We start from the raw sequence: 72089 nt of genomic DNA on the forward strand, positions 1-72089 counted from the left end.
GAGTAGAAAATGCATTGCAGCAAGAATGTATATTATGGTTCTCCAGGAGTCAAGTAGATTTCTGTTTTAAATTTTCAACCGTTTGCTTGAGCGCCTTTTTGCAGACATTGAAGAATTAGTGGTGGCCTATAATTCCAATAGGACGAGGAAATGGGAGTGAAACACCAATATTTTTCAGGATGAGAATCTGGACTTTCTCTTTGGAGTTTATATGGACAGTAATGTCATTCCTTCTTTCTTGAAGTCTAGTGGCCAAGAGTTGTTGTGGAGGGGTATCTGCAGGAGGAGCCAAAATAGTCAGGATATGGCAGTGATTCATGCAATTAAAAATCTCTCTCTTTTTAATGGGACTTTTCCCCCAGCTGCTTTGTATATATTCCTTGCATTTGAATCTCTAAAATATAGTTTATTCCAGGAGTTGTTTTGCAAAATATCTTAAATTTCTACCAAAGCCTTCAAAACTTGAAAAGCAGTGTCAAGATTCTTGCAAGAGAAACACTGCTTAGTGAAAATTGGCAGCAACAGCTACTTTGCAAAGGAAGAGATTGCAACTATTTTATTATTCAGGATTTACATGACACAGACACACTCATGTGTATATACCCCATTTCGTGCATTCATTTGTTGGGATTATGATCTGAGGCAAAAGATACAAAGTACAATGATAAATACATGTGTATTATAACCATGGGCATAAGTAACTCAGCTGGACAGTCATGAACTGTCAGAGGCCTGAGATATTGAAAATTATTTAATAGAATAAATAAATTAATATTTATAGACAATAAATAATAGGAAAATAGAAGCATTTTTCAACTCATTACAAGCAAAGGCTTCAGTGGACAGGACAGGTTATTGTGCTGGGCAGTTTAGGTGTAGGAATATCAAAGAGAATTGACTCACTGCTGAACCAGTAAGCAAAGAAACTCCATGGGCCAACATATTTCTCCTCCTTCTCCTTCTCCTTCTCCTTCTCCTTCTCCTTCTCCTTCTTTTCTCCTTCTCCTTCTCCTCCTCCTCCTCCTCCTCCTCCTCCTCCTCCTCCTCCTCCTCCTCCTACCATATCCATCATCGGACATTGGATATCCTGTTGGTGATCCTATTTTTATCAATAATCGCACAAAAAAAGAGCTGCTGAACAAGTCTCTTAGATTTTGAAGCCATGATGTTCTTCTGCCTGGACCTCATTTGTCTTCAATCTTTCCTTGGAGGATTAAGTGCCATATTTTTCTGGGTGTCACATCACGTGTCCAAAATATTCCAACTTTCGCTTTTTTTATGGTTTCGATTATTTCCCTTGGCTTTCCCAGGCGGCTTATCATCTCCTCATTTCTGATTTTGTCAACCCAACTTATACGTAACAGCCGCCTGTAAATCTACATTTCAAATGCTTCTAGTCTCTTCAAGTGGCTTTCTGTCAGAGACCAACTCTCCACTCCGTAGAGCAGGATAGAAAAGATGTAGCATCTGACATATTTCTAGGAAACATTTTTTAAATTTTCTTATTTATTATATTTGCTTCCCGCACATCCACCACCTTCCTCCTTTGGCACTTGATGGCTGAAAGTAATTCTTCTTCAGTATCTGACACTGGGTAGCTCTTTGTTCTTTGCTATACTCCTTCCCCTGCTATAAGGATTGAAGATCTTAGTGTAATGACTAAAGCTTAATCTGCATGAAGAAGAAATGTCCCTGTAAAAATAAGAAAGAGAAAGAGAGAGTTTTGTGATGGATATCATGTTGCTTCAAGGATCGTAGTAAATGACGGTAACCAAACTGCAAAAAAGCAATACTGATCCACTGATGCCTTTCACAATGAAACAGTCCTGTGCCCAATAATTGACCAAAAACCAAAATTCTGAGTTAAATGGAGTCATTCTGTTTTTGCCCTGACTGCAAGTTCAGAGAGGATTGACATGTTCTGGGTCTCTTAAATAAAACCATGTTACTCATGGGGCTGCCTTTGTTGCCTTACCTGCTCTTTGGAATAGCATCTATCCCACCTAAGACCTTTAAAATCTGGCTGTTCCCAAAGACACTGAAGCCAGAATGAATAATAACAGAATAACAGAGTTGGAAGGGTCATCTAGTCCAACCCCCACCCAAGCAGAAGACCGTACCTATATTTATGACAGATGGCAGTCCAGTGCCTTCTTGAAAGCTTCCAGTGATGAAGCTCCCACAACTTCTGAAGGCAAACTGTTCCATTGGTTGATTGCTCTCACTCACTGTCAAAAAATTTCTCCTTATTTCTAGGTTGAATCTCTCCTTGGTCAGTTTCCATCCCATTATTCCTTGTCTGGCCTTCAGGTGCTTTGGAAAATAGCTTGACCCCCCCTCCTCTCTATGGCAGCCCCTCAAATATTGGGGCACTGCTATCATGTCTCCCCTGGTCCTTCTTTTGACTAGATGAGTAAACTTGCCAAGTTGTCTTCCCCCAATTGTGGTACTTTTATTGCAGTGACTGCTCTCCCCACCCCATATTGATGTTTGTAAACCTTTTGTAAGCCACCCAGAGTCACTTGGCGATTGGGCAGCCTTAGAACTTGAAGAAATAAATCAACACGGAGGTCACCAAGCAGTGTTTAACATGCTGGTGAGTCTTATCCTCCCTCGACACCCTCAGTTTCCCCATCTCTAGGATCTGAAGGACAGATTTCTGAAGAAGGGAGCCCTCCGGAGGCCGTTTCTGGTATTTTGCACTCTGTTTATCCTCAAGGGAGACAATCTGTAAAACAACAACAACAACAACCCTTTTAAAAATGTTTCCTTAAGGAAATGTGACTTCTGACAAAAAAGTAGTTTACATCCGCAAAACATTTTGGCATGTATTGATTAATTACTGTCCAACAGAACATTGCACGTTTCTGTTCAGAATGGTTTGGCACTGAGCATTGTAAAAAAAAAAAAAAAATGGATGCAGAATATCCAAATATCTGCCACACCCTTTTCAATCTCAGCTAAAAAGAATGCCAGGAATATGCCAACCATAAGGCTGTGCAGTTGGTTCTAAGCTAATCTTCTTATGTAAAAAAAAATAATAAAAAAAATGACAGGTTGACTTATATAGCTTTCTCGTATTAGAACAGCAGAATTAAAAGCCATAGGAAAATAATATGGAAAACAACTTGCATTTGCTTAGCCAATTCTACACAGCTGTTGCTGGATTGTGGGGGGAAAAATGCTTGGAACATGCCAAAAAAGAGGTGATGAATAAGATGAAGGAAAGAGAACATATTGGCATCGAACATTTTCCTTCCTACTTGAAAAGACCAGTGAAGTTCTTTGTAGGAAAAGGATTTATTTGTATTGTTTTTATTAACTAAAATTGAACTATAAGCATTTTATGTTTGAAAGTATTATGTGTGGTTTCAGCTGGTGTCGGGAGTAGCTGAATGCAATGCTGATGACTGTTTATTCGAGATCTGTTTTATTCACTTTTTGAAGATATGAATTCTGTGCAATTCTTGGCTGATCTATAAACCGTAAGCAGCCTTGATTCTAGCTTGCCCAGAGCCATAGGCTAGACTTTTCAAACAAACAGACTAATCATCCTGGAAGAAAACAATGACATGCCACTTTGGTATCTTGCCAAAAAATGACATATACAGCACTAGAAGTCAAACTTTTGAAGACTTTTTCATCACGATTCTCATCGTCGTCATCATTTTCATCATCATCATCATCATCACTATCATTATCATCATCTACGATGAGATTTTGGCACTGCTATGAAATTGGGCTAGAGAAATCTGCTCTGGAAATCTGCCATTCTGTCACTTGCGTACGCAAGATTAAAAATGTCTCCTAGAATTTCCCATGAGAAAAAGGCCCAAGCTTTCCCAAATACACACGCATAAGCAATAAATCATATATCCCAGATTGTTTCATGATTTAACTCTGATAAATCACCTCAGGAGTTCAGTGATAAATGTCCTTGAACTTACTGTTAAAACAGAGCATAAACAACTGTGTTTCCTTCAAGCGGTTAATGGGCCTACAGTTTTTAAATTGCAAGGGAACACCATGGGGTACTATCCTATTGGGACTGCTGATGAGAACATCCAGAGTGTTTCCATATTTCCTTGGGAAACAATTTTTCAGACACTAGCCAACTGCAGTCCAAGAAAATTATGGAGCTCTTGGAGGAGAACATGTGCGTAGACTGTAGTTCAGTAGTCCAAGTACCTTCATTTTGTGTCTAAAATCCCAGGTTCAACCTTTGCTGTTCTAGAGGGAGTACAAAACGTCATTCCTGACATTTTGCAGAGTCGCTGTCAGTAACTGTTTGTTGATAGCTGTGTTATAGAAATACGAGGAGTAGAAAGTCTGTGGGAGAGTTCAGAGTTCCCCTAGTAGATACGTTAATGTGGATTAGAAACAAGACTTTTCGACCCCATGAATGAACGGCTAGAAGACTAAAGGAATAGGGATATACAACAGAAAGATGTACAACAAAAGCTCCACACAATTAATTAAATACGTCTAACATAGGTTTCCCCCATAATTTTAGCTTTTTAATCATGCTAAAATCTTTTTTTTATTTATTTCATCCTGGGCTCCCTTTCTTTGTCCTGGTCTTGCAACCTTGGAACAGGATTCAAAGACTTAGTGTAAGGAGGGGGCCTTGGTTGTTTTCTTGCAGAGGTTTCATTACCCAAACTAGATAACAAACTAGGTATCAGTGTTAGTAAGGAATGGGGTTTGCTCTGATTTTATATTCTAGTGGCCTGCCCCATCAGTGTTGGTGGGAAGCGTCTTGGAGGTTCTTTGGTTGGGCTGTTTACAGATAGCTTGTTTGGCTGTTCCTTAATTGGTGTACTGCTTACTTCTTGATTGTTGGTCAGATGTGAATCTTGGTATTAATCTCTCCTCATTTTTATCTGGCAGTACACCACCCTGAGTCCCTCGGGAGAAGGTGCGGTATATAAATTTGAAATAAAATAAAATAAATAAATTTGGTGTTGATTGTTGATGGGGAGGTGTTTGGTCTTTTGAAATGTCTGCAAGAAGACAATCAAGCTCAGAGAGCACCAAGAACCATTCATTTCAACCATGAGCTACAAGTATTTTTCTTTATCAGTATTGACTGTAGTTCTTGACTTCCACAATTTGGCACATTCGAAGCTGGAGTGTAAATAATATCCTGGCAACAAATCATAGCCTGGGCACCGAAGACTTCTCTGAAGGAAGAAAGAATCTCCAGAATCAATCCCCAACCATCTCAAGATAGGGCTGGGAGAATCTTCTAGCACTTTGTTGTCATATTTATATAATTCACCCAATGAGGAATGGCAAAGATCTTTGTTTCTTCAGACAGGTTTTTTTTTTTTTTTTGGGTGGTGGGAGAAGAAAAGAGATCTTTTTGACCTCAATCCATAGCGTTTAGTTTTGAGCGAGGCAAAACCTTTCAACCTTGACTAACATCTTGTCAAGTTTCAAGATGTGAAACTCCTTAGAAGGAAAAAAAAATGAAAATACATATTCCATTCACATATGTTTTAAAAGAGAAATTTGGAATGCTTCAAAAAAAGTGTTCTTACATTTTTATTCTACTTTCTGGAGCAACACCTTTCCAAGTGTCTTAGGCTATAAATCTGAGAGCCATGGTTTTTTTCCCCCCATTACGCCCAGCTTTCAGAAGAAGTAGGGGAAACATCTCTTCATAAATCTAAAGAAATCCAACACTTCACCTGCTTTGGGTCATGTTGCTCATTGTACTCAGAGCACATTTATCTGGATAGAAAGAGAAAGGGGCCAAGAACAAAGGAAGAAATGAAGGCTGAATATGCTGGCCTCAGTCCCATACGGGCTCGAGCTTCTCCATTTCATTGCTGTCAGCTCCTTTGTTTCTCCCTTCCCTTCCCTCCATCCCACACTTGAGGTAAAAGTATCCATCTAGCAGAGGCATACTGATTAATTTCACCACCTCACTGATTTCCTAACAATGTGTTTTGTCAGGGGAGCTGAGCTGAATTTCAAATCAGATTGGTCTGGAATTTGCTGCTCTGTCTGCTGCAGGACAGATGATTATATACCGCCCTAATGAATTTCTGGCTTGCCATCATCTTGGGAGCCTCTTAGAGGAACCATTTTGCCTTCATCTGGTATCTGTAACTTTCAAAATACAATATATCGCAGCCCTGGGGCTCAATCTAGCCCTGAGCACATGCTACTGTGGCCAGAGCTGGATGGGGGAAAATTCTGTTGGTTGGGCCACAGTCGTGTTACAGTAATCAGAAGTCTGGCGAGGCTGAGATGTTCATGAAGGCTTGGGGACCGGCTCCAGATCATTGATCCCCTTTTCAAGCTAGAAGGATTGTCTATTATCCAACAAAAGCTGCAGATATTTATTTATTCATGTATGCAATGGCTCATGCAAGGCCAAGCTGCTAAATGGTGAACATTAGCTTCAGACATCTGATTCAATGGCTCTTAATCAAAGACTTCAAGACTGTGGCCCAAAGTATTGGGAGGAACATTCATTAGATAAAAGGGTTCTCCAACAATGGAGGTTCATAGGAGGGAGGATATTTTTTTAAAAAAACCTTCAAGCATAATTTGAACACTGTCAAAATTCATTCTTAGCTTTATTCTGCCTGAGCAAGTCTGAGAACTGTTGCAATTTATAGACCAAATCATATTTATTTTTGTACATCCCTTAGCCCAATGCGATCCTTAGTTCACGCTAACCTATTAAGGAAGGAGGCATTCAGCATAAAACCCTGCTGCATTAGATCCACACTGGATTCTTTGTGAGGGTCAATACCAAAAGATTAAAACACTGTCTAGCTTCTTGGCTGATCAGTAACTCAAGACAAAGCAGCATTTCAGGATGAGCTAAATGCTAAAGCAGAGGTAAGCCAAAACAAATAAGCAGGATATATCAGCCCGAATTTTCCCAGGTCCTTGTAACAAAGTTCCAACCAACCAGGGTACAGTTCCCAGAAGTGCTTCTTCATGTCGAGATCTGCCCCCCCGAGGATAAATGTTCAATAAGTTATCCATGATAAGGGAAAACCCTGGAGGCAGCTCCGGCTGCTGAGATGTCATTGCCCTTTTTTTGGTGGTTGTATGCATACATAGGCTGCCAATTCAGAAATTTCAGGTCAAGTGTGGGAATGTTTAAGCTAGGAACCAATTTGCTTGATCACATTCCTCATTAGGCTGTGAGATTGGCTTCCTAATTGAGCGGCAGAGAGATTCCTTTCTCCCCTTCAACCTCCGTATGTTTGAAATATTGATTTATAAAGGCCAAAACAATGACTATTTTTTTCTGTTTCCTTCCTATGTATGCATGTAAACCCACACATAAACATGTCCATAAATACAAACACACACTCAACATAGACATATACATGGAATATATACAAATATACTGCCTGCGCCAGTGACTCTGTTCTTGTTAATTTTATATACATATCTGGAATGTTGAGTTTATAATACATGATCGTGATTCCCAGGGGGAAAAAAATAGATTCTTTCTTTGATGGGTCCATTTCTTCAAACATCTTTTCTTACTGCAAGCTGTTTGTTTGTAGAATACAGTTTCTTCTACATTTTTATGCTGATGCTTTTACTCAGAAATAAAAGCTGCTCTGATGAAGTCTCTTATGTTATTCCCAGACTATGGACTGCTCTCCCCCAGGAATTGCTTTGGACCTCTATTTTTTTCCACTCAAGAAAGGAATTAAGAGTTCCTTCAACCAGGCCTTTTCCATTATGCTAAGAAGAATTTTAACTGTTCTTGCTGATTTTAAACTTGTGTATATTTTATCTAAAGCTTCTGAATGTAGCCTCAGGCAGGAATGTGGGCTCGGAATTGAACTGATCAAACAATCAACATCCAACCCACAAAATGAAATAATTTATTCAATTTCAGCCTTGCCTTTTTACTCAGCTGAAGGCTTAAGAATGTCTTTGCACGACACTTAGAGACACAAGAGGTTTAATGCGATCTTTTGGCAGCATTTAGTCTGCATTTGACAGAATAGAACAACAAAAATAACAGAATGGGAAGAGACCTTAACAGAATAATAGAATTACTGAGTTTGAAGGGACCTTGGAGGTTTTCTAGTCCAAGTTCTGCTCAGGCAGGAAACCCTATATTAGCAGTCCCCAATATTTGCAGCTTGGTGGCCTAGCTGGCAGGGGGACAAGGGTACCGGGCAGTGGTGGGATTCAAGTAATTTAACAACCGGTTCTCTGCCCTAATGATTTCTTCCAACAACCAATTTGCCAAACTGCTCAGAAAGTTAATAACCGGTTCTCCCGAAGTGGTGCGAACTGGCTGAATCCCACCACTGGTACCTGAATGGTGGGTCAATGTGCATGTATGCACGCACACCTCAACTCGTGCTAGCAGCAGGACGGTGCACACACAGCTCAACTTGACCTGCGAACACACATGTGTGTGTGTGTGTGTGTGTGTGTGTGTGCCAGCCTGCCACTTGCACAAGTTGATTTGTGCGTATGCACGTATGTGCCGGCCCACTGCTTACATGAGTCAAGCTGCGTACACGCACACAACCCATTTGGAAATAGGCCACAGCCCGGTTGTGAGTTGGGGACTCATGCCTATGCTATTTTAGACAAATGGTTGTCCAATCTCTTCTTTAAAACTTCCAGAGTTGGAGCATCAACAACGTCTGGAGGCAAGTTGTTCCACTGATTAATTGTTCTCACTGTCAGGACATTTCTCCTTAGTTCTAGGCTGGTTCTTGCCTTGATTAGTTTCCATCCATTGCTTCTTGTCCTGCCTTTGTGGGCCAGCTTCAAATGCATTTGGCAGCTTGTGACCTACTAAACAGCTGACTGGAGAATTGCATTTTGTTTTCTCCTTTGATTTTCTGTGGCTGCTGAAACAGCTCTTTTTGCTTTTTTTTTTTTTTAAAGAAAGAAATGACCTTTTTTAAGTAGAGGAAAACAAATCCTCATTTTGTTTTCCTCTACTGTTTGCCCTGGTTTCTTAAGACTCAGTGCAATAACTTCAGTAAGGCCATTCTAAAGGAAGTGATTGAAGACTGTGATTTTCCCATTCCGTCATCCAGGACATTATCCTGAGTCTCCCTCTTCTCAAATATAGCAACGTACCTAGCAGAGGTGGGTTTCAGCAAGTTCTGACCAGTTCTGGAGAACCGGTAGTGAAAATTTTGAGTAGTTCAGAGAACCGGTAGTAAAAATTCTGACTGGCCACACCCCCATCTATTCTCTGCCTCCCAAGTCCCAGCTGATCGGGAAGAAATAGGGATTTTGCAGTAACCTTCCCCTGGATTGGGGAGGGAATGGAGATTTTACAGTATCATTCCCCTGCCACGCCCACCAAGCCACGCTCACCAAGCCACGCACAATAAGCCATGCCATACCCACCAAGCCACACCCACAGAACCAGTAGTAAAAAAATTTGAAACCTACCACTAGTACCTAGGTAAAACTGCTATACAAAGAAACTCCATTTCTTCAGTAAAAGAAAGGCTCTCTAATCTGCCTTTAAATTATTAAAGCAAATCTTTATATTGGGCTCAGAAATGAGTTGATAAAGTAATGCTGATCATATGGGATAATATTATTTCCCTTAGTTACTTAAAGGAGTCTCCAGATACTTGTTCAGAAGTTCTTTACACTGAATTAATAAATAAAATGGAAAGGCAGAGTTCTCCACCATCTACTATACCTATGGATGAAATGTTAATTCAAATTTATAGATGACTGAGGACAGGGAATAAATTTCTTCTTATTTAATGTATATTCTCTAAATTTATACCCAAATTAGTACAGAATTTTAATCCCAGGTCCACAATTCCTTGAATTACAAGATGAAGCTGGATAATAAAAATGTCTTAAAATTAGTACATTGTGTAAAAAAAAATTCCCCAAGACAATAAAAATGTAGGTAAGAGGAAACATACATACTGAGATATATACCATGAGGAAAAGCACATTTAAAAATATGTACATTGGAAGAAATGAGCAGGAATATGCATACAGATGTTTGTGTCATCTTTTTTTAAAAAATAAATCACCAATAAATATGTTAAGAAGTTGAATTTCAGGTAAAATATTAAACTCCAGCTTGTTGTGAAAGTCGTGAAAGCAGAGCTGTGAGCCCCCTTCATGAGTTTGTGTTGTGATGTCTGAGTGCTCCTTGGGTGCCAAAACTTTGTATAGTTTTAGTTTTTCTTGTTGTTAGCTTGTTAAGCTCTTTTCATTTTAACTTTCTCACTGGAAAACAGGAATATAATCAGAATCCTTTTGGACTGGAGTAGTATATATTTGTAAAAGCAGATAGATAGATAGATAGATAGATAGATAGATAGATAGATAGATAGATAGATAGATAGATAGTGTCAGCGTTCCAGAAAACCCCCACTCTGAGTAAAAACTCTGAAGCAAGCATTTTCCAAAGTTCTCTACTAGAATAGATAAACTGGCACATCTGGGAAAACCCGAATCTGAAAGGTCCGGGTTTTCCCTCAGTAAATCAAAACCCCCAAAACCATCCCCTCACTCCTCAGTCGATCACATGCTCCAATCATCCTTCGTCCCATCTCGACTCAGCACTCCGACCACTCCTTCTCCAGATGCCGAATCGCCCTGACCTTGACTGACAGGAAGAATGCTATTATGTCTACAAACAACCCCTCTACTAAATCCCCCCTCCTACTTTCCCACACATGAGAAGGTGGCAGCATGGAAGCTTCCGGCCTAATATGGCTTCCAATGCTGACAGATAGATAGATAGATGATAGATAGATATTTTGGAGATTGTAATGGCTGAAATGGAACTGGTAATTCAATTCAATTAATCCTGCTGAAAAATATTAGTTCAATGGAAATATCATGTGATCTTAACATGTCAAAATTTTTCTTCTCAAACATCTTCTTCTCTTGTGAGCATAGTTGCTGTTTGCGTATTACATTTTCAGTATACTTTAGAATGTCCTCATAATTTCTTTGGATGACGTTTTGCGATATATAATGAGCATTCCTTACCCTTCAGGAACAATGAGATTGGTTGGTAGAAAATATGACAAATATCATATCCTGCAATATGCTTTAGAGAAGCAGACATTTAAAGAAAGGATTACTATAACCCTTTTTCTCCACTGAGTTTCACATTTTGCTGGTTCTACTCTCATCTTCCTCAAAAAGGAGAGGAAAGGAAAGGAAAGGAAAGGAAAGGAAAGGAAAGGAAAGGAAAGGAAAGGAAAGGAAAGGAAAGGAAAGGAAAGGAAAGGAAAGTTAAACGGATAACATTGTATGCTTCAGCAATCAACTATTTCTTTGCTCTCAATTTAAATGTAAGAATTCTTCAAGTATCCCCCAGGATGTAATAAAAACAAATAACTGCTATTTTTAGTGAATTTTGTGGGAAGCTAGGCACATTCATCCTTCACCAAGTTTTCAGTATCAAATCTTGGAAGTCGTCCTTTAAATTTTCTTCACATTTTAGACATATTTGAATCTAAATTCTGGACTCAAAATTATTTCCCATCTGAAAATCATGCAGAGCTGAATATAATTGGAAATAATTTCTAAATTTCATGTAGCATTGGTACGTATTAATAAACAAGTATGTTTGGCAATTTGCATATATGTACATTTCTTATGTCCTTGTCTATCACCCTTTTAAATCAGAAGGCTAAAATTAAAAAAAAATCTCTCAAGAGAAATTGTCCCAATTAAGTCAGTATTTTTATAAACAAAAATTGTGAAGGCAAACCAGGAAAGGCAATAAATTGGAGTATGATGAGATGCATATTACTTACTGGAGATCACAGCAGTCAGTATTTGGAGTTGAGATGAGGGATTTAAAATACAACAGATCAAGGAAATACCACAAGATTAAGAACCAAACTGAGACTTGAATGCCAAACTGTAATGAGTTTATTCAACCATAAGCCTTCCTTCTTAGCAAGGCCCCTGTCCAAAATTTATCTTGCAAAGAAAACAAAGAAATTATGATAACTGGGAAAGCCTAGTGCTGACTGAAGAGAGATGGACTTTTCTTAAAGAATTCTTACGATGATGTTGATATGGTAGTACATTCATTGTTTCATCATAACTTGGAATCAAGGGGAAACTTTCTCCTGTATTCCCTATATGAAATACATCTCCCATGTATTTTCCAGATAACCTATGCTTTGAATGTGGGGCAGTATTTAGCAATGCTTCTGGACAAGCATCTATACTATGTTTTCCCAAAAATAAGACCAGGTCTTATATTAATTTTTGCTCCAAAAGACACATTAGGGCTTATTTTCTGGTTTGGTCTTATTTTGGGGGAAATACGGTACTAAATGCACCCATCTGGTTGACGATCTTAACTGGGGCTTATTTTTGGGGTAGGGCTTATATTATGAGCATCCTGAAAAATCATGCTGGGACTTATTTTTCGGTTGGGTCTTATTTTCAGGGAAACAGTTACTGTTGGCACTATGCAATACATCTGAGTTATGCATAGAATCTGAAATGGGAGGGAAGCACAGCTGTGAGGATTACAATGTACTCCATGACAAGTTTTTAATGCTGCAAGGAGAATGTGGCAACTGAAAATACAGATTTGGGGAAAGCAGCTGGAACGCTATTTCCTGTTGTTAATCCTGAAACACAAAGAGCCTTCTTTCAGCATGGAGGGTACTGAGTCTCATCCTATCATTAATTGGCCTTCCATTAAGATATTTATGACAGAATCATGAATGCTAAATAATGGACAGTAAATGAAAACAAGGGGTTCCAAATAAAGAATGCTGACCTCTCATCTAAATACATTGAATACTTTCCCAGATGTATAACTGTTGTGTAAAGACTTAGGCTGAAAACAACCATTTATCCTTGCAGTTATTATGACTGGTTTAACTGGATGTGGGTTGCCTTAACAACTTCCAGTGAGGCACTTCCCAGTATCTATAAAACCCAGCACAGCTGTCAGGTTTCCAAGTAATAAACCCATAGCAAGCAAAACTCCAAGGCAGATGAATTCCTTAAAGAATAGCTTTATTGGCACAGATCTAGTGAAAACCGACTCTGAAAGTTCCTGCGGTTTTCACCTAATTAAAAGTAAAAGTTTTCCCACAACCCCAAACAATCAGTTACATGGTCCAATCAAGGTGCTGTTTGGTTGCCTCGTGACATCACTCCTCCTTCCTCTGACCAGGTGTGAGAATGTCCTTGGTTCCCAAGAGAAAATATTTTATTTTGACTATAAAGTCACAGCTATCTCTAATCCCCCCTCCCTATCCCTCAGCTCCAGTGTGGCAACACTGAAGCTCCAAGATGGCTGCGGTCAGGCCAGTTTTATTTTATTTATTTATTGGATTTGTATGCCGCCCTTCTCCTAAAGGACTCCCGAAGGACTCAGGGCAGCTCACAACAATAAGAAACAGAAAATACAAAAGTTAAAAAACAAATTAAAGCAGCATATCCAATAAATAAGGTTAAACATGGGAATACAAATTCAAATTTAAGATTTAAGAATTAAAAAAACTACAAAATCAGTTTAGAGTCAACCCAGCCCGCCCGTTGGAAGAACCAGGTCTTCAAGGTCTGGCGGAAGGTTCGGAGGTCGGGGATTATCCAGAGCTCTAGGGGTAACGTATTCCAGAGGGTAGGGGCTCCCACAGAGAAGGCTCTCCCCCAGGGGTCACCAGTCGACATTGTCTAGCCGAAGGTACCCTGAAGAGGCCAACTCTGTGGGAGAGAACCGGGTGATGGAAGGCTACTGGTGGCCGGAGGTGATCTTTCAAGTAGCCTGGTTCTAGGCCACATAGGGCTTTAAATGTGATCACCAGCACCTTGAATTGCACTCAGAAGACAACCGGGAGCCAATGCAGACCGCAAAGGAGTGGTACCCCCATGACAACCCGCGTGGCTTTAGGGTTGACAACAGTTGTGTGTTAGTGACCACATATGTCTCATTTGTGTCAAGAGCAATCTCTAAGTGACTTTACTCAACCCACAGCTTCTCATATTTGCTTATTTAATAAAAAGGAGAGTCTTTTTTCAAAGACAATTCCTGTGTTTCCTAGTCCTTTTGTGATGAGAAGCAGCCCAGAATGGGGCCACTAATATTTTGACCTACTTTTAATGTCAACTCATCTATATTTTCACAGTATTAATGTAGAACATAGATCATAGGGTTGGAAGGGATCTTGAAAGGGACTCTCTGTTTAAGCAGAGGCCCAATCAGGGGTGTAATTCAGTAGGTTCTAACAGGTTGTGGAGAACTGGTAGCAGAAATTTTTGAGTAGTTCGGAGAACCTGCAAATGCCACCTCTGGCTGGCCCCAGAGTGGGGTGGGAATGGAGATTTTTATTATTATTATTATTATTTATTTGATTTATATGCCGCCCTTCTCCGGAGACTCAGGGCGGCTTACAATGCGTTAAGCAATAGCCTTCATACTTTTGTATATTTATACAGAGTCAGCTTATTGCCCCCACAAACTGGGTCCTCAATTTACCTACCTTAGAAAGGATAGAAGGCTGAGTCAACCTTGAGCCTGGTGAGATTCAAATTTACAGTAATTGCAGACAGCTGGTGTTAATCACAATGCTATCAGTCTGCTGAGTCACCAGGCTCACCATCATTTTGCAATATCCTTCCCCCAGGAGTTGGGAGGGAATGGGGATTTTGTAGTATCCTTCCCCTGCCATGCCCACCAAGCCACGCCCACAGAACCGGTAGGGAAAATTTTTGAATTTCACCCCTGGGCCCAATATCATTCCAGATAAATGGCAGTCCAGTCTCTTCTTGAAAACCTCCAATGCTGGAGCACCCATATCTTCTGAAAGTAAGTCACTCCATTGATTAATTGTTCTCACTGCCAGGAAATTTCTCCTTACTTCTAGGTTGGATCTCTCTTTAATTATCTTCATCCTGTTACTTCTTGACTTATTCTCAGGTGCTTTGGAGAACAGGTTGACCCCCCTCTTCACTCTGACAGTATTGGAAGATGGTTATCATGTCACTTCTACTCCTTCTCTTTGTTAGACATACCTAGTTCTCTCAATTATTCATCGTATGGTTGAGCCTACAAGACCCCTTATCGTTTTTGTTGTTGTTCTCTGCCCTTTTTCTAGGGTCTCAACTAGTGGTGGGTTGCTCCCGGTTTGCACTGGTTCGGGAGAACCGTTAGTAGCAGTGGTGGGAGGCTCCGCCCACCTGCCCAGAAGTCATGAAATATGCTCTGCACATACGGAGAAGCTTCTGCACATGCACAGAAGTGGTTTGTGCGTGAGCGAAGTGAGTGTGCACGGGTGAGCGAAGGTAAGTAAAACCCACAACTGGTCTCAACATCTTTTTTGGTATCGTGGTGATGTGGTCTTCATACTCATCCTCTAATTTCACTTTTTTTTTTCCGGAGGTTGATAGAAACCTCCCATGAATAGTAACATTTTCAAAGAATCTATGTAACCAAAATTTTCAGCCATATCTCTCAGCTCTCTACAGTATCCTTGAGGGAGATTGTTTAGAGGTCTATCAAGGAAGAAAAAAGTGAAAATATCATATTGCACAGGGCATTTTTTGGCCAATGCTTCTTTGTATACAAGTTAAAACAAATTTTCACTCACACTGAATTATCCACAGTGTATCTTCATTTACAGGAAAACAGACCATCTCTTTGCTTTCTTACTGATAAAAAACCTACACTACACATTTCCTAAGCCTTCAGATCACTGAAAATGAAGTTTCAGTACTGTGGCTAAAGTAATGATTTACCATAGATAGCATTTCTCAATCTTAACCACTGGCTGGCTGGGAAATTCTAGGAGTTGCAGTCCATACATCTTAAAGTTGCGGAAGTTGAGAAACTCTGATTCACAATATACCTATTTACCAGAGGTGAAATTTCATGTCCCAATAGCTCATGGTATATCTGAATGTTTCTTTACAGCATTTAGCCTGCTGTTCTGCAAAATAGGTGATGTTTTTTCTGTATTCAAACTTCCCACATCTGTACTAACATTGCTTTTCTTCCAGCAGGAGGAAAATTATCAAAACAATTTTTGTAGCAATATGACTCCACAAGCCAAATATCTCCTTATCCAGAGGCTCCTTGGAAAGAGTCTGTTTCTGAAGTTGATTTCAGCTGCCAGTCAAATTCTCTAAGCCAAGTGATCCCCCCACCTCCCGCAAAGATCTCCCACCTTACTTGCTTTACATATCTCAGAGAACAGAGTTTAATCCAATGCCTCTTTTTCCCTGCCCTTCGAATTGGCTTCTGGGCTGCTCTGACTGGTACCATGAATCAAGCAACTGATTTTGGTCTTTTCTATCTGCATCTAGCTTTAGAGCACATACTTTGCAAACAGGAAACTCCACCATCAACTGTTAACACCTCCAGTGTTGGTGGTAGTCAATGATGGAAAAGTCTTCTTCATGAGAATGTAGAAAGCAATTGCCAGCCAGAGCAGACCATAATATGTTACATAGGTATATCTCCCACCTCCCCAAAACAAGATAAGGCAGTTTTTTGTGCTGCATGACTGGTCCATGTAAACGAGGCTACTAACTCCTAACTTTCTGTCTCTTTTCTCCTTTCTCTTATTCTAATAATTGTGGAGGGAAAATTGATTCTTATCTGCATGCAGGGGTATCTACTTTCAGACTTTCAAAACACAGGGGATATCCAGTATGTACGTACAATTACAAAGGGGAAAAAAAGGATACAGATGTTTAGAATATTGCCATAGTAGGTATTTCTCCCTATTCTAGCTGTAGAGCCTTATCGAAAACTTTACATACTGTGTAAAGAAATTTTTAAAAAATGTACCAAGGCTTATTTCTTCATTTCTGTGTGTAGACTGCCGTTCCCATGTATCCTGTTTCACTTTTTATTCCCAAGGATTGCTCAAGTTCCTAGGAATGCTTTCTACGGTATCTTTTTTTTTCTCCCCTCATCACCTCTGTCAGGTTCATGAACAGATTGAAGCCTGTGATTCTCTGTTGCTGTTTGCAGTATTTCACTATGGAAATCCATCAGCTGTTCACTTAAACCCCTGCATCTCTTCAGCCAATCCCAAAGGGATGCTTTTCCTTGAAACCTCAGTCAGCTTTGATCTCATACAGCAACAGCTTGAGCAATTTTTTATCAAGCCATTGTTGTTTCAAGTACGAGAATCTTCTGTTTTAATTGTCCCTTCAGGATTATTTGGAAGCCCTTCATTTGCTGTTTGCATAGTTTGCATTTTGCAAAAGATATTGCTCCTATTTCTTCATTCTGGTTCCATCACAACAGTTCTCAATGTGGAAAAAACATGACTAACACCACCATTAAACATTCCTCTGAGGTGTGTTTACTTTTCTTTAGTGAAAAGACTACTCAATCCATGTTTAAGACTGGGCAAATTCGAGAACTGAATTAGAAGTGTATGTGTATTCCCTAGACCCCTATTGCACTGTTTTGTTTTGTTTTTTTTGTGAACAAAACAGGGAATCATTCATTTATATATTATTGAAATTAATAAGCCTTTACTGAAATTATCAAAATATAAAATACAAATGAAAATAAGGATTGTAGAGAAGTGGGGAAGGGAAGGAAGGAAGGAGAAGAGAGAAGTTAAGGTAAAGATAAAAATGAAAGAAAGCATTAACTTTAAACTCTTTTCAGCACAGTTGCATAAAAGTAATAAAGTTACAGCCTCAACTTTTTACTTTTGCATACTTAGTATATACTAACCATTTCTATGACAACCAACTTATCTAATCAGCAACTCCCAAGGTCAGACCTTTTTTTTAAGAAACAGAGTTAGATGTATTCTTTTCTTTGATTAAAACAGTTAATTTGGTCACCTCTGTGACAGCAAATCATTCTCAGCAGGAGTCTTATATTGCCTAAATGAAATGTCTACTTTCTCCATATCATTAAGCGTGTGAATAAGCAGATTTGTTCCTCTTGTATTCTGAAAGAAAGGAATATTGCTTAGGGTATTTTTCTTTTGTTTTTATGAACACTACAAGACTAGGTTTTGTTTCCATTAACATTACCACACAATTCATCCCAATTCCTCATTTTGGTGCATCAATGCAACAGATAAAATTATGGTAAGGAAAATCATCTTCACCCATGATCGTATACCGTCTCTCCCATTGACATGGAAGTCTTTGTAGGGAAATTACATAGGCTGATAATTTGGATTGTTTGCTAGAAACAGACAAATTGTTTTATTTACCATCTCTGTCAGCATCACATATCTTCATTTATAGGTTTATTCCATCCAGTTCCCATATTCATTTTTGATTTTAAAAAAAATCTTTGCACAAATTATATTTGAATACATATTCTGAATGTATTTTCTCACTCTTGTACTTAAAGCCAAGACTCAAACATCTGAATGACATTTTCAGGTATTCATGGTCCCCAAAAGAGACAAATTAGATTGGTTTTTTGGCTTTGACTAGGATGAATTCCCCGATTAAACTGACAAATGTCATCGACTTTGGACTTTAAGATTTAACAGCTCAGTAAAAACATGTCATTTTCTTATAGAAAAATAGCTCCCGATGCACCCCTCTCTTTATTCAGATGGTCAGCACCATAAACTGAGATTTGTTCCTGTAAACAATTTTGCTCTTTCTTCCTTGCTCCCACCTCTTTGTGCAAGTCAAAACTACGCTGATCTGCAGTTTTCATTTATGCAGGAGCAGAAATGTCTGGTCAGAAGTTTCCACACAAGTAATTTAACAATGACTTCATTCACTGCTCTGTTTTTTTGTTTTTTTAAAAATCCCCATTTCAGACATAATAAGAAACCATCCTTGACGGAAAATTTTTTGTTGGTTTACTCATTAATGAAAAAATGAAAAGGAGAAGAGGAGAGGCACAACTGAATGCATGTCCCCAATATTTTTTTTACATTTTGTCTTATTAAGCTGAGATGAATAGAATAGAATAGAATAGAATAGAATAGAATAGAATAGAATAGAATAGAATAGAATAGAATAGAATAACAGAGTTGGAAGGGACCTTGGAGGTCTTCTAGTCCAACCCCCTGCTTAGGCAGGAAACCCTATACCACTTCAGACAAATAGTTAACCAATATCTTCTTAAAAACTTCCAATGTTGGAGCATTCACAATTTCTGGAGGCAAGTTGTTCCACTTATTAATTGTTCTAATTGTCAGAAAATTTCTCCTTAGTTCTAAGTTGCTTCTGTCCTTGATTAGTTTCCACCCATTGCTTCTTCTCCTGCTCTATCCTGTATCTATCCAAACACAACTCATTGGTTTGTAACTCATATATAAGTATCCCTTGATTTATGAGCACAATTGAGCACAGATTTACAGTCGTTAAGTCATGCCAGTCATTAAGTAGGTCACTGCATGATCGCACCCAATTTTATGACCTTTGTTGTGGTGGTCATTAAGTGGACGCATTGTACCCAATGAATGTTTTTTGCTGGAAACAGTAAGCACCAGGTTCTGGGGAAATTTTTTTTTTGTAACTGTAGTCATGTGACCGTGGTATGCTCCAAATGGCTGCAAATGGCTGCCAAAATATGATCACATGACCATGGGGTGGGCAGCCATCAGAACTTCAAAACAGAATCATTAGTAGTCTGTTGTAACTTTAAATGCTATTCAGCAGTGGTGCGTTTCAAATTTTTTTACTACTGGTTCTGTGGGTGTGGCTTGGTGGGCGTGGCACGGCTTGGTGGGTGTAGCTTGGTGTGCATGGCAGGGGAAGGATACTGTAAAATTGCCATTCCCTCCCCGCTCCAGGGGAAGGCTACTGCAAAATCCCCATTTCCTCCAATCAGCTGGGACTCGGGAGGCAGAGAATAGATGGGGGTGGGGCCAGCCAGAGGTGGTATTTACTGGTTCTCTGAACTACTCAAAATTTCTGCTACCGGTTCTCCAGAATTGGTCAGAACCTGCTGAAACCCACCTCTGCGATATAGACCTTACTTCAAGGTCTACCTGTATAGCAGGTAGATCTATAGCAAGAGGCTTTGTTGAGGATTTTGTTAACTAATAACTGTGTATCTGTTGTACTTTCAAAGGGCAGGGCTAACATGACATTATTTTTCATACACGTTTTGGGAATTATTTACAAGATACATACAATAGTACATGAGCATATACATAAGAATGAACTATATTCACATATACCAAGTTTATGCGAAGATTATTCCTGCTAAATTAATTAATTAAACCTATTTGGTTTAAGTATATAGCTTTGGGATCCAACAGATAGTGTATTCATTTGCATAATTGCTGCAATTTTCCATAAATGGTAGAGATTTTTATTTCATTGCTTTGGGTTATAAATCAGTCTTCCTAACCTTCATATGACACTCAACTCCAGGTTCATTCATCCATAGCCAGTGCAGCTATTTATGATGCAAGTTATAGCCCAAATGGGGGAGTGGGGGGTGGAAGAGGCACATATTAAGAAAGGCTGTGATTATTTCCTATAAAAGCAGAAATGTATATGTGGGGAAAATGGGGCAAGAACTACGGCTTGCAGCTCTAGCCCTGCTCCTTTTAACAGGCATTGCAGAGATGGTGAATCAACATAGGCAGTCTTCTGTTATCATAATTCTGCCTTGCTTTAACCTCATGCACTTTATCCTTTGCATTTGTGATCCCCTCAGTAAGATTGCCACATTAATTTTAACTTTATCCTACTGTACCATAACAAAGCATGCCAACTGACCTCTGATTATGGTCTTCCAATCCTAACATCCTTTTATTTCTCAGGAAGACTCATTCTGTCATCCAAACTAAGCAGTGCAAACTACGATTTAAAGTCAGGTTATCCTAGTCTAACCTGTCTTTTGCATCTTGCAGAATGTTATATTTTACTCTTGGTTACTTGCCCTGGCATACAAATCGAGGTAACATTTTTTTTTACTATTATTTAAAAGTTGCATCTTTTTCCAAAAGTGGTATTGTTTGCAACAGAAACATCATTCTAGGTAATACATTCAATTTATGACAGAAAGTCTCCTAAACATTGATGATGATTGAAACTTTTAATAACTTTTTATTAATTTTCTAGTTATAATTATTCTGAAATAAAGTACAATCCATAGTACCCAAACAATTTACCTTGTTCTCAATCCAAAATCCAGTTTTTCCACTCAATTCTTTCTTTTTGATCTTCCATCCTCATAGTTTCTTTTCTTTTTTTTTTTAAAAAAAGTTTTATTTATAATACAAATTAAAAACAATGGCCATAGCATGACATGAAACATTTTCATCAAATTTTGTCATATAATTGATACACTTCTTTATCTCTCTATATATATTTACACTAATTATCACAGTTCGAATACATATATTCTTTCATCCATATAGATTATTTCGATATCTATTTCAATCGTATCTATCATAACAAATTAGCCTAAAAACTTCCAAACATTTTGCCCGTCAACAGTCCTATATCCCAGCATTTTTCCTCCTTTCCGGCCAATAATAAAATTTGTTCCAGATTTCATAATACTCTGATTCATTTTTATCTTTAAATTCCATCCTCATAGTTTCATTAACATTTTAGTTTTCTCTTTATTAATTTTACGTTTCTTTCTTTTTTTCTTTTTTATTCTGTGGAAAAACATGTTATATATATTAGACATGCATTTCTCCTTCTCTTATACAAAAGATAGTCAAAGTGCAACGATCTTGAGTCTTGTCCTCACACTCTCTTTCATTCCCAGAACAGATCTCACTTTCTTTTCAAGGCCATGATGCAACTTTTAAATAATGGCAAAAAGATTTACCTAGATTTTTGTATGTCAGAGCAAGAAACCACGGGTAAAATCCTCCACAATCTTGGGCACAGGTTTAGAATTCTAGAGCAGTGTTTAGAAATGGGATATTAATAGAAGTAGTCTCTGTTTACATGGTTTACCTATTTATGGTCTGTTGAAAAAAACCTACATTTGATAGAGTTTGCACAACATGCTAAACCTTAACCCCTGGTTGATTAGCCTGAGTAACAGACATTATTCAGTAGAATAGCAATAGCAATAGCACTTAGACTTATATACCTCTTTACAGTGCTTTACAATCCTCTCTAAGTGGTTTACAGAGTCAGCCTATTGCCCCCAACAATCTGAGTCCTCATTTTACCCACCTCGGAAGGATAGAAGGCTGAGTCAACCTTGAGCCTGGTGAGACTCCAACTGCCAAACTGCAGCCAGCAGTCAGCAGAAATAGCCTGCAGTACTACATTCTAACTACTGCGCCACTTCGGCTCAAGATTGTTTAATATCTAAATATCCAATATCTAAGAGACTGCTACAAAGAAGAGAGGTGCAATCTAGTCTTCAAAGCACCTGAAGGTAGGAGAAGAAGCAATGGACGGGAACTAGTCAAGGAGAGAAGCAACCTAGAACTAAGGAGAAATTTCCTGAGAATTAGAAGAAATTAATCAGTGGAACAACTTGCCTCCAGAAGTTGTAGGTGCTCCAACACTGGAGGTTTTTAAAAAGAAATTGACAGCTTAAACAGGGGGTTAGACTAGAAGATCTCCAAGGTCCCTTCCAACTCTGTTATTCTATTAAAACTTTAATCTTTCTGATAACTAACAGAAAACACTTCTACCCCTGCAATCTGTTGTTTAGGCAACTTGATAAGTAGCTTAACCCATGATTCAACAAACCCATCTACATTTCTCTTTTCACCAGGAATCAACATTTATTCAAAGGTTCATATATATGGATACAATACCCATTTTTTAGCCATTTCTTTTCCAGTAAACAAATTGCCATAGAGGGATAAATAGAAGAGAGGAACCAAGTTAAAACATAGCTATTGAAAAGATTCTTTACCATATCCATAAAGCCAATAAATTTGACTTTGAAGATTGGGGGGGGGGTTCATAGGTACATTTAGGACAATAAATATGAGGAACCTTTATTTCATCCAAATAGATTTTTGCTTAATATGGAGTTGGAATTTGGATTAGGACCTAGGAAGATCAAAACTTGCATGAGAGAATAATATAAAAGAGGCACTTCTTGAGAAATATAAGATCAAGCCAGTGACATATTTGTATTGATAAAACCAGCTTCTTGTATTAAATCCAGTGTATTTAGTCCAGTAACCAAGTCATGAGTTCACATTCTACATCCACAATCTATATTAGGGGTTCTTATTGAACCTGGCTGAATTCCAGATTGGATCAGAAAGCTTTAGGGAGAACCTTTGGCTCCACAGTTAGAACATTGTTCCTTCAGAAGTAATCATCATCAATTTTAAGACTGTTCTTAAACTTTAGATGTGCTTAACATTTCAGAAAGTTTCAGAAAGAACAAAAGCAAGTCTGCAAACACTTTCTGCCCAGACATCTTTGTTAGTTTTAACTGGAACTCATTCAGTCCACCGGGAACAGTTTGAACAGAGGAGGAGACGCCTGTAAATTTGTGTGTTACTTCATCTTTATCAAAACAGTCTTAATTCTTAATCTTACTCTTACATTCCAATCTTTTTCTGAAATGCCTCCTTTACCATTCCGTGCCACTCCATTAATTTACTAGGTCAATCCTGCCTCTAAAAATTAACTTTTATTATTTTTCCTATTGTGTATCAGAATGTCTCCAATAACCATAAAAACAGATTAACTCCTGTGTTGCCCAAAATCTAGGATGAATTCCCTTTGCAGCCAAACAATCTCAGTATTTGGTATGTGAATTATGTATACCTTTCCTCCCACCCCCAAATTAATTTAGTGGTTCCTAACGATCTCAAAAAGGCTAAGCAGGATTGAAACACACTAGTATCCACAGCAAACTACCGATTTTTTCGGATTATAAAATGCACCTTTCCCCCCCTAAAAGTGAAAATTTGGGTGCGTCTTATACACTGAATGTAGCCCCACCCACCCACTGGCCCCCACCCTTTGGCCTCTGCCTCCCAGCAATTTACCTCCTTGCAGCAAGCAGCAAGAAGAAATAGCCCATTTCAGCTTCAGCACAGCCTAATTAGCATAAGTTGATTATCCATTGGATCGGCCTCCCGACTCTCAGCTGTTTCAGGCTGCAGGGATTGCCATTGCTTATTGCTGCATGGGCCTCTGCTACTTGCTACAAGGAGGTAAATTGTTGGGAGCAGATTTTTTTTTTCTTGTGCTAATCAAGCTATGCTGAAAATGAAAATGAAAGTAAAGCAGGCTATTTGCTGTTTGCTGGAATGAGGCAAAATTGCTGGGAGGCAGATTTCTTTTTCTTGTTTTCCTCACCAAAAAAGGTAGGTGCGTTTTATAGTCTGGAGCATCTTATACTCCAAAAAATACGGTATTTTTGTGTTATATCAAAGTAAACTCCGTGTCCTTCTTGTCATCAGCAATTGAGCTCAACACAAAGGAGCCTTTACCTTTTTTGCCTTGAACAGTATTGCTGTAATTTGCCAAAGTTTTTTTTTTTCAACAAGCAACATTTCAATGATTTCATAGAAATTGCCAATCAAAGAACAAAGGAGATTAATCATCTTTTTTTATTAGTCCAATTGTAGAAAATTTCCCTAGTGGTTTTCTCTAAACCATGACTGAATTTAGATATACTCCAGAAGCTACATTTTGCAAAAAGCATGGAAGTATTCAAAGGACATCACTAAGGATAGGGCTGGATTTTTCAGTGGTGTGTGTGTATGTGTGTGTGTGTGAGAGAGAAAGTGTGTGTGTGTTTGAGAGGGGGGGGAGAGAGAATTTTCAGGATTTTTTAAAAAATATAAATTGGAGTGTCAAATTTATCAGGAGCTAAAGAGCACAATTTTATTTTATTTTAAGCACTAACTTCCACACTTGGCTTGGTTAGAGTGGCAATGGGTGCATTGTTGGAAGATCAGAAGGACAGGATTGGGGACAGATCATCCTATGTGACTACTAAGAATCAGCACTGACTTGAAGGTACTCAGATGAGTGACTTTGTACCAGTCCCTCTCTCTCAGCCCAACCCAGCTCACAGAGTTGTTGTTGTAGGGAAAATAGCAATAACAACAACAACAACAACAACAACAACAGAATTGGAAGGGACCTTGTTAGATCATCTAGTCCAACCCCCTGCTCAAGCAGGACAGCCAATACCATTTCTGACAAGTGGCTGTCCAGTCTCTTCTGGAAAGCCTCCAGTGATGAAGCTCCCACAACTTCTGAAGGCAAGCTGTTCCATTGGTTGATTGTTCTCACTGTCAGGAAAAGTATCTTTATTTCTAGGTTGAATCTCTGCTTGATTAGTTTCCATCCTTGATTAGTTGTTCCTTGTCTGGCCTTTGGGTGGTTTGGAAAATAGATTGTTCCCCTCCTCTGACGTCCCTCAAAAATTGGAACAATGTTATCATGTCACCCCTGATCCTTCTCTTCACTAGACATGCAATGTCCAGTTCTTGCAACCATTCTTTATATGTTTTAGCCGCTAGGCCCCTGAATCATCTTTGTTGCTCTTCTCTGCACTCTTTCTAAAGACACAGGAGGACGGTGTGTTAGATATGCTCACCTCCTTGGGTTATTTATAAAAATTATAAAGGAGGGATAAAAAATATAAATAAAATAGTGAACCAAATTGCACACTGGTAGTTTGGTGGTTGCCACCAAATTTCTGTAGTGTACATTAGCAGGGTTTTCTAGATCACAGAAAATGGGAAGCAATTTTATGCTATCACCCATGTGCTTTGTGTTGTCCATTTCTCAATTAACTTAAGGAAGGTACTGAGCCAGTGGTGGAATGCTGCTGGTTTAACAACCAGTTCGGTGAGCGCACACTTCACGCTTAAAATGCAGCATTTAGAAGCTCAGCTGCTTACCTTCCAAGTCAGCAACAGACAGTAGAACAGCGAGGGGGGGGGAATCAGCTGTGCTGCACGATTGAGATGAGCTAGAAAGCAGGAAATAAAGGACAGGATGGGGGGGGGCAGCTGATCGTTGGAGCTACCGGTTCGCCCGAACTGGTCAGAACCAGCTGAATTCCACCTCTGTACTGAGCATGCAGAGTCTTGGACAGCAAGATGGGCGGTATATAAATTTAATATATAAATAAAATAAATATTTCCAATTTATACATTCCCCAGGCTTCTGGATGAGGGTCTATGGTGCATTAGATGTTCTTGCAAGTATCCCCACAAGCAAGGACAGCAGTGCAGTGAAGATCGATAGGCAGCCATCATGTTCTCTCTGGAGAAGGAAAGATCAGCTGATCCTCTATATTTGCTCTGGATATCAGTTCTCCTGTGCGACCACAGGAACTGAGTGTCTTACAGTCAATTGTGGATTGAGTAGCTTGAGAGCAAAGGGATTGCCAACATGTTCAAAACTGCTATATAGCCTTTCTGGACACTTGACCCACTTGACCCCCACTTTCTTAAATACTTTAGGATACAATTAATTAACAACTTAAACGAGATCTTCCAAATGACAGGAAAAAAATAAAGTCAGTCAGTTGCCTTCTTTTCTGAATCAGGCAGAGAGAAAAAATACATTGTCTAGAAGGCTTTTGACTCAATGCAAAAATCTTAATAACACTGTGATTTAAGAAAGTTTTAAATGGATAAAGAGGGCAGTAATTTCAGAAAACAGAACAGTATTTTTTGTTCTGTGATGAAAGTGCCTTTGAAAATTGTAAAATTGACCAAACAAATCAGACTCTCGTGGGAATACAGATTGTTTATTATTATGGAAAGTAGATAATTGCTGGATTTTACAAAATAAGAGTAATATGATCCTGACAGTGTCCTAATTAGAGAGCTAATTAGGACTACAGTGTTAAAGGTAAAGAAAAGCAGAACAGGAAGAATTACAGGAAACCTCTTACAGATTTTGTTTTAATAAAAAAGGGAAATTTGTGACATTTATTTATTATTTATTTATTATTCGTATTTCTATGCTGCCCACTCTCCGACGACTCTGGGCGGCTTACACCAAAGACAATATGCTAAATAACATATTGCCCCCAACAATCTGGGACCTCATTTTACCCACCTCGGAAGGATGGAAGGCTGAATCAACCTTGAGCCGGTGAGATTTGATCCGCTGATCTGCTGAACTAGCAGTCAGCTGAAGTAGCTGCAGTACTGCACTCTAACCACTGCGCCACCTCGACATGATTTTGATGATTAGAAAGAGTAGGTTATTAGAAAGAATGGAATTATGACAGAATCTCATAACGAGAGAGAGTTTTGTTTACAATTATATGTACAACTCAGAGGTGGGTTTCAGCAGGTTCTGATCAGTTCTGGAGAACTGGTAGCGGAAATTTTGAGTAGTTCGGAGAACCGGTAGTAAAAATTCTGACTAGCCCCGCCCCCATCTATTCACTGCCTCCCAAGTCCCAGATGATCAGAAGGAAATGGGGATTTTGCAGTAACCTTCCCCTGGAGTGGGATGAGAATGGAGATTTTACAGTATCCTTCCCCTGCCATGCCCACCAAGCCACACCCACCAAGCCACATCCACAGAACCGATAGTAAAAATTTTTGAAACCCACCACTGGTACAACTGTTAAGACAAAGATTATAAACTGCTGCTTTATATTTTTTTGTCAGGTTTTCTGTTACTGTATTTAATTTTCTTTTTCTTTTTTTGCTGTCTCCCTTTTCTTTTCTTCTTTCTCATATTTATGGTACTATTTTTTTTCTTTGAATGTATTTCTTATTATATAAGTAAAATCCTTTAGAGGAAAAAGAACAAATTATAAATCCTCTTTACTGCCTACTTAGTTCTCTGTAAGAAGAGATTGTAATCCGACCATTTACACAATGGGAAAATTAATTCTGTGAAACAGTTGGTTCCATTTGTGACTTGGGTGTCACAAATTTTTTTTGGATTTTTTTTTTTTTTGTATGTGTGTGTCTCATAGAACAAAATGAACTTTATGATTTTGTTAGCCGAAAGGGATTCTTTATCCATTTGTTCCCTGCTGTGAAGGATTTCACAACACAAAAGTATTAGATGGATCGTGATCGTAACTATCCCAGAGCAAATGACTGATTGATATATAAGGCCAGTCAAAACATAATTTATGACTCTGGATGGAGCACAGTTATAACACCCTCATCCCCCCAAGAAAATCAAAACTGAACAAGTATGAAACTAGTATAACAAGCCACAGCCATGCATGAATCGTACTTATGTACTATGGCATCACTAGCTTACAAATTGGAAATATAGAACAGTTGTTTTAATTGTTGATTGTGACAATGGCATTTTATAGGTATTTTTTTTACCCTCAAGGAATTGTGTGCTGCTTAGCATCTCCTCTGGACTGAGACCAAGGGATATCATTGTTATATCTTTGTGAGATTCTTTTAAATTTGTTCCCCCTTTTTCTAGCTCAGATTTCGAAATCTACCTTGTCAGCTAATGCAGAAGCCCCCAACCTTTTGGGCACCAGGGACCAATACAGTGGAGAGCCTTTTTTCCGTGGACCGGAGGGAGCATGGTTTCGCATGCTGCCTGCATCTGGCGGATGAGGCTTCGCTTGTTTGCATGGCCAGGTTTCTGGAATGCTTCGGCTCTGTATTGGTCCGCAGACCGGCGGTGGGGGACCCCTGAGCTCATGAATCAAGTTCAAAGATTGGTTTCAGATTACAATAACTCTTTGACTTCTGAAAAAAGTAAGGCTGTAAACAAATGCTTCACCTGGGATTAGATTTATGGCTCATTTCTGGTTATCAGTGATTTAAAGGCTTTTCCCATATATTTGAGCTTGACATGCAAACACATTTGCATACTACTGCAAAAGACCACACAAATGACAGACTGCAAGGCATTTTAAAGACAAGTTTAGCAACTGCATTTTTTTTTTTTTACTCAAAAGTAGGTACAGTCAACTTGATCCAGCTTAGTGATAGGGGCTGGATGAAGGATATTATAGGTAGGTCCCTGACCAACATTTAGTGAGTGTTCAAAGTTACAAAAGTACTGAAAACAGTCACTTAGGACCAGTTCTCTGCTAAGGACTGATGCTGCATCTCCATGGTCACATGATCAAAATTTAGGCTCTTGGCAATCAGCATGCATTTACAATAATTGTAGCATCCTGGGGTAATGTGATTGCCGTTGGCAATTTCTCCAGCTGAAGTCCGACAAGCAAAGTCAATTAAAAAAGCAGGATTTGCTTAATGACCATGGGATTCACTTAACAGCTGCAATCATTCGCTGAACAACCATGCCCAAAAAAAGGTGGCAAAATTGGACAGGATTCACTTAAGAAACACCTTGCATTAGCAATGGAAATTCTTAGCCCAGTTGAGATTATGTTGAGGACTAGAATCAGAGTCAGAATAGAGCTGGAAGGGACCTTGGAGGTCTTCTAGTCCAGCGCCCTGCTCAAGCAGGAGACCCTACACCAGTGATGGCTAACCTTTTTGCTATCATGTGCCAAAAGTGGGGGGGAGTGCGGGGGGGGGTGGAGCGTGCGCGTGCCCACACCCATAATTCAATGTGCCCCACCCCCATGCATGCATGCGTGACCGCCCCCGCGCTCCCACTGCTTTTGGCCCGCATTGGCACGGTGTACCCAGTAGGCCTGTTTTTTGCCCTCCCCAGGCTCCAGAGGCTTTCTACAAAACAGCCTTCCCCAACCCCCCGGAGGCCAGAAATGGCCCGTTTCCCGATTTTTGGTGGGCCCGAAAGGCCCGAAAATCAGCTGGCTGGCATACGCATGCACGCTGGAGCTGAGCTAGGGTGACACTCACATGCCCACAGATATGGCTCCGTGTGCCACCTGTGGCACGCGTGCCATAGGTTTGCCATCACGGCCCTACACTATTTCAGAAAAGCGACTGTCCAGTTTTTAAAAACCTCCAGTGATGAAGCACCCACAACTTCTGAAGGCAAGCTGTTCCGATGGTTAATTGCACCACCCATACTACATCACCCCCATTCATTTGATATAATTCATTTGCTAGTTTAACTGTGCAACCCAGTGCCCTTCAATATGGTGGTAATGAGGGTGACCAATTTAGACGGCTTTAAAAGCAGACAAGACAAAGGCATGGAAGACAAGGCTGCCAACACTTCCTTGCTTATTTACAGTGCTACTCCAACAGTTCAAGGTAGTATACTTTAATGCCACTTGAAAGCAAAAGCGAATGAGATGAGAATGATCTCCACAACAGCGGCCATTGTGTGAATTTCAGGATGCATTTTATTAGCCTCTGAACAATACAAAGGTTGACGAAATAGGCCATTGACGTCTTATGTGTTTGTATTTTTCTACTGATGCCCACATTTAAAACAACTGAGTTATACTAGGAATGTATAACCAAGAGTCTACAAGTAGAAAAAAGATAACTTCAGCATAAAAAAGATACAAAATCAAACACGTTAGCTTTTCTCTAAGCATGTCCTCAGGGAATATAACAGCGATATATGCTTTGTATGCCAAAAAATCTAGGTTTAATCATCTTTTAGTTCCAGTTTAAATGATTGGGAGCAAGTACTCTAGAAATTTCTGCCCGAATTCTTGAAGGATTTTAATCATTTATTTATTCATTTATTATTAATCAAATTTATTAAACTATTAGAGGAAACTGTGGTGATGGGAAAACTAAATAAAAACAGTACAATAAAGCAACCCTTTAAAACAATGAAATGCATGGCAGCCCTGATAGAAAGAGCTAGTTTGATGTAGTGGTTAAAGCGCTGGCCTAGAAACCACGAGTCAGTGAGTTCTAATCCCGCCTTAGCCATGAAAGCCAGCTGGATGACTTTGGGCCAGTCACTCTGACTCTATGCAACCCACTTCACAGGATTGTTGTCATGGGGAAAATAGGAGGAGGAGGAAGGAGTAGACTTACAACCATTTAACTTACAACCATTCAACTAGTGATCGATCAAAATTACCACAGCATTGAAAAAGATGACTTATGACTGGTTCTTGCAGTTATGACCATCACAGCATCCCCACAATCCCCATTTGGCAACTGGCATGTGTTTACCATGGTGGCAGGGTCCTGCTCTCATTCAATCGCCATTTGCGACCTCCCCAACCAGCTTTCAACAAGCAAAGTCAATGAATGGGAGAAACCAGATTCACATTGTTGTCACATGATGTTTTGCAACATTTTCCCATTCACAGAGCTGCGGTGGGCATGGCCTGTGTGTGACGGATCTGGCCCGTGGGCTGTCAGTTTGACATCCCTCCTGTAGTGTAAGTCAGCTACCATGACAGAAAGGCATTCTTCTGGGACCCCACCAGGCCTCACTGCTTCACTGAGGGCCCTCAAAGCATACCTACACTGGCAAATCAAAAGGCAGGCAAAAATCATTGGAGACAGGCAGTCTTGCAAGTAACCTGGCCCCATGTCATGTAGGAGTTTAGAGAGGACCACCAGTCTCTTCAGTTACACTCAGAAGGTCTACTGGGAGCCGGTGCAACTCACACAACAATGGTGTAACATGGGCATATTGCGGTGCACTCGTTTGTGCCCGGGCTGCTATATTCTCAACCAGAATGCTCTTGGTTAGAGCATCTGGTGAGATGGGCAACATAAAAGGCTGATAAACAAACAAGTAAGTAAATAAATATTGTTACCAAGAGGCAACTAAAGCTTGATTTAGAGTTGCCTGCAACTGCATGGAGGGGAGGCATTGCCATGTACGTACCGTGTTTTCCCCAAAATGCGCAGCAGACTAAAGCACTGTTATTAACATCAGCTGCCTGCAATTACTGCAAGTTCAAATCTCACCAGGCTCAAGGTTGACTCAGCCTTCCATCCTTTCAAAGGTAGGTGAAATGAGGACCCAGATTGTGGGGGCAATAAGCTGACTTTGTATAAATATACAAAAGTATGAAGGCTATTGCTTAACGCATTGTAAGCTGCCCTGAGTCTTCGGAGAAGGGTGGCCTATAAATCAATTTTTTTTAAAAAAAAATAAGACCTGACCAGAAAATAAGCCCTAGCATGATTTTTCAGGATGGTCATAATATAAGCCCTACCCCAAAAATAAGCCCCAGTTAAGAATGTCAGCCAGACGGACATATTTAGTAATGTATTTCCCCAAAAATAATACCACCCAAAAATAAACCCTAATGCGTCTTTTGGAGCGAAAATTAATGTAAGACTTGGTCTTATTTTCGGGGAAACATGGTACACTGCGAAAAGGTTGATAGGTAAGTGTAAATTGCAGATGACTGCCGATGGGCTGATGTGCATACCTCCCAAATCCCTCCTGCACATTGTGCAGAGGTGCGAATCTCACATGCTGATTGGTTGATTCCATTTCCTAAAACACCAGCACCATTTCAGCTGCCCCTAGACACAACGTGAACATTCACAGACGTACAAATGCAACAGCTATGCAACTGTTTCTGAACAACAGACAAATATGTTCCACATCTGCAGTGGGGGAAAAGCCTAATCCAGGCTTAAGGATGACTCACCTTATGAGCAGCCCCCTATGATCTGTTAGTCCAGCGCAAAGCAGAGAGGTTCTTTTCACCTGGCACGAGTTAGTCAATAATCACACAGAGATAGGTGGAAACTAGGGGTGGGTTCCACTTACCTTTACTACTGGTTCGCAACGGGAGTGCGCATGCGCAGATCATCAGTGATGACGTCGGGGCAGGTGGGCGGAGCCTCCTGCTGCCATTACTACTTGTTTGCAAGAACTGGATCAAACTGGGAGCAACCCACCATTGGTGGAAACATATTAAGCCCTCCCTTCGCTTTTCAACTAAAGTTTATCAACATTTTTGAGGACTACCAGTAAAGATGCTGAAATATTCTTTAAAGTGGTTCTTTCCCCTTTTCAATGAAATGCACGTGTACTGAAAAAATGATTCTTAATCATGCCAATCACATCACTCATAACTGGCCACACGGGTTCATTTCTCCTTAGCCAGCTCCAAGTACCAAGTTCTTTTCAGGTTATAATTTTTATAAGTTGATCGCTCCACTGCTCTGGCAAATGGTTGAGATTCGTGGAAGGTTTAGATTCATTCAAGTCACATTCTAACATTGAGTTTACCCAATTTCATGCCTCCAGACTAACCCACCAACCAAAACCTGGTTATTCTTGCAAATGTAAATGCCTCCCGATATCGCTATTTCAAATGTGCGTAGAAAAGGTAATTTTGGGGAACAGAGTGTACAAAAAAAAGTGCACCGATTTTGTCACATGAGAGCAGAGTATTTGCAAAAATACATGTAGATAGTTGTTAAGGAGGAGAACAGTTTATCATGTCATGGGCTGGATTTTTTGGTAGCCGAAGTTCATCTTTCACCCTAAATGACTCAATAGAGACAATATAAGAAGACAACTAATGAATCTTAGAATCATATGGAAAAGAGCTCTTCTCTTAACACTTTCCGAATGAGGTGAAGTCCAGTTCAATCTGATAATAGCTGGGAAAGTGCTTTGCAGGGCAAACAGATCTGTAAAATCACCCACAACTGCATCCAGTTGGAATTCTTTTTCTTTAGTTTATGCTGCAGCTACAACTTTTCCCAATGGAAACGGCAATTATTACATTTTATTTTGTTTGCTCTTTTATTTCTCCATTTCTTTGCTTTTCTAGAACTTTCATTTGCATTTCTGAATTAAAACCATACTAATTAGGCACTCCACATCCAATAAAAATAAAGCAACAGCAAGAGAAGGAAGGGGGGGAAAGAGGCAAAGAAATTCCTCTGTTCTCTTTTTAGTTTACCTACTTTAGCCAAATTCAGAAATAATTCCCCCCAGCTGAGGTTAACCTAGGTCATTTAATCTCTCAAAAGCTCAGTTTGGTATTTCAGAATGGGAATGTAGCTTGGATTCTCATATACTGCAAATCTGATCCGTACAACATCAGAGGCATTTCAACATTTCAAAGAAAAAAGCGAAGAAATTATATTGTAAATAGGCTTTTTTTTTTCACCTTCTCCCTTGTTGAAATCAAGGGAAAGCTGGCTGAGCAATCCATCACGGCTCCAGAGTAGATATTCAATCAGTATTGTTTATGTACTGTACTCTGATCCAATGTTTCTATAGGCTGAAGATTTACACATTGTTCAGGATGCATAGCAGCCAGTGACTGTATAGTCCAATGCTTCCACCTTAAAGAAAACCTACAGAACAGGTTGCGTGCAAGACATAAGTATTGTATTTATTTACTTATGTCTTTGAAATACTTACAGCCTGATCACTATCATCAGATACTCCAGATGCATGAAAACAATGCATAAAAGTAAGATAACGATAAAGCTAAGTTAAAGAATGAATATTTTGCTTTAAAACTGACAGGAACGAATAAGCAAAACAGACAAAGGAACTTAGAGACAAAAGGCACAGAATAAAAAAATAAAATAAAATCTTTCCTGGGTGCCAAAGGACATATAATGTAGCACTAGTATGTCCCTCAGGGGAAGAACATTTCAAAGCCAGGGGTCACAATCAGCGGTGAAATCCACTTACCTTCGCAACTGGTTCACAAATGGGAGCACGCACACTTCACTCATGTGCGACACTTCTGCTCATGCACAGGACCTTCTGCACATGCACAGAGCATCAAAAATGGGATGTGATCACATCCGGGCAGGTCGGCAGAGACTCCCGTTGCTGGCGCTACAGGTTTGCCCGAGCCGGATAGAACCGGATGCATTTCACCATTGGTCACAATAGAGAATGGCCTCTCACATGTCCCCTCTTTCAGGGGTCAAAGAGGCCATCTATGTCAAAAATTGAACAGCCCTCTCTCAACAGGGGGAGAATATGACATCATCTATCTTCCAGTTTAAACACAGTCATTTCAGCAATTCCAAGAAAGCTCCACATCCATTTGCACTACTCAGGTGACCTGAGGACACAGATAAACCTCCAAGCAGGGCCGGATTTTCCTATAGGCTAACTAGGCTTCAGCCTAGGGCCTCAAGATCAAGAGGGGCCTACATTCAAATTGTTAGCAAAATTAAAATTACACTTTCACTATAGGTGAAAGGGCCTCATAAGTGGAATAGCCTAGGGCCTCTTTTCATCTAAATCTGGCCCTGCCTCCAAGTGGCCTCAATGACTCTCTAAAAGAAAGCAAATGACCAGCTGTCTGCAAGGAATATAAATCCTTCCATTCCCTGCCATCCAGTCAGAGCTGAAGAAGCTTCTTGGAAGAGAAGCGAAACATCTTCAAAAAAACCAAACAAACAAGAAAGTCCAGTTGCCTCTTGAAAAAGCAACTTTGGGATAACCATGATCTAGAATCTCAATAGACGTGTCCTCACATATTTTATTTTGTTAGGGTTAGGGTCAGTGGTGGGTTTCAAAAACTTTTACTACCGGTTCTGTGGGCGTGGCTTGGTGGGCATGGCATGTCTTGATGGGCGTGGCTTGGTGGGTGTGGCAGGGAAAGGATACTGTAGAGTCTCCATTCCCTCCCCAATCCAGGGGAAGGTTACTACAAAATCCCCATTTCCTCCCGATCAGCTGGGACTCGGGAGGCAGAGAATAGATGGTGGGGTGGGGCCAGTCAGAATTTTTACTACCGGTTCTCTGAACTACTCAAAATGTCTGCTACCGGTTCTCCAGAATTGGTCAGAACCTGCTGAAACCCACCTCTGGTTAGGGTTATGTTTTATTTGTTAAGTTTATATAGCTGCCCATCTTACATAAGTCTGGGCAGCATACTTGAAGCCTAAACTTAAAACATTATACATAATCAATTTAAAACAATAAAAAATGGATTAAACAGGACACAAGAGGGAACATATAAGATATAATGCAGCAAACACAGAGGCTCCCTATTACTGGGGAATCCCCAGGCTTGCAAATGTTTTGAGTGCTCTCTGAAGACCCGTAAAAGATTTGGCTCACCTCAGGAGGGGTGATATTCCAGATACTATGTATATATTAGAATTTTAATCTGTTTTTAAATGATTGGGGTGTTTTAAATCTGTCTGGGCCAAATTTGTTTAATTCGGTTTTATTCTGTTTTTTAAATTTTGTATTTATGTATTTTATTGTTTGGCTGCTCACCGCCCTGAGTCCTTCGGGAGTAGGGCGGTATATAAATCAAATAAAGACAAAGATAAAGACAAAGACTATGTAGGTATTAGATTGATAGATAAGTTGACATTCTAGATAGAATATGATGGTCAGAAATAACTGTACAACACTAGCACTGTTTAAAATAGTGTATATGTTATTTTGTTTTTACCTTTGTTTCATGGCAAGTGGAATGCCAGGACAATTACACTGTATTCAATATATTTATATGTAAACAATAACAATATTTTTTTTTTTAAAAAAAGAATTTCTAGCTGTTGATAACTTTGATATCTAGACGTCCATTAAGTTGCTCCCTAAAGATGTTGAGACTCTAGAAAGAGGGCAGAAAAGACGATTAGGAGACTGGAAGCTAAAACATGCAAAGAATGGTTGCAGGAATGGGATACGTCTAGTTTAATGAAAAGAACAACTGGGGGTGATATGATAGCAGTGTTCCAATATCTAAGGGGCTGCCACAAAGAAGACGACTCTATTTTCCAAAGCAGCTGCAGGTAGGACAAGAAGCGATGGAAACTAATTAAGGAGAGAACCAACCTAAAATGAAAGAGTAATTTCCTGGCAGTTAGAACAATAAATCAGTGGAATGGCTTACCTTCAGAAGTTGTGGGTGCTCCAAAACACTGCAGGTTTTTAAGAAGAGATTGGGCAACCATTTGCCTGAAACATTTAAGGGTTTCCTGCTTGAGCAGGGGGTTGGACTAGAAGACCTCTAAGGTCTCTTCCAACTCTATTATTATTATTATGTCTGTCTGTCTGTCTGTCTGTCTGTCTGTCCGTTAGCTAACTCATCCATCCATCCATCTTCAGTTCCTGAAGAGCTTCCAAAGAAAAGTGTTTCATCAAAAACTCATCAGTTTAGCTTCATAACCTTTTCCCCAGCCAAATCATTAAAAAGTTCAGTCTGAATGGTTTGGTTGCTATAAATTTTAACCCCTTCTCTGCAACTATATTATTGTCATGGGCATTTTTTAATTATTATCAGGGAAATCCTAGATACCATCAAAGTAAGTCCATTGCAAGAATGATGCTGGTTTCTAAATCAAGGTGCATCTTTTGTCAATTGTTCTGGCACAACTGTTCTGCAATGGATAAAGCTGGTCTCAGCATCTCCTCCAATCTCACTAGCAGTGGGATATAATGGAGGATTGCCTTTAAAGAATAGCCTTGTGTTCATTTATTCATCATCTCTGTACAAATGAAACAGCATTTCTCACCACTGGTATGCCGGCAATCTAGAATACAACTTTTCTTACTGCAGAGCAAAATAAATAATTCAAAATATAAACATATTTGAATTTCAATTTAAAGGGAGGAAATTGTTAATTTAAAAGATGACAGTAATACAGTAGAAATGTGCTAACATGGGGAAAACATTTCCCTCTTCAAAAACTGATTTGAATCCTAACAAAGATCAAGCATTTATCATTTCAAAAAGTTCCCTAAAAGAATGAAGAATAAATTCCAGCTGACAACCACTTTATAACAAGTCTTGGTTACAGCACATAAGATGATTTCAGTCCTAGTTCACAGGGGGAAAAAATGACTATATTTAGAAGATCATATATGATTAAAAAGAGAGATGAACTAAGCTTAAAAAATGTAAAAGAACTCATGGGATTTTTATAATAATGGACAGAAGCAGGTAACTTTCACCCACACATCCTAATGAAAAAATACCTTGCAAAAATCACATGTTGCCCATATTCAATCAGAGGAAAGAATGCTGGCAAAGAAGATATACAGATATTATTAGATTTAGTCAGTTGTGGGATTCAAATAATTTAACAAGTGGTTCTCCCAGGGTCAGGTTGGCTGTCGTGGGAGGCGTGGCCCATTCCCATCGTCCAGCTCTGCCACACATCTGGAATGAGCCTCCCATGACAGCAGAGGTGAGTTTCAGCAGGTTCTAATCAGTTCTAGAGAACTAGTAGTGGAAATTTTGAGTAGTTCAGAGAACCGGTAGTAAAAATTCTGACTAGCCCCGCCCCCATCTATTCTCTGCCTCCCAAGTCGCAGCTGATCAGGAGGAAATGGGGATTTTGCAGTAACCTTCCCCTGGATTGGGGAGGGAATGGAGATTTTACAGTATCTTCCCCTACCACGCCCACCAAGCCATGCCCATCAAGCCATGCCACGCCCTCCAAGCCACACCCACAGAACCAGTAGTAAAAAAAATTGAAACCCACCACTGCATGACAGCCAACCTGACCCTGGGCGAACTGGTTGTTAAATTTCCATCCTTTGCCAAAATGCTGTTTTCAAGGGTGCTTGTCTGCATTTTGGTCTTGTGGCTGTTTCAGCCTTCTGGATGCAGCTCCTTTAAGAGGCGAGGTTTCTGAGGAACGAGGAGGGGGGGTTACCATAGAGACAAGGAGTTGATGCTCCCGAGAGCTCATGCGGGAAGGTGAAGAATTGGGGGGAAGAGGAGGGAGCAGTTTCCCCTTTCCCCATGGAGCTGCGTGCAGGTCAGTCTGTGGGCAAAAGTGAGAAGGGTGAGGAATTAAGTTGGCAGCACAATTGAAGCTGGACCCAATGTAGGGGAGACTGTGGGGTTAGTTTGGCCAGGCAAATTATTACCAACCAACCCCCCCACCCACTATCAAAGTGGATCCTGGATGCTGGGATGCGCTGCAATGGAGAAATGGGCAACGGAGCGGCCGGCACGAGGGAAGGAGGAGGAGCAGGGAGAAGAAAGAGGGAAAGTGGCCTTTTCCTTCCCTCATGCTGGCTGCTCTGTTGCTCGTTTCACCATTGCAGCGTGGCAATGGATCTACTTTGATAGTGATCCACTTTGATAGTGTGTGTGGGGGTGGGTGGGGGAGGGGGTTAGGTAATTTAACAACTGGTTCACCTGAACCAGTGTGAACCGGCTGAATCCCAACACTTGGATTTAGTGAAATATATGGATATCAATATTGTAAATAAACAAAAGGAGTATAGTGTACACCTTTGAATATATTTAGATTTATAGGTAGTCCTTGACTTACAAGAGTTCATGTAGTGACTGTTTAAAGTTACAATGGCACTGAAAAAAGTGACTTATGACCGTTCTTCACACCTCCGACTGTTGCTGCAGCCCCATGGTCACATCATCAAAATTCAGATGCTTGGCAGGTGGTTCATATTGATGACGGTTGCAGTATCCTGGGATCATATGATAAGCTTTTGTGATCTTCAGACAAGCAAAGTCAATGGGGAATTCAGGTTCATTTAATAACTATCTTAATAAATGCAATGATTCACTTAACAACCGCGGCAAGAAAAGTTGTAAAAGGGGGAAACTTAAATGTTTCACTTAGCAACATAAAGTTTGGGCTCAATTGTGGTCCTAACTTGAGGACTATCTTTATTGTGGAAAAATATGATACTTAATATTTTAATATTACAGAAGAAACCATAGCACATTTAGGAACACATTCTTCATACCTCGATGGTGCAGCGGACTAAAGTGCTGTCAAGTGCTAGCACTTAGCTGCCAGCTGCCTGCAATTAGTGCAAGTTCGAATCTCACCAGGCTCAAGGTTGACTTGGCCTTCCATCCTTTCGAGGTAGGTAAATTGAGGACCCGGGTTGTGGGGGAAATAAGCCAACTTTGTATAGAACAACACCGCTTAGGGAGGGCCGAAAGCCCTTATAAGCAGGTATATACAAACAAATAAAATAAAGTATGCAGGCTATTGCTATAATGCATTGTAAGCCGCCCTGAGTCTATGGAGAAGGGCGGCATATAAATTGGACTAATAAATAAATAAATAAATAAATAAATAAATAAATAAATAAATAAATAAATAAATAAATAAATAAATAAATAATTAAATAAATAAATAAATAAATAAATAAATAATTAATACCTCTTTGGACAAGATTTCCTCAACATTAACTACTTCCAAATTCTACTAATTTCAGTGTTAAGTGTTAGGTTCGCGATCCAACCATTAAAAATCCATAAGGCTACAATTAATTCACATATTGATCTGAGATTAGACTGCAGGCATCTCCTTCTGAGCACCCATATGCACCTCTTTCTAGGATCTCTCAAGATGAGCAAACAGTACAGCATACAATTCCAACACAGGAGGTTTTGAAAAAGAGATTGGACAACCATTTGTCCGAAATAGGTTTCCTGCTTAAGCAGAAGGTGGAACTAGAAGACCTCCAAGGTCCCTTCCAGCTCTGTTGTTCTGTCAATTTGCAGGCCAAAACAATTAGATGTAGGGACAGGGGTTTTTTTTTCTCTCAGGTTATCACTCTGTCAAAGACCTAATTCTCACATTGCTGCCTAATATCTGTGTGTATTTACTCATGTACCATGGCTGTAGCATTTCTAGTTAGCTTTCCATTTATCTTTCTTATTCCCCCCCTCTTATTGGTGGTATTGTTGTTGTTGATAACAACAACAACAACAACAACAAAAACTTGAGTGTCCTCCTGGACTCGCAGCTGGCCCTAGAAGACCATTTGACGGCTGTGGCCAGGGGGGCTTTTTATCAGGTTCGCCTGATCTACCAGTTGCATCCCTTTCTGGACCGGGACTCCTTGCGCACAGTCACTCATGCCCTCGTCACCTCCTGTCTGGACTACTGTAATGCTCTCTACATGGGGCTCCCCTTGAAGAGCACCCGGAGGCTCCAACTGGTCCAGAATGCAGCCGCGCAGGTGATTATGGGAGCGACTTGACGCTCCCATGTAACACCGCTCCTATGCGAGCTGCACTGGCTCCCGGTGGTCTTCTGAGTGCGATTCAAGGTGTTGGTTGCCATCTTTAAAGCGTTCCATGGCTTAGGACCCGGGTACTTACAAGACCGCCTTCTGCCACCGATACCCTCCCATCGACCAGTACGTTCCACAGAGAGGGACTCCTCAGGGTGCTGTCGGTCAAACAATGTCAACTGGCGACCCCCCAGGGGGAGAGCTTTCTCTGTGGGGGCACCTGCCCTCTGGAATGAGCTGCCCCCGGAGATTCGTAGGATCCCCGACCTTCGCACCTTTCGTTGCGCCCTCAAAACGCTATTGTTTCACCAAGCAGGGCTGGCCTAAATGCTATTTTAATGGGTGGTTTTTATTTTAGCTCTTTTGGCCGAATTATTTAATATTTTTAAATTGTCTTTTATTTTATTTATTTATTTTATTTTATTTTATTGAATTTCTATACCTCCCTACTCCTGAAGGACTCAGGGCGGTGAGTTTTAACTTTTAACTTTCATATAGTTGTGGGTTTTATTTTTGGCTGTACACCATCCTGAGTCCTTCTTGAGAAGGGCGGTATAAAAATTTAATAAAATAAATAAATAAATAAACAAACAACTTTTTATTCATTAACCATGAAACTCAGTCAACTGAACATTTAAAAATGTGTCACAAATACCAGTGACTGGCGCTAATGGTTGATACGGGTTGCTGCCAGCATCCTAAGTATCAACCAAGTATCTTCTTAAAAGGTACAATGGTGGTGATGATGGTGATGATTTACTTTATTCATTAAACATGAAACTCAGTCAACTGGACATTTAAAAATGTATCACAAATACCATTGACTGGTGCTAATGGTTGATACGGGTTGCTGCCAGCATCCTAGGTATCAACCAAGTACCTTCTTAAGATGTACGATGTTCCAAGTAGTGCAGTTTTTTGCAATTCCACTGGTGTTATTGCAGGAAGCTGCAATTTGTTGATGTATCTTATAAAATTCTTGGACATGGTACCAAGTGCCCCGATGACAATGGGTATCACTGTTACATGTTTCATCCATAGCCGTGTAGTTTCAATGGCCAGGTCGCGATATTTCATGATTTTTTTCCAGTTCTTTTTCTTCGACTCTGGCATCTCCTGGTACCGCAATGTCAATAAATAAATTATTATGTTTATTATTAAATAAATATATTACTAAATAAATATATATATTAAATAAATATAATAAATAAGTAGTAGTAGTAGTTATTATTATTATTATTATTATTATTATTATTATTATTATTATTATCTTTATTCTGTTGTTTTGCATTAAGAGCTTCTGACCCAGAGACAAATTCCTGGTGTGTCTAATCCCACTTGGCCAAATAAAGAATTCAATTCAACTCAATTCAATTTGAGGAGGTTGACCAAACGTAAAATATGCTCAACTGTGCACGATGCACACTGCCTGTCTGTTTTTGTGCCATAGAAGCCAAGAAGTGCAAATTTATACAAAGAGACTTTACAATAGCAATGACAGCTTTTCCAAGGATCTTGCAAAGCCATCTGTTGCACAGCTATGTCGCTTCTTTCAGATTTTCTCAGTTCTCTCTAAAACAACATATTTCCACAGTTTAGACTCTAGAGTGAGAGCTATCTATAGTTCTTAACACTCCTTAAAAAAAAAATGACTTAGCTTTACTTTGACAGCCTATAAAGACTGTCTGACTTTTCCCTCAATTTCTAAGAGTTCGTTTTATAAGATTAGGCAGGATGGACATATTAACAGCCAATAATCAGGCATTATCACTTTAAAGCATTATAATAATTAAATTATGTTCAAATTAAAAATACACTAAACTCTGTCCGAAAGATGGTGGTGGTTGGCATGATTCCCAAATCTCCCACTATAGTACATCATAGTGGTTGAATTTTCTAGGCCAATTTAGGAAGGAAGGAAGGAAGGAAGGAAGGAAGGAAGGAAGGAAGGAAGGAAGGAAGGAAGGAAGATAGGAAGATAGATCCAGGAAAAGTTATATGTTCTGATCCAGATCCAGCTAGAGATAGACACTTCAGCCTAATGAATTTAAAAAAATATTGCCATCTATTGCAGAGGTGGTATTAAGCAGGTTCTGACCAGTTCTGGAGAACTGGTAGCGGAAATTTTGAGTAGTTTGGAGAACCGGTAAATACCACCTCTGACTGGCCCTGCCCCCATCTATTCTCTGCCTCCCAAGTCCCAGCTGATCGGGAGGAAATGGGGATTTTGCAGTAACCTTCCCCTGGAGTGGGGAGGGAATGGAGATTTTACAGCATCCTTCCCCTGCCACGCCCACCAAGCCAACCCACCAAGCCACGCCCACAGAACTGGTAGTAAAAAATTTTGAATCCTACCACTGATCTATTGGCTTGAAAATTAAAACTAGTTAACTTTTAATGAAGTTTCACCTATGATCCATTTGTTCTGATTAGGGATTAAAAGAAATCCATTCAGGATACAATCTGAGTCCAGATTGTATCATCGGGACCAAAGCTTTATTCTTGTGAGCTTTTGGCATCGTGCTGGAGCCCATCCTCAGGGAACTTCTCTCTCCCTGAGGATGGGCTCTAGCACCATCCCAAAAATTTGAAAGAATAAAACTTTGCTCCCGATAACCAGCACAAATTGGATCCTGTAACATTATCCTGTGGCATGTATATTTGCTTTCAGCTCCAAATCCATTCAGAATCCCAAAAGAGGCACATTTAGAAGTTTAGCTCACACAGGATTATGGGCATGAAGGATGCTAACAGGAACAAATTCCACTGAGCAATGAGCATTCCATCTTATCCCACAAGGAAAATCCATGGTGGGAGGTGGGCAGGGGTGAAATGCTCCCAGTTCGGACCGGATCACCCGATCCGGTAGCAATGGAGGCAGGTGGTTCTGAGAACCGGTAGCAAAAATCCCTGCCCCCCCCCCCATTGCCCAGCTGACCTGCGCAATCATCAGAGGCTTTTTTTTTTATTTTTAAAAGCATTTTTTCTACAACCTCTTTGGCTGAAAAAATGCTTTTAAAAGTAAAAAAAAAAAAAAGCCTCTGATGATCGTGCGGCTCAGCTGGGATCATCAGAGGCTTTTAAAAGCATTTTTTTTACAACCTCTTCGGCCGAAGAGGTTATAAAAAAAATGTTTTTAAAAGGAAAAAAAGCCTCTGCTGATCAGACAAGTCAGCTGGAATCATCAGAGGCTTAAAAAAAATAAAAAGCTTCTGCCGATCAGGCAAATCAGCTGGGATTATCAGAGGCTTTAAAAGCATATTTTTTACAACCTCTTCAGCCGAAGAGGTTATAGAAAAATGGTTTTAAAAGTTAAAAAAAAAAAAGTTGGCCATGCCTACTCAGTCATATTTCCCCCCCCACCAAGCCACGCCCACAGAATCGGTAGTAACAAATTTTACATTTCAGCACTGGAGGTGGGAGAGGTTTTGAGATATATAGAGGGCTGCATTTGAAAAGAGGCTAGGCTAGCTAGGCACTTCCATTTTTATTTGTTAATATTGAGGCAGAAGCATGCATGTAGCTGATTTAATGTTTCCTCTGCAATTTGAAGATCCCAGGAAAATCACATGATCTTGCTCTTGGTTGATATTAAGCTTTAAGGCTGCAATTATATGGAAGTTTACCTAAGAATATCCTATTAAGCATAATACAGCTAGTCCTCGATTTACGACCACAATTGGGCCCAAAATTTCTGTTGTTAAGTAAGACATTTCTTTTGTCCCATTTTACGACCTTTCTTGCCACAGTTGTTAAGTGAATCACTGTAGTTGATAAGTTACTAAACCAGTGGTTAAGTGAATCTGGCTTTCCCATTGACTTCGCTTGTCAGAAGTTTGCAGAAAATGGTCACATGACCCCAGGACACTTCAATGATCATATATGAACCAGTTGCCAAGCATCCAAATTCTGATCATGTGACCACGGGGATGCTGCAAAGATCATAACTCTGAAAAACAGTCATAAGTCACTTTTTTCAGTGCCATTGTAAGTTTGAACGGTCACTAAATGAACTGTTGTAAGTTGAGGAGTACCTGTACCTAATTCTGACTACATGTGTATAATAGCATAGATGAAGAAAATATCTCTCTCAGCCCAGTGGTGGGTTTAAAATTTTTTTACTACTGGTTCTGTGGGCGTGGCTTGGTGGGTGTGACAGGGGAAGGATACTGTAAAATCTCCATTCCCACCCCACTCCAGGGGAAGGTTACTACCAAATCTCCATTTCCTCCTGATCAGCTGGGACTCGGGAGAATAGATGGGGGTGGAGCCAGTCAGAATTTTTACTATCGGTTCTCCGAACTATTCAAAATTTCTGCTACCGGTTTTCCAGAACTGGTCAGAATCTGCTGAAATTCACCTCTGTCTCAGCCGACAGCCACGCTGGCTGAAGTTTCCCGGAAGACCAAGTTTTAACATCCAGTGGGAGGCTGCCATGTTTCGTTCCCTAAATGTACATGTCGGGGGTGGGTTCTAAAATTTTTTACTACCGGTTCTGTGGGCATGGCTTATTTTGTGGGCGTGGCTTGGTGGGGGGGTAATGTGACTGGGTGGGCGTGGCCAACTTTTTTTTTTTTTTACTTTTAAAAGCATTTTTTCTACAACCTTAAGAGGTTGCAGAAAAAAATGCTTTTAAGAGCCTCTGACAATCAGGCAACTCAGCTGGGATTGCCGGAGGCTTTTAAAGGCATTTTTTCCCCTACAACCTCTTCAGCCGAAGAGGTTGAAGAAAAAATGCTTTCAGAAGCCTCTGACGATCCCAGCTGAGTCGCACGATTATCAGAGGCTTTTTTAAAAAAACCTTTAAAAGCATTTTTTCGGCTGAAGAGGTTGTAGAAAAAAGTCTTTTAAAAGGGGGGAAAAAATCCTCTGATGAGGTGGGCGGGATAAGGACCGGTTTGGGGGCGTGGCCAGCCAATGTTATTACCGGTTCTCCAAACTACTACAAATTTTTACTACCGGTTCTTGCGAACCGGTGCGAACTGGGAGCAACCCACCACTGGTACATATGTATATTCCTGTAGGACTGTGCAGCTCCTGTTTGCGTCCTGATGAAGGAGCAGAAGTTTCGGTTGAGTTTATGATGCTGCCCTCCAGAACTGCCACATAATTCTGGGAAAAGATATTTGGCTATAGCCATTCCAGATATATGTTATTTGTGTCCTTGAATGTTCTGAAAGACCTTTCTGTGTTCAAATCTGAAGTATCGCCAACACTGATCCTCTGCAATTTTTCCAATCCAAGGATTTCTAATAAGAATAGCAATAGCATTTTGACTTACATACTGCATCACAGTGTTTGATAGCCCTCTCTAAGTGGTTTACAGAATCAGCATATTTCCCCCAACAGTCATTTTACTGACCTCGGAAGGATGGAAGGTTGAGTCAACCTTGAGACGGTCAGGAACGAACTCCTGGCAGTGAGCTGAATTAGCCTGCAATACTGCATTCTAACCACTGTGCCACCATAGATGTTAATCACAACTCCGTTCATCTGGAGTTGTGATTGCGATGGCTGATGTACAAATATCTACTCCAAATCTAATCCTTAGATCCAGTTTACTTATTTATTTATTCTTGTAATGGCCACTATAATTATTCTCTGTGATGTGGTTCTACTTATCTAGTCAGTATCATGAATTGCTTTCTTCTCTTGCATAGCTTCAGTACCGTGTACAGTAGATCGTCTGGTCATGACCATAATTCATTCCATTACTTTGCTCGCAAAGCAATTTGGTCATAACCCGAAACTAATTTTAGAAATTTGGCGCTTACAAAAAAAATGTCGCCGAAGGGGAAATTGGCTGCGGAAAAAAAAAAAGTGAATTTTTTGGTCAGAACCCAATTTGGTCATGGTCAGAAGCAGGGGTGAAATCCAGCAGGTTCTGACAGCATCTGGAGAACCGGTAGCAGAAATTTTGAGTAGTTCGGAGAACCGGCAAATACCACCTCTGGCTGGTCCCAGAGTGGGTGGGAATGGGGATTTTGCAATATCCTTCCCCTGCCACGCCTACCAAGCCACACCCACCAAGCCACACCACACCACGCCCACCAAGCCATGCCCACAGAACCGGTAGTAAAAAAATTTGAATTTCACCACTGGTTAGAAGCGTTCGTGACTAGAGGTTCTATTGTAATACATTTGTTGAACCATGTGTACATTCAAAAGTACTTTAGAGCAAGCATCTCCAACCTTGGCAACTGGTTGGGCAATTCTGAGAGTTGAAGTCCACAAGTCTTAAAGTTGCCAAGGTCGCCCTGCTTTAGAGCCTGTGCCATGCTATAAAGAATTCTAAGATAAGTTTAAACTTTGCTGAACCATGGAGCAGTAACTTAATGAGGAACTTCAATAAATGTTTCCTTTTTAATGGAAAAAAAAATGAGATTAAACTTGTTTCTAATAATGCTCTTTATTTTCCCTTACATTTTATACAAGGGTTTATTAAAGAAAATTTTAAAGGAGGGATGACATTTGGCCTATTTTCGTATTTGATCTTGGGTGTACTAAGTGCTGAAAATCCATTTTCACAAAGCTATGCAGAAAGTAATGAAGCAGAACCTTTGTTGCCAACTTCACTTAAAAGCACTTTTCTGTGAACTCCATCCAAAACTTTTTAGTGATTTTTTTCCCCAGTTGTTTCAATGTGAGTAGAGACCTGCCAATATCTCCCTTTTAGACATTTAGAAAGGACTTTGTTTAGCTAGCAAAGCTGAATGGATTCAAAGCTTAGAAGGAACTTGTTCTTGATTCTTGGGGCTAGTTGCTTGGGATGGAGGAGTGTTTCAAGAAATGTACTTTTAAAAGACTGATTGATGCAACAAACACCTCTAAGATTAGCAACCAAAGAGATAATGGTGAGAAAAGAGAGTTAAGAAAATGATTAATACAAGTGAATAATAAATAGTACAAGGACAGCCGTAAAAGAGGCGTTAAAGGGAATTGTGTATGCACACATGCACACAGACTTAAATGTTTAAATATTAAATATATTTCATATTCTTTTAAAATTCTTTTTAAATTAAATTAAATTAATTTTAACTAAATTAACTTATATGTAATATTCTTTTCCAATTGGAAAAAATTGCAGATATTTTCTCTCTAGAGTAACCAAAACAGCTTTGCCACAGAACACTATCAGATCTAATTATACCTTCCCCAAATGCCTGTACGTTTCATTAAAATGTGGTCTCTGTTCCTTTGGCTCAAGGGAATGAAAATTGTTTTCATCAAAATAAGTAATAAACAGCTGCCTTTCTGAAGATATTAGGAGCTAGAGGTGTTCAGAGGAAGATGATTAAGAAGCTGGGCTTCTATGCAAAAACAACTTCAGGTTCGGCCTGGCTGATGCGTGGTTGTCAAAAAGGAATAATATAAAAGGATGAGCTTCTTTGTTTGCTAAAGTAACTCCCCAGATATACCATAGCAGTGGTGGGTTCCTCCCGGTTCGGTCCGGTCCGGTTCAGCAGAGCCGGTAGCGGTGACGATATGAGGTCACCGAACCAGTTCTCTCCCACCCCCCCACCGACCTTTTATTTGGTCCCACCCCCAATCTATTGCTGCCTCCTGAGTCCCAGCTGATGACTAGAGGGAAAAAAATTGTTTAAACTCTTGCTGCCCCCTTCAAATGGCCGCCCTACAGCTGATCAGTGTTAAAAGCAAACAAATAAGTCGGGTCGTAAGTCTAGGACTTGGTCGTAAGTGCGAGGACCTTCCAGAAATGACTCTGACCAGCTAGCCACGCCCACCTAATCACATGACCTCCAAGCCACACCCACAAAATAAGCCATGCCCACAGAACCAGTAGTAAAAAAATTTAGAACCCACCCCTGTACCATAGCCCTAGTTATTTGTTCCTTACTGGTTGTTCCTTAAGCCCTAATTTGCTTCTGTTGCTCACCAACTCTTTGGATCAGATCATCCAAAGATTGTGACTTGTTCAATCCTGACTTGAGTTATAACCTTGAGCCTTAGATGCCTCCGGTTCCTGACTTCCTCTTCCCCATGGCCCAGTCCCAAAAGGGCAAGGGTCAGCCCTTTGACGTAGGCATGTCAATTGCCAGAAGCAGCAGGGATTCCAGGAATGCTGTTTATTGTTGCAGAATGAAGTGCCCACTCTTATACCAAACAAAATCAAGGCAAGGTTATTTTGAGTTTCTTTCTCACACTTCCTACCTTCTCTGGACTGAGTTGTCATTTTTCCTCCCTTAACAGGTCATTACTCTCAAGGCCAGTCCTACGTTCTTTCACACCAACTAACTTTCCTCTTTTATTTTGCTGTGTAAATTCTCACCTGTTATTACTCCCCTCTTTGGAAAAAGCTAGTTTCTAATTTATTCACTTACCACACCTACATGCTGCTCAGCTTCTTGAAGTGACTCTAGGTGGCTTACAAACATTTAATTAAAATGCACTATAAAACATTAAAACAATAAATAGGGATTTCCAAGGTCCTGTCCAACTCTGTGATTATATGATTATGTGAGTTAAGCACATGGCCTAAGAAAAGAACATTGCTCATAACTGCATGCTTGCCAGGCTGCATGTTGGTTTCTTTTAATCACTATAGATGGGTGGGCTTTGTGTGCATGGTGCTTTGTTTGATTTTGATTTTGCAGGTATAAATAGATACATGAGATAAATATTTAGAACAAAGAGAGGTACTCCCAAGTTCAAGAGCTATTGGTGGCCTACAAACACTTCTTTAGTGACCGTGGGAGGATTCTTCTTCCAGAATTGTTCAAAATCATGGCTTGGACTCCTGCCATATTAAGATGAGAAACATACAACATTGTAAAGCCCCAAATCCTTGTATGTAGTTAAATTAAAACGAGGGAGGAAGCTTTAAAGTCAGAAGAAACAAGCTCAAGAAGAAACAACAAACAAACAAAACTCTAGCTTTGTTCATTGTTCATTCTCTTTCTGGTACTTGCAGCTTTCCAAGAAAGAAAACATGCGAAGTGTGACTTCTGGCTATCAGAATATAGCCTAATTTTGATTTAAACACCAACTCATCCTGTCCATAGATGAGAAGGTAGACAACCTATGACCGTTTGCATCATGCCTTCAGAGATTAAAAAGATAAACAGAAAATCTCCGGGCAGGCAAAAAAAGCAGTGGGTGTGGAAGCAATTTTTGATTTCCTGTAGGCTTCCCCGTTGACTTTGTGGGAAATTGGCAGGTAGCATCAGAAATCACAATCATATGTCCCCAGCTGACAGTGGGGTGCTGCGGGGAAGCATTGTTATGGCTCCAATTTTGCCAATACAACTGATCTGGAGAGCCTTAACATTTCAAACCCATAGGAATATTGAGTCTTGGATTTTAGACGCATTAAGTTAACTAATTAGATGTTCTTTAATTCGATGATATATCAGTTCGCCCAACTGAAAGTTACAAATAGGAGAGTTTTAGTAGTATATAGATAATGGCTTATTGTATGATCCCTTCATTCATTTTACAAATAAACCATATTTGCTCCCCAAAACTGTAAGCAAGATTCAGGTGTTGGTTTTATAGTCTAACCTGCTTTAGATATCTGTATAGAGTGATTTCCCTAGAAACATTAATCTTAGTTGGCAGAGGTGCGCTAGTGGCATTACATGTAATAACAATTGCACAGCAGCTGTGGTTTGCTAGGTGGAAGGCAGTTATATCCTGTTGCAGAAACTTGGCTCGTAGGTTGATTCTATAAGTGTTTGATGAGCAGATATTGTGAGTTTGCTTGCTGTTAGTCCACCATGCAGGGTCTTGTTAGAGAAAGGTGCCATCTGAGCAGTGATATTGTGACAGCAATAATAAGAAAGGAGTTGTACCATGACCTTTGATGAAAAAGAAAAGGATTCCTCCCCCCCCCCACTTTCTGCAAACTTCTTATTCAATCTTGTAACATTAGGAAGACCCAGTGAAAGTCAATGACAGCTGTATTGCAGAAGCTGCCAAAGGCTCCTCTTGCTGGCCAATTTCCATCAGTCCTGTTACTACACGTTCCATCCTGAGCAGCAACCTTGGCAAACAGCAACATTTGCACAAAGTTCAGTTTAGTTCATTGCAGCACAAGTCTCCTATTTCTCCAACTGACTTGAGATGAGTTTTTAAACTACATTTTAGAAAAAAAGATACAATAATCAAGCTAAGCTTTCATTTCCTACCGAACTCAGAACACAACTGTGACAAATTTGGGGAAATATTCCTCGGGGGGGGGGAAAGTACAGGTAGTCCTCAACTTACAACCGTTTGTTTACTGACCATTCGAAGTTGCAATGGCACTGAAAAAAGTGACTTATGACCATTTTTAAGAGCCGTGGTGGCATAGTGGTTAGAGTGCAGTACTGCAGGCTACTTCTGCTGACTGCCGGCTGCCTGCAATTTGGCAGTTCGAATCTCACCAGGGTCAAGGTTGACTGAGCCTTCCATCCTTCCGAGGTAGGTAAAATGAGGACCCAGATTGTTGGGGAAAATATGCTGATTCTGTAAACTGCTTAGAGAGGGCTGTAAAAGCACTGTATAAATGCTTTTACAGCCCTCTGTATACAGCCCACTGTATAAGTCTAAGTGCTATTGCTATTGCTATTTTTCACATTTATGACCGTTGCAGCATTCCCATGGTCACATGATAAAAAGTTGTGTCCTTGGCAACTGGTTCATATTTATGATAGTTGTTAATGTCCCAGGGTCATGTGATCATCTTCTGCAACCTTCTGATAAGCAGAGTCAATGGGGAAGCCAGATTCACTTAACAACCATGTTACTAACTGAATAACTACAGTGATTCACTTAACAACTGTGGCAAGAAAGGTCATAAAATGGGGCAAAATTCACTTAACAAATGTTTCGCTAAGCAGCATAAGCCTTGGGCTCATTTGTGATTGTAGGTGTAAGACTACCGGAAATAGGCATACTGAATATTGCCTCTCTCACTACCATGCCTCAAGATTCACCCACCCATCCCCAAATTCTTCATTCTGTGCAAAGTTTAAAAGACATTGACATTCATCTTGGTTGATGGCGGCTACTTCCTTTTCCCTTTCTTTTTTGGCAAATCCCATCGGAAAGTTGATTTAATAGGGATCCTGTAAATGTGGCTGGAATGCCAATAAATAAGAAAATGGGCTAATTTTATGAGGCAGGAAGTTCTTCGTGCAGGGTGCTGACACAGGATATTCTTCACACTTTGCATTAACTATGCCTCAGAAAGCAGTGGTGGGAGCAGGGAAGTCATGGTGTTTGTCTTAAAGCAGGCAAACAGAAATAGACAGGATTTACCAAACGGAGAGCTGCAAACCATGTCAGAAATCTTAGGGGTGTGCATAAGGAAGGGGAAAAAATTGTCCTAAACTCCAAATAAAATAGCCTGGGGTATATCGTGTTCTGAGCTTAGAGGGTATAAATACGGGGTGGTTAATCAGTTTGGGTTGATGGGGGTTTTAATAGAATTTTAACTGGGTTTTTATTGAATTTTTGTTAATTTTAACCTGGATTTTTGTTTTAATGGTTTGTTTGTTTTGTTTTAATTGTTGTGAGCCACCCCGAGTCCATTGGAGATAGGGCGCCATACAAATTTCATTAATTAATAATAAATAATAAATAAATAATACCAATCTCAGAACATTTAAAAGGAGTTCTTCTGAGTAGAGACTGTTTTGAGTGTAGAAATAAGTTTTGCGCATCTCCTAGCAAGCCCCTACCCAACATTGGTTTTAAAGTCCCCCCCGCCCCCCCAAGGTTAAATTTGTGCAGTCCCTGATGCCTTGCACAATTTTTTTTTTTTTTGAAACTTTCATTTGCAACTTTCAGTGCAAATAATTAAAATTCAGCTTGCTCTCCCAAGTTATTGGCCTTGTTGCAAAAGGTACCTTATGTGAACAGAAAAAGAATCCTTTCGGCTGTGGAGATGGTGAGCAGATCGAAAGAGCTTTCTAATTCCTGCTCAAAATGGTTTTCAATCATTTTTGATCCTGCATTCATCCCTGTATCATTTTGTCTGAAGCGTTCAGGAAAACTAATCTATGCACGTTCAGTCAGGACTTACTTTGAAGCCTACACCGGTTTGTAGTTTTGGTGTTAGGTGTAGTATAGAAGAAAAATGGAACACATGATTTTACATTTTCCTAGACTTACACTACAGTTACCATTTGTAAAAAACAAAACAAAAAAAACCCCTTAAATTTATGCAAAGTTTACATCCCCTGTTGTCCTAAATGGTAAATCCCAAGCAATTTGCTCATCCAAATATGTGGGAGGAATTGAAAACCATTGCAATTTCCCTTTTTGCTTTCTATACAATTCCTTTCCATTTCTTCTTAGAAAAAGGATTATCAGCAAAGTTTGAACTGAATCAAATTGTTGCATTTTAGTTCAGCGTTATGCAGTATTTTGCTGGGGGGAAAAGGATGGAGAGAAATTTAAAATATGTAACTGGTGGAAAGAAGGGAACCATCTTCCTGCTCTTTGTCCACATAGTAATAATAGGATAAATGAATGCATTCAGTTTTGTATCTAAGTCAGGGGTTGGCAACCTTAAACACTCAAAGAGCTGCAAAGGTCCTAATCGGAAGCCCCCCGTTCAATTCTGGAGCCGACTGGAAGTCTGGTTCCCCCATATCCTCCTAGTGCGGCATCCTTTTTCTTCTACCTGTCCTAAGTGAAAGCCCTATCAATTGTGGAGCTGACCGGAAAACCCTCTCCTTGCCATAGAGTCTCTTTCTGGTGCACCGTGCTTTTCCTCCCCATAACCAGAAGCTCCTCTCAAAATTGTGGCAGTGACAGGGAGCTGCAGCAGAGGAATGAAAGAGCCACATACGGCTCCAGAGCCACAGGTTGCTGATTCCTGATCTAAGTAATCAAACCCCTTCCCACCATTTTTACATAGAAATAAATCCCGATCCCTTAAAAAAAAATGTCTGTCTTTTCTTTTTTGTCCCTTAGGCCTGGTACTTTTAATCAGCCTATGGAAACTCTTTCCTCTCTTATTCATTTAAAAATACCTACATTTTTTTCTCCGTACAGAACTTTGATTTGCTGAACATTTATGGGGGGAGCAAACATTCTATTAGATGTTTGTTTTCGAGATCAGGGGATGGGGAGACTATGATTCTGAAGAAATTACTGATCCAAAATTTCCATCGCGCCTCCTAACTTGTCATAATGGAGGAATTCTGGGAATTCTAAAACAGTAAGATTTTTCTATGTATTTTTTAAAAATTAGCATCTACTAATTCTTCTCTGGGGGTACAGAGCCGATTAAGATCAAGAGAGGAAACTTAGCTTTTCCTTTCCCTGCTACAAAAAAGTAGTCTTAAATTATTTCTATGTGGTTGATAGGATAATAATTTAGTCAAGTGTTCCTTTTTCCAGTCAAAAGTGGAAAGGTTTGACACTATCCACAACAGAGGAACGTTTGATGAAGACAATGGAATTTGCAGAGATGGCTAAATTACTTTGTTTGATCACAGGGGGGAAAAAACAGTATCTAAATTTATAGCTGATTGGAAACCTCTGATAAGACTTATTGCATGAAATGGGGAAAAAAAAACCCACACTCATGATCTGTGGGTTTGATTAGAAGAAAAAGCAACCTCTGAATGATAGAAAAAAAGAGATTTTTTTTTCATAATCATAAAAAAATAAGCAATAACTTTGTAATTGTATTTATATTTGCTGCAAAGGAAATCAGAAGCCCCTTCACCTTCTTTCGTTATTCTGTCCACATTTTTGCCTTTTTTTTGCTTTCTTTGCTTCCTGTACTCTTTATTAGCTTCTGATTTTTTTATGTTCTTTGTAAAACTATTATAATAAAAATGTATTGGGAAAAAAAAATAGAAAATTCTTTTCCCAGGTTCCATTGCACTTTGCTACAGAGCTAGCCATGGAAGTAAGGGATTGAAGGTGCTTTTTAGAGTTTTCTTATAGAAGCAGCTAAGGGGGTGTCCCTACAGTTGCTTCCTGTCCCCACCTCATGTTCTTTGAATTTAAATATGTCTGTCTGTCTGTCTGTCTGTCTGTCTGTCTGTCCATCCATCCATCCAGTAGTGGGATTCAGATAACCGGTAATAATTTAACAACCGGTTCTCTGCCCTAATGACCGGCTGGGTAGGCATGGCCATGGTGGGTGTGGCCAGGAGTGTGACAGGCAGCACTTGGCCTCCTGCATCCCCTTGGGAGCAAAAATGGGCCGCAGAGGGGTGCCACACCCCCTAGAACCCATTTGGGCCTAGTAGGCCTCCCTGCAGCCTCCTGAAGCAAAAACATGCTGCGGGGGGGGGGCGTACCCCATTTTGGGCCTCCTGGAAGCAAAAAACGGGCCGCAGGGAGGCCCTGTGCCCCATTTTGAGTCTAGTAGGCCTCCCTGCACTTACCTGGGAGCCAAAACAGGGTATGTGGGGACTCCTGGAAGGGGTGGGGCAGGGCCAGACAGCAATTAAAATACCGGTTCGCCTGAACCAGCACAAACCGGCTGAATCCCACCTCTCTATCTCTCTCTCTCTCTCTCTCTCTATCTATCTATCTATCTATCTATCTATCTATCTATCTATCATCTATCATCTGTCATCACATCATTTATAGATCATCCATCCCACCTAAATGACTCTGGGCAGTATATAATAAATACTCAATATTTCTGTCTGAAGATAAAAAAGAAGGAGAAATATAATGGAACAAATTAAAAAGCATTGGTTTCTGTGTGGGTATGTGTGTCTAACTACCTCGTTATGGGGAAAACTGTCTCTCCCTAAGATAAACTCTTAGCAGAAAATAAAATGAAGCAGGGGAATATATTACACGCTGCTTTTACATTTCCTTGAGAAAATGTTAGTAAAAAAATAATTTAAGCGGTTTCAAAGCAGACTCAGCTGTGCAGCCAGGCAATTCATTCATGGTTAGTTTTGGTTGTGAGAAAAACTCATTTAAGGAAACCCAACGGAAAGCAAATGTCAGGCATAATGTGAATGTGACAACCAACAATTGCCTCTCCTGCAACTGTACCACAACACGTATTTAATGCTTCATTGTTTGATTTCACGTGGTAGCTGATTTCCATAGAATGAGAAATATTTGTGTAAAGAAATACGCCAATATTCTACCACACAGCTCTGAGATAGGGAAAGAGAGAGAGAGAGAAAAAGAGAGAGAGAGAGAGAGAGAGCGCTAAAAGAAATCAAAATGGTTTTTAATGCCTTGCCATTTTCACTCTGGTGTCTATGTTTTAAGTGATTGAATCCCCTTGAAACCAAATATTGCCCATAAACTGAGTCTATGTTGGTTGCCCTCTGAACTCCCTGTCCCTCAGTATACATAACCTGACTGAACAAAATCCTTTCACACAAATGCAATTTTAGAACTGCATGGGAGACTGTTTATACAGAATCGTAATTACTGTCGTGGACCAGAAATTTATTCTTTTAGGTATTAGCTCAGTTTTGCTTCTTCTTGTTGTAGAATGAAAGCCACAAAATAATTTCCCCTTCCCCTTGTTTATAAGGCTGACCTTCTAGTTATTACAGAAGCAACTTTTTCACCCGATTCATATTAAGTATTTTCATTCAGGTCACCATTCTTCATTTTAATCCATTCTTCCCTTTACATTAAATTACCCTACATATACGCTGCAGCATTCTTGAATGCGGCCCATAGTTTTTCTCCAAATATTATTTTTTGAACAGGGTTTGTTCAGTGTGACAGAAGGAGAATATCCTATCAATAGGAGAGAATCATATGAATTGCATTTAAGAGCCTGAAATCATTTCATTCACAAATGAGCCATGGTGGCGCAGTGGTTAGAGTGCAGTACTGCAGGCTACTTCTGCTGATTGCCGGCTGACTGCAATTTGGCAATTCAAATCTCACTAGGGTCAAAGTTGAATGAGCCTTCCATCCTTCCAGGGTGGGTAAAATGCCTTCCATCCTTCCGGGGTAGGTAAAATGAGGACCCAGATTGTTGGGGGCAATATGCTGACTCTGTAAACCGCTTAAAGAGGGCTATAAAGCACTGTGAAGTGATATATAAGTCTAAGTACTATTGCTAAATTAAATCAAATGTAGGTTTTTGTCCGCTTAAAAATCAAGTCTAATTTTCAGTATGAAACTGATGACTTAAGCGCAGGAGCAATTCAGCAGAAACGAAATCTACCTTAGATGCAGAATAGCTTAGATCTTCCTGGCACTATAGTTTCATCTAATGATTATTACCTGGAAGTAAATTTCACTTGGATAGATAGGATTTGTGAGCAAATGTATTTCATAAGCAAAGCTTACAACTCAACTCAATTTTTAAAGAAACAATGAAACTTCAGCCAAAGCTCTGGGTACTTATAGAAAAAGATCTCATGAAATCAAGCTTGATTTATTCATATTTTATTTTGCTGAAATCCAAATTATATATTCCATTAGTAATCTTACCATGCTTTTTACAGGGTTTTTTTCCTATCTTTTTGCTCATCCACCTGATACAGATTTAGAGAATGTCTTTTTCTTTTTTAAAGCTACCCTATATTCAAGATTGATGGCTCCTAATATTTTTAATTAGTAGCATGAAGAACTGTCTTTAAAAAGATGAGTTTGAATACCGGAAAACAGAAATCTTCAGGTCAAAGGGAGTGCAAAATAGTTGGGAACATCTCAGAAATTAGATATTAGAAATACAACTCTATTTTATTTTTATTTATTCATATCCCACCTTTATTATAAGTATTATAATACTATAAGTAGTATATGTTATACTATAAGTAGTATATGTTATATTATAAATAACTCAAGGCAGAAAACACACATGATACTCCTTCCTCCTCCTACATTCCCCACAACAGCAACCCTGTGAAGAGAATTGGGCTGAGAGAGAGTGACTGGCCAAAGTCACTGTCCTTTTTACTCTTACTCTTCGTCACCGCTACCAGCTCGGGAGAACCGGGCCAAACCGGGAGGAACCCACCACTGCTGTGGACATGTGAGCCGTTGCCCCAGTCCAGTTCTGCCGTGCATGCATATACACCTCCCACCAGCCAGCTGGTCTTCAGCTCTCTGCTGCACATATGCAAGAGGCAGGGCGCGTGAGAAGGGGGCACGTGCGGGGGCCCATGTGCACATGCGGGGGAGGGCGCATGCACGGGGCCCACACACACATTGCATCTTGGGGTTCGGGCATGCACACGCACACTTTTCGGTCTGGAAAAGGTTAGCCATCACTGCTCTAGTCCATCTAAGAAGGTGACTTCCCTCCTTTTTTCTCTCTGCTAGGGAGCAAAAATGGTGTTTTCTAATGCAGTTGCAAACAGTGCTGTCCAGTTGCTATGTTTCATTTTATTGTAATCAAAACACTCTACTCAGGGTGGGTTCTACTTATCTTTACTATCGGTTCGCAATGAGGCAGCACGCTCTCGCTTCGCTCGTGCGCTTCTGCACATGCGCAGAAGCTTCCTGATGATGTTGGGGTCGCTGGGCCCCAACCTCCCGCTGGTTTTACTACTGGTTCTATAGAACCGGTCCGAACCGGGGACAACCCACCACTGACTCTACTCCAACTATCTATAGCAGGGGTGTCAAAGTCGATTTCATTGAGGGCTGCATTAGGGTTGTGTTTGACCTAGGGGGGCAGGGGGTATAGTCAGGAGTGTGGCCAGCTCGATATTACTCATCGAGGCTCCATTTTCAGCCGTGACGGCTTCCTGCAGCCGTCTGCCAGTAAAAACGGAGACCACGCGCAGCCCACACAGGCTCATTTTCACTAGCAGAGGCACCGCGGGGCGGGCATTTGCTGTTTCCAGAGCAGGCCTTTGGGCCAGATCTAAGCACCCCGCAGGCCAGATGTGGCCCATGGGCCTTGAGTTTGACACCCCTGATCTACAGCCTGCTTCAGGAACATCTCTAATTCATTGGGGATCACCAGAACACTGCCTTCCAATGCCATGTTTTTTTTTAATAAGATTATCAATGGAACAGTGGAAAGGTTAGATTTTTTTTTTAAATTTTAGCATGTTCACTGATACACATATTCTGCTATTTTTTTCCTTTTAGTCAAAGTGGCAGAAGGAATGTACTATAAAACTGTTGTTTCTTTTTTCTTTTTTGTTTGACACAACTGTGAAACATTTCTTTCTGTTTTGACAGGTAAAACAGACAAGAATCATTTCCCCCTTCTGGCTCAAGTAGCTGAATCAACGGTAAAATTGTAATTCTTCCTTTTCCGTCTTTTCTTTTTCACAAGCTCCCTAGTGAGAGTTAATTTTTAAATCTTTTTTATTTTTGGTAACCAGGTGAAATTGGCACAGGTCTGCCACTGTCTCCCTTCAACTCAAGAGACAGGAACAATGATAAAAACTGTACTTTTTTTTTTCAACCAAACACCAGTGGATTTACCAGATGTTGAGTATGAAGGAAAGTCTAAGTGAAGACTTCATATAAAAGGTTTATCAATGAAAACCAGATGTCCATAAAGTCCTGCCTAAAAAAGGAAAACCTACTTGGTGTTTGGTTATCCAGAATGGACAGGAAAAGTAAAAAGTTCACAAAACAATGGCCTGGTAAATGTGGTCCAGACAGAACATCAGGTCATCACTGTCATCAAAATGGTGGAAGAGATTTAGATTTAGAAGGGGAAATCTTAAATTGGCTTGTCCCAAAGGTGCTTTTTCAAAAGGCAACTGGACTTTGTTTTTCCTTGAAGATGTTTTGCTTCTCATCCAAGAAGCTCCTTCAGTTCTAGAGAAAGAAGCTTTCTTGAAAAACCACCTTTGAGTCAACCATGACCTGGATGACTGAGAATCTCCACAGACACTTAATTTGGCTTAATTTGTAGTTTGTGAACAGGAGTCAAATAGCTTAAGGAGATGATCTATGACTCCAGGATCAGATTGATTAGACCTGAAAGTCTTGACTGAGCTTGTGGATGATATCATGGAGCTGAGCCCTTTCTGTGATTCTTGAGAAATCATGGAGAATAGGCATAATGCCAAAAGAACAGAGAGGGACATATTTTATCCAAATTACAAAAAGGGGTAGAAGAGAATCTAGGAAGCTGTAGACTAATCTTCTTGAGTCAGTACTGAGCAAAACTCTGGAAAATATTATTAAGCATTTGGTTTGTGAACATTGCATTCATGGAAAAGAATGTATTGCTTAGCAAGAGTCAGCAAGTTATCAAGGACAACTTATGACAAACTAACTCAATTTCTTTTTGACATAGTGTGACCGGTTCAGTTGCTTACAGAATGAAATGAACACATTGTACCTTAACCTCAGCAAAGCATCTGACAGTCTCCCATGAAATTCTGTACAAAAGATGGCAAAATCTGAGCTGTATTTATCCTACCAGTGAGAGAATTAGGCCAGTGGTTCCACAATCATACCAGACAAATATATGTCAACAATTTGAAATCAAGCTGGGAGGAAATATGAGTGGCAAACCACAAGACTCCATTCTAGATATTTAAACAGAGGCTGGATGGATATCTGACAGGAATACTGTTGTTACAAATTCCTGCACTGGACATGGAGATGGATGCAATTATATCTTTTATGCCTCTCTTTATAAGTCTCAATATATTGTTATTTCAGTACAATGATATTTATATGATATACTGTAGTTGCAAATTCTTAACATTCTGTTATTGGATGTATTGGGAGTAAAGAAAAGTAGATATATTATCAATATTAGCTACGATTTAGGATATTGATGTTACAAGCATTGAAATTATTTGGCTTTTTCATTCAAAGTATAACATTGGAAAGAAAAAAAAATAAAGAACACACTGTAACTTGCTTCGAGGTAATTGTTACACAATATAAGCTTTGGCCTTAAGTGCTATTTATTTCCTAATTTTATTTTTTTTATAATAAAATATTGAATTTATAAATAACTCAAGATGGTGAGAATAACTAGCATCCCTTCCCCCCCCCCTTATGTTCCTCATAACAACAGTCTTGTGAAGTGAGTAGGGCTAAGAGAAGAGGATTGGCCTAAAGTACCACAGCTGGCTTTCATTATTACAGATCAAGTGATATCCAAGGTGCCTTGAAATCAATACATTCAATGAGAAAAGGGAAGGGAAGGAAGAGAGAAGGAGACAATATGAACGTATCTGTAGACAGATTGGTGCTCGGGAGAGTCATATTGTATAGCCCAGTCAGAGAAAAACATGAATTATTATGACATGGATTTTCAGGACTTTTTTTATCATTGTGAAATTGGACCAAATTTACCTCATCTAATTTAACTAGAATCTTCACTAAACTTAAATTTCTGCTATCTTTGAATAGGATTTTTTTTTAAAAAAACACTGTGAATATTGAATATATATATTTCATGAAACTCATCATGTTTTCATCTGGTAGCAGTGTGGAACAGAAAAGATGGTGAAAATAGTGGGAGCAGAGCAAAAAGGGAGCACATATCAAGTGGGACTGACCCTTGCTTCAGAAATATAGCTTCGCTTTAATCTATGTCCAATGTCCATACTTCAGAAATCAAAGCCAGAGTTACTTCAGCTGTCAGGCAAACACCAGGGAGACCCAAAATCTAGCTCAGCCTCAGCCTAATTACTGCACAGGGATGTTGTGTAGTAAAATTGGACAAGGAAAGGCTATGTAGGACATCACCAGCTCCAAGAACAAAATCAGGATATAAAGCTAAACTGTCACCATCAAACATTCAGTCAATCAATCGCTGCATGCAAATTACTTAAAACTGTCTCAGCTGAAGGGAAGAATCTGCATAAATGCTAATGTCTTTGCTTTGTATTGTCAGCCAATCCTTAGAATCAAAGGAATTACAAGCGATAGGCCTGGAGCTGAATACAGACAGTCCTTGATTTACAACTGTAATTGAAGCTGAAATGATCATTGTATGTTATTGCTGTTGTATGTTGAGGCACCATGTGACCTGATCCAATTTTTCAGCATTTTTGCAGCAGTTGTTAAGTGAATTCATTTTACTTAATGCAAAAGTGCTATTGCATTTTACTTAATGCAAAAGTGCTATTGCATTTTACTTAATGCAATAGCACTTAGACTTATATACCACTTCACAGTGTTTTACAATCCTCACTAAGAAGTTTACACAGTCAGCCTATTGCCCCTAACAATCTGGATCCTCATTTTACCGACCTTGGAAGGATGGAAGGCTGAGTGAACCTTGAGCCACTCAGGATCGAATTGCTCCTGGAGTGAGCAATGAATTAGCCTGCATTCTAACCACTGTGCCACCATGGCTCCCAATTAAGCAACTGGTCATAAATCAAGGACTACCAGTATAAAAGGAGATATTCCCTGGCTTCCCACTATGAACAAATTTTGTGTTGCTTATAGGTCTGAAGAGAGTCTGGGCTAGGGATGAAGAGGAGAACATTAAGTGGATAACATTTTGGGGTGCTGGTAAACTCTGGTGGGAATTTTGACACACTCTGCTAGAGGGAAGTTCCCTGAAGATGGGCTCTAGCACAAGTCCGAAAACTCAGAAGACTAAACCTCTAGTCCCAGTGACCGACCCAGAATGGTTCTAGTAGAAATGTATCATGCTTCGTAGTGGCACTATTACTGTTTGCAGGGGGAAAGTATTCAAATTCAATGTAGAGCCTGGATAGCTCAACTGACAGAAGCACTGTAATTTAACACCAGCTGTCTGCAATTAAAGTAAGATCGAATCTCGCCAGGCTCAAGGTTGACTCAGCCTTCCATCCTTTCTAAGGTAGGTAAATTGAGGACCCAGTTTGTGGGGGCAATAAGTTGACTTTCTTTAAATATACAAAAGTATGAAGGCTATTGCTTAACGCACTGTAAGCCGCCCTGAGTCTCCGGAGAAGGGCGGCATATAAATAAAAAAAAATTTTTTTTTTTTTAAATGTTGTCTTATATCAGAAAAATCAAAATTTGGGTTAGGATGTAAAAAGCTTTTTGAAAGTTTTCTCTCCATTGTCTAACTGAATACGAAATGTTAAATGGTTGGCCTTTCATGTCGCTCATCAGTTATGCAGAATTGAAGGAGGAAGAAAAGAGAAAATTAGAGGACTAGTCATTTGTGGTAAGAACAATCAAGCTCAAATGGTGATTCACTCCATTTTAAACCTCAACTATATGTTATTCTAACAGTTACAACTTTGCCAAGCCAATTTTCTTGTGAACCAGTAATCAGCATGTTATTTTCGCTGCTATCAGATTTTTGGAAAATGACAAGATGGCTAAGATCTTCAACATGTGTGATACAAATTGGTACACCCTCCAAACCATAACTTAATTTGAGATGGCCCTGCTGCTTTGCGACAAAAGCAGAACAAAGAAACCACTCGGAGAATCAATCAAACAATTATCTGTCTTTGTGGTCCACAATACAATCACATGTGCACAACATTCAAAAATAGGATGCACTCTTGCACTGTTAAATTACCACACTTGGGTTTGAGTTATTGGGCTACGATACCTCAACTACAAAAATCCAAATAACCACCAGATGGCAACAAAAGTTTTCTGTGTTTCTTTGCTGTTGGACTTTTATAGAATTTGGTAGTACATAGTTGGCCTTAATTTCTGAATACCAAATGTGCTAATTGGAATTACAGACCATGGGGAAATTCAGTCCAGTTCATAGATGGTAATACATTAAATGATTGTGCATGGTGAGAAGAGGCAAATGTGCCACCAAAATTTTGGGATATATACATATTGAAATAAGTTTGATTAGCCTATAATTGTAATGTTTGATGTAAACCAGAAACTGGGAGGCCATGAGTTCTAATCCTCCCTTAGGCACAAAGCTAGTTACTCTCAGTCCTAGGAAGCAAACAAGGGCAATCCATTTCCAAAATCTTGCCTGGAAAACTGCAAGGACTTATCCAGACATTCACCAGGAGTAAAAACAAAAACAACCACCCTGACTTGAAGGCACCACAAAAAAACAAAACCAAAATACAGATAGTCCTCGACTTACGACCAAAATTGAGCCCAAAATTTTTGTTGCTAAGCGAAATATTTGTTAAGCGAGTGTTGTCCCATTTTACGACCTTTCTTGCCACAGCTGTTAAGTGAATCACTGCAGTTGTTAAATGAGTAACACCGTTGTTAAGTGAATCTGGCTTCCCCACTGACTTTTGCTTGCCAGAAGGTCACAAAGACCCTAGGACACTGCACCTGTCATAAATATGAGTCAGTTGTCAAGTGTCTGACTTTTGATCACGTGACAATGGGGATGCTGCAACAGGTATAAGTGTGGAAAATGGTCCTAAGCAGTGATGGGATTCAAATAATTTAACAACCGGTTCTCTGCCCTAATGATTTCTTCCAACAACCAGTTTGCCGAACTGCTCAGAAAATTAACAACCGGTTCTCCCGAAGTGGTGCGAACTGGCTGAATCCCACCACTGGTCCTAAGTCACTTTTTTTCAGTGCTATTGTAACTTCAAACTGTCTCTAAATAAATTGTTGTAAGTCAAGGACTACCTGTAGACGTGAGCAACGTATGGCCTATGTGTTCTATGGACTTCTGTATTAGAATGGGCATCCTACTCCAATTTTTTTTTTTTTGCTTCACCACATGTCCACCATAAATGATAGAAAGTCCCTTCTTTACATTTGCATTTCCAACATTCATATGAAATACTTTTACACATTCTTGATAACTTATCTGATGTTAAATACCGACAATACATCATTTTATAATGTTTTTTCTTTTAAACTGTAATTTAGTATAAATTTTAAATTTTTTGTCAACATATTCTCCCATTGTTCAAACTTTACATTATATCCAAAGTTCCTTGCCCACTGAATCATACAATGTTTTGCATATTCACTTTCCAACTTTAAATTCAAAAATGTTTTATAGACCTTAGCAATAATATGTTCATCACTACCACCAGGGGTGGGTTCTAAATTTTTTTACTACCGGTTCTGTGGGTGTGGCTTATTTTATAGGCGTGGCTTGATGGTCATGTGACAATTATTTAGGATTTAGCAGAGATACTGGTCTACCAGGCTTTTGATTGCTTGCAGAGCTGTAACGATCTACCCATTTATTTTTTGCAGGCACTGATCTACTCATGTATTTTTGCAGGCACCGGTCTACCCATGTATTTTTGCAGGCACTGGTCTACCCATTTATTTTTGCAGGCACTGGTCTACTCATTTGTTTTCTTTTAACACTGATCAGCTGTAGGGCGGCTCGGCAGAACCGGGCGGAACCCACCACTGACTACCACCCAGTATGATTTCTAATTCATTTTAAACAAAATCAAACTCTTTTTGTCTACTTTAAATTTCTTTCAGTTTTAAGTATGTAATCCAGTGGCAGACACATCCTTCTGATTCTAGCTGTTCCTTAGACTTGAGGATAGGATCATCAAAATTAAAAAATATTATTGTACCATAAGTGCACCAATGCGGCTTCACCACCTTTTCTTTTCTTTTCTTTCTGGACACCCAAAGAGGCATCTTCATAGAAAATCCTGTTTTATATTTATTACATACTCTTAGAATGGCATGTCTAACAAAGTGGTTGTTGAAATCAACATTTTCTTTAATCTTTCATACCATAAATAATCGTGCCATCCAAATCTTAATTCATGATCTTTTAAAGAGCCTGGTGGTGCAGAGGACTAAACTACTGTTAAAGTAGTATTTAGCTGCCAGCTGCCTGCAATTACTGCGAGTTGGTTTGTGGGGCCAATAAGCTGACTTTGTATAAAATAGAACACTGCTTGGGGGGGCCAAAAGCCCTACTAAGCAGGTATATACAAAAGTATGAAGGCTATTGCTTAAAAGCATTGTAAGCCGCCCTGAGTCTCCAGAGAAGGGCGGCGTATAAATCGAACCAATAAATAAATAAATAAATCAAGTAGCCTCTTATTCTGAAAGTTCGCCAACTCTTTTAGCCAGATCAATCAACAGGCATCAAAATACAATTTCAAATCTGATAAAGCCAAATCCCTCTTTGTTTAACACCTTGCAGTAGTTGATATTAGATTCTTGGTTTTCCCCTTGCCATATAAACTTAGCTAATCCATTGTTTAAATGGAGTATCAGTTGCAAGTATTAGTAACGTCTGAAACAAAACAAAAAAAAGCATATTTGGTGCAAAAATTCTACCCAATAGTAATAAATGCAGTTTATCCCCTCTTAATAAGTCATTTTTAATATCATTCCAGAGAGGTCTCTTACTATTTCTAACGCCCACTCTGATGACAGCATGGTTTACACTGACGTAATTGCTTCAAAAAACTTATTGTTTCTCATCATTTTGAACTGGGAAATACACAAGAATGATTGTTTAAAATAACGTTTAACCCATCGTGTTTAAAAAAAAAATCAACCCAGGGATAATCTCATATTTTCCTTCCTAAAACGGAAAAAGAAAATTCCAGCCAATTCTGCCTACTTTGCCAATCATGCAATTAAATTTTCAAATGGCTACTTGTAGGACATTTACATGGAAACAATGAAATTTCTACAACTAGTGTCACAAAGTGCATTTTTCCAGAGTTGCCAAGCAAAATGGGGTGACTGAAATATGCACAGCCCATCGCAGAAACACAAGTATGAGTACCATCCATCTTGCCAACCGTCAGCTCATATGAACTAATCCTGGGAGTGAGTAAAAATATGAATCTGGATTTGGACTGTTATTGTTGGAAAGTGGAAAAACCTGGCCTTGTCACACCCCAATCACCTTAAACTAGAGGAGTTGGAATACACCTTGACTCTTGCTGTCTGTTTCTTCATTCTCTCTCCATTTAGAATAGAATAGAACAGAATAACAGAGTTGGAAGGGACCTTGGAGGTCTTCTAGTCCTGCTTAGGCAGGAAACCCTACACCACCTCAGACAAATGGTTAGCCAATCTCTTAAAAACTTCCAGTGTTGGAACATTCACAATTTCTGGAGGCAAGTTATTTCACTGATTAATTGTTGTAACTGTCAGGAAATTTCTCCTTAGTTCTAAGTTGCTTCTCTCCTTGATTAGTTTCCACCCATTCAGTGGTGGGTTGCCCTGGTTCGCACCGGTTCTATAGAACTGGTAGTAAAACTGGTGGGAGGCTCCGCCCACCAACCCCAACGTCATCAAAATGCTTCTGTGCATGCGCGGTCCCGTTGTGAACCGGTAGTAAAGGTAAGTAGAACCCACACCTGCACCCATTGCTTCTTGTCCTACCCTCAGGTGCTTTGGAGAATAGCTTGACTTCCTCTTCTTTGTGGCAGCCCCTGTATTTCATATAGAACATATCTGAAGTTACAATCTGGCATATCTCAGAATTTGCTTCTTCCTATTAAATAATCAGCAGGCCCCATAAATTAAGCAGCAGGGGTTCTTAGGTTCCTTAACATCTGCATAGTGATAAGGAAAGACCCTCCTAGAATCGATTGCAATTGAGATGGGTCTGAAGCATCCACGAACATTTCTAGAGAAAGATTCCTTCTCTACTCCTTCATTTTGTTTGTGAGGATTTAAACATTTTTTGGGGAGCCTTCGGTTTAGCTTTCTTCCTTTGTAGTTTGTTCAGTAGAACATAGTTGTGGTTTGTTTTCCTCTTGTTTTACTAAGGGCATAGTTGCTTTTAGGATCATTTTCCTGTAACTTTATTGCAAACTATTTAGGGCTTAAGTGGTCAACAAATGTGGTAAGTAAACAAATGGGAGCCATCTGCAGGAGACGTTAAATTTGTGGTTTGAATGTCTTGCTTTAGTGAGGACATGGCTGTGTCTAAGATTATTTTCCAAGATTTTCAGCTATTCATAGGTTCCCAATGGGTTGCAAACAGCTTTTGCACACCAAACAATGAACACATTTAAGGCCCTCTGAGTACAGCCTTTGTGTACAATGCCCTGGCACAGTCAAAATTCTCGCATGAGGAATAACATATTGAAGGGCTAACTTGTTCCTTTGGCTTGGAATAGAAAACCAGAGTCAAATATGTATTTTATTTGTAATTTGTTGCATGCAAAATACAGCATGTATTGGTCTATTTCTGTGACAGGACAGAGTTCATCCTCATGGAATAGTTTCCTCGTTTTTCTCTTATCTCCAAAGTTTCCTAGCTAGCCCCCTCCCCTCAAAAACTGCTTTTGTGGATTGGGGAAATTTTAGGAAAGATGGTAAGATTGGTCACAGTATATTACTGTAGAGACGAAAGATAAGATGGCAGATCCTTGTTGAGTTGAATGAAGATGACTGTAGCAGTAATTGCATCCTACTTCATCTTGCTTGAGGGCAGATATTCTAAATCGGGAGAGGGCAACTATGGCCCCTTAACAACTTGTGAACTTCAACTCCCAGAATTCCTGAGGTAGACATACTGAGCAGAGGTGAAATCCAGCAGGTTCTGACAGGTTCTGGAGAACCGGGAGTGGAAATTTTGAGCAGTTCGGAGAACTGGTAGCAGAAATTTTGAGTAGTTCAGAGAACTGGCAAATACCACCTCTGGCTGGCCCCAGAGTGGGGTGGGAATGGAGATTTTGTAGTATCCTTCCCTTGGAGTGGGGTTGGAATGGAGATTTTGCAGTATCCTTCCCCCAGGAGTGGGGAGAGAATGGAGATTTTACAGTATCCTTCCCTGCCACACCCACCAAGCCACACCTACCAAGCCATACCACATCCACAAGCCACACCCACCAAGCCATACCACGCCCAGCAAGCCACGTCCACAGAACTGATAGTAAAAAGATTTGGATTTCACCACTGATACTGACTCATGAATTCTGGGAGTTGAAGTCCATTGGTCATAAAATGGCCATAGTTGCCCACCCTTCATCTAAATACAGCTATGTCCTACACTGGCAAAGAGGTTTCTGCTGTCCCCCCTTGAAAGTCGTCTTCATATATCACTGATGATTCTGCCTTTCTTTGCCTAATGAAAGATCCAGTCCACAAAACTTTGGATATGGTTGAGAGGGTTTCTAGACAGAAAGGAAATGACAAATGACATATCCCAAAATTTTCTGGAATGGCTCTTTCATTAGGCAAAGAAAGGTAGAATTGTCAGTGATAGATGAAGAGGACTCTCAAGAGGGCAGCAGAAACTACTGCACAGGGATGTTGTGTAGTAAAATTGAAGAAGGAAAGGCTATGTAGGACATCACCAGCTCCAAGAACAAAATCAGGATATAAAGCTAAACTGTCACCATCAATTATTCAGTCGATTGATTGCTACATGCAAATTACTTAAAAGTGTCTCAGCTGAAGGGAGGGATCAATGTATACGAGCAATGTATATGACAATACGAAGCAATGTTCTTGCTTCGTATTGTCAGCCAATCGTTAGAACCAAACGAATTGCAAGCTATAGGCCTGATGAATACATGTACTCCTTGATTTAAAACTGTAATTCAGGCTGAAACAGTGGTGGGTTGCCCCTGGTTCGCACAGGTTCTATAGAACCATTAGTAAAACTGGCGGGAGGCTCCGCCCACTGACCCCGACGTCATCAAAATGCTTCTGCGCATGTGCAGAACAACATGCATGCACGAGCAAAGTGAGCGTGCGCATGCAACCCCGTTGCAAACCGGTAGTAAAGGTAAGTAGAACCCACCCCTGGTCTGAAATGATCATTGTAAGTTGTTGCTGTTGTATGTTGAGGCATCATGTGACCTGATCCAATTTTTCAGCATTTTTTGCAGCAGTTGTTAAGTGAATTCATTTTACTTACTGGATGCCCCCCGCCATAGCAATAGCACTTATATACTGCTTCACGGTACTTTATAGCTGTCTCTAAGTGGTTTACAGAGTCAGCAATCCAACCCCCACAACAATCTGCATCCTCATTTTACCAACTTTGGAAGGATGGAAGACTGAGTCAACCTTGAGTCGGTCTGGATCGAACTCTTGCAGATCCTAAAAGGTGGTTCAAAAGTACAAAGTTGTTGGTGAGTACTTCAGAAAATGGCTCCGAATGCTCATTCTTGAATTCAAATAGAGACGTATAAGAGGTTTTGATGCAGCAGGAACAAAGTAGAGTCAAAAGAGCCTTGGTAGTACAGTGGTCTAAGGCACCCTGTTATTAAGCTGGTTATTAAGACCAGCTGCCTGCAATTACTGCAGGGTTTGAATCTCGCCAAGGCTCAAGGTTGACTCAGCCTTCCATCCTTTCTAAGGTAGGTGAAATGAGGACCCAGTTGTGGGGGCAATAAGCTGACTTTGTATAAATATACAAAAAGGATGAAGGCTATTGCTTAACGCATTGTAAGCCGCCTTGAGTCTCCAGAGAAGGGCGGCATATAAATCAAATTTAAAAAAAAAAGTGCAAATAGGATGTTTTTGAGTTTTCTTCAGCTCCAAAGTGTTCCGGTTAATACCATCACAGTCTGTGGAGATTCCCAGTCATCCAGGTCATAGTTGTCTCAAAGATGCTTTTTCAAAAGGCAACTGGACTGTTTTTATTTTGAGGAAGATGTTTCACTTCTCATCCAAGAAGTTTCATCAGTTCTGGCAGGATGGTGGGGGCGATAGAAGGATTAGTTCTGATCTGAGTTGGTTAGTTAATTAGTTTGTTTGATGATCCATCAGTTTGTTTTCTTGGCTGTCCACAGGAGTGTTCTCCAATACCAAAGTTCAAAGGCATGAATACTCTTCCTATCCTGCTTCCTTAAAGCCCAACTTGCAATGTGCTCAACATGGAGCTTCCCTTAAAGACCACCCAGAAACTTCAACCGGTCCAGAATACAGCAGCACACACAATAATGGGGGCCTCTTGATGTTGCTCCTCTAATACCTTTGTTGCATGAGCTGTCTTGGTTTTGAGTTTCTTTCCAAGTGCAATTCAAGATGCTGGTTATCATCTTTAAAGCCTTATATGGCACAGGGCCAGGATGTCTCCCCATCCTACCAAATCAGATAGGGTGGACACACTCCTATTTCCTTTCCTTAAATATTTCCATCTGATGGGAGCTAGGAAGCCTGTCTTTTCTATTCTTTTACTGTTGATGATTGATCCTAAATATCAGAAGATAACCATCACAGTAATATCTTCATTGCCAGCTTGAAATATAGTTGATCTGTCCATCATCATTAGTTTGTCTTTTAACTCAATTTTTTTGCACCCATTAAAACTGGTTAATTTAGCAGGTAGATGACTAACTTGAACTGTCAATTTAATTGTTTGGTTGGTTTAATTGATTATCTTAGGGGTGGGTTCTACTTACCTTTACTACCGGTTTGCATCATGCCCACGCATGCTATTCTGTGCATGCGTAGAAGCTTCTGCGCATGTGCAGATCACCTATAATGATGTCCAGATCAGTGGGCGGAGCCTCCTGCTGGTTTTACTAGCAATTCTTGTGAACCGGTCTGAACCCGGGGCAACCCACCACTGGTATACTTGTTGGGTAGCAATTTGATCCTCTCTTGTTTGAAGAACCTCAAGGGAAGATCTAAACTTGAATTGAAAAACTGCTGGTGAAAATTTCCAGCTTGAATCTTGGGAGGCTGTGAACATATCTCCCAAAAGTACCATTTCCCTCAAAAGTCTCTTAGCAATTATGCTACATGATGAAGATTTTCTCCCATGTTTCCTCCGGGAGAAAATGATAGCTTCAGCAGAGTCTTTGCAACTAAAAGGGCATTCCTGCCCACTCAAAATTGTACAACCTTAACCTGCTTGCCACCTGTAAATTTGGCACGGCAATGGAGGAAGGTACATTTTGTCCCAGTGCTAGATAACATACTGTAATGTCCTGCTGTTCCCTAATGTCCAGAGGCAGTCCTAAATTGGATCTGTTGCAAAATATATTTTCCCAGCTACAAGCAGCAATAAATTGGCTATGCTATAATCTAGACGCCAACTAGAACATCAGAAAAAAGTCCTGTAGTTTGGTTTCTGTAATATAATACTTGCAGTGATTCTATGGCTATTCACCATTTCAAATAAGCAGCAGGTGAATGGCTTAGCTTTTACAGTCTTGCAGCAACAAGATATTGCAACCACCAATCAGCTCCACTGGTGCATAAAAAAGGTGGAGTCTATCTAAAGGTGAAGGCTGTGAGGGTCTGGATGGGAGTCAACAGGCTCAGACTTAACTCAGACAAGACCGAATGGCTGTGGGTATTGCCTCCTAAAGACTATGTTGATTGTCCATCCTTGGTTCTGGGGGGGGGGGAGAAATTTTCCCCCTCAGAACGGGCTCACAATTTGGGTGTCCTCCTAGACTCACAGCTAAGATTAGAGCAACATCTGACAGCTGTGGCTAGGGGGACCTTTGTACAGGTTCGCCTAGTGCACCAATTGCGACCCTACTTGGATCGGGAGGCTCTCCTTATGGTCACTCATGCCCTTGTCACCTCACGGTTAGATTATTGCAACGCGCTCTACATGGGGCTACCCTTGAAAAGTGTTTGGAGACTACAGTTGGTCCAGAACACAGCTGCGTGAGCGGTCATGGGTGCACCTAGGTACACCCACAATACACCAATTCTCCGCGAGTTGCACTGGCTCCCTATTGGTCTCTGGTCACAATTCAAGGTGTTGGTTATTACCTTTAAAGCCCTACATGGCTCAG

The 72089-nt window shown here is 40.0% G+C and overlaps 1 long non-coding RNA gene across 2 annotated transcripts; it reads left to right on the plus strand.

Annotated features, from left to right (window-relative positions):
• Window positions 1–15080: 15080 nt before the first annotated feature.
• On the plus strand, window positions 15081–60377 carry LOC132709707 (uncharacterized). Of its 2 annotated transcripts, none has more exons than XR_015732691.1 (3): window positions 15081–15267; window positions 58732–58784; window positions 59807–60377. It is a non-coding gene; the product is annotated as an uncharacterized LOC132709707 (long non-coding RNA). The 2 variants fall into 2 exon arrangements; XR_009620705.2 differs by lacking the exon at window positions 15081–15267 and adding an exon at window positions 38301–38387.
• Window positions 60378–72089: the final 11712 nt, after the last annotated feature.

Source organism: Pantherophis guttatus, chromosome 2, assembly GCF_059756535.1.
Source record: "Pantherophis guttatus breed Tessera chromosome 2, ASM5975653v1, whole genome shotgun sequence".
In the NCBI taxonomy this organism is placed as follows: domain Eukaryota; kingdom Metazoa; phylum Chordata; class Lepidosauria; order Squamata; family Colubridae; genus Pantherophis; species Pantherophis guttatus.